The 72089-nt window shown below is 28.2% G+C and overlaps 1 protein-coding gene across 4 annotated transcripts; it reads left to right on the top strand.

Annotated features, from left to right (window-relative positions):
* Positions 1-50895: 50895 nt before the first annotated feature.
* On the top strand, positions 50896-65580 carry LOC148305907 (maltase A1-like). 4 transcript variants are annotated; one of them, XM_088265782.1, is made up of 14 exons: positions 50896-51054; positions 51567-51689; positions 53735-53914; positions 54575-54723; positions 55699-55824; positions 56948-57083; positions 57913-58030; positions 58615-58795; positions 60681-60785; positions 61591-61738; positions 62528-62625; positions 62760-62857; positions 64094-64234; positions 65444-65580. In XM_088265782.1, exons 1-14 carry the CDS (start codon positions 50898-50900, stop codon positions 65514-65516), a joined length of 1833 nt encoding a protein of 610 aa, XP_088121908.1. In that variant the 5' UTR covers positions 50896-50897; the 3' UTR covers positions 65517-65580. The 4 variants fall into 4 exon arrangements, 1 of the variants encoding a protein (XP_088121908.1); XR_015838072.1 differs by lacking the exon at positions 62760-62857; XR_015838074.1 differs by lacking the exons at positions 61591-61738; positions 62760-62857; positions 65444-65580 and having other exon boundaries at positions 64094-64134.
* The last annotated feature ends 6509 nt before the right edge of the window (positions 65581-72089 follow it).

The following is a 72089-nucleotide window of genomic DNA, read 5'->3' as shown; positions in this document are numbered from 1 at the left end:
TATATATATATATATATATATATATATATATATATATATAAATATATATATATATATATATATATATATATATATATATATATATATATATATATATATATATATATATATATATATATATATATATATATTTAAACGTAAAATGTTCAGGAGAGCCATTTAAGTTACTATTCCTTGGAGAGAAAAAAAAACTTCAATGCAGTTTATCATTTTTAACAAGTCAATATATTATACTTCCAAGTTTAAAATCAAGTTTAAAATCCTTTGGGATTTTTTCAGGGCAATATTAAGCTTGTATGATATCAAACAGTCAATGATCACGTTTTTGTAAAAAATGCACTTCATCACTTTTCTCCTGTATGACTACAATTCGGTAAATGTTAAGATACATCACAAATACCCAGACCTATAAAATATTTACATTTTTAGAATTAACTTTAATTGAACTCTCGAGAGTTTCGCAGTCTATCAAACTACGTCTGTCGTTCTATTTCGCGTCCATCAAACTATAGTGAAATGCCATGGCGCTTGTGAAATATGACGAGATAAATAGAATAGGGAAGATATACGGAAGGCATTATGGTAAGAATAAGAAAATAAATGTTTCTTACATGTACTATGTATATTAAATAAATGTACTTTCATATTTCTTTATTTTTTATTTTTTAAACCTCCATTCGTTATTTTGTGAGTTATTTTGTCGCCTACTTTCAAAATCCGCCAGATCCGATTTTATAATATTTTAAAATATATACTCTATCGGAAGGCCAATTGTGGGTTTTATTGTTAAAAATACCTATATACTTGATAACCCTGTTGAAAAATACTAAAAACAGTGTTGTATTTCAAATTCCGGTATATTCATGGAACTTGCCTTTTGACTCATATCGGCCAATCAGAGAGCGGGGATAGTTCAAAAATTAAGATGACGTAACTATCGGGTTGTCTCGTGTTTTTTTTTAATACTGATTAATTTTTGAAAGAAAAGGGAAAATTATCTTTTTTATTATATTTTATCTTAAGACAGACAAATCATTTAAACATAACTCTTTCCCGCAGAAATTGGCATTTTTTGTAAAATTGAGTTACATGGATTAGGCGGATTTTGAAAGTAGGCGACACAATTCTGTGTTACTGATAATGTATGTTACTGATATCTATCATTTAACAATTAATATATATGTATGATTGCCATTCTTTCTATATTAGACGCGTTCGACGTATTCTTCCTAATAACTTTGTAGGTATAACATTGTGAAGTCAATTAATTAGTCGATAAATAAATAAATAAAATACTTAATTAAATTATAAATATTTAATTACTATTCCTATTAAATTAATGAAATACTAATTTAAATTATAAATACTTTATTATTATTCCTATTCCTATTATAAAGCTTCCTATCGTAAGTTTGCTTAAAATATTGAACTTCTCTTTCCCATATTTCAGGTCAACATTCTTTCAGATGACTCATTTTCCCGAAGTGAACGACCGAAAAATTAAAAAAGCTTTTGTTTGCTACAGCAGACGGTAAATACTATAAAAATATAATTTTTGTAATCCAAGAAGAAAAGTTTACGTGCTGAATATAAAGTACCTGTGAAGCTTTTTGCCCGGAAAAATATGAGAGAGTAAATAACAAAGTTTACCTTATATTTAATGTGACATTTTTTAATGTGTCATCACAGTGTCTATAGGTTCCTATTTTTTGTAGATTCGTACATTGCACTATAAAGAGAACAATGCTGAACTCAAAATTTGTAAAATTTTCAAAGATAAACAATATTTTTAATGTTATTTTTTTGTTAGGTCATGTCACTTTATTTTTTTATAATAATGAAATGAAAACAAAGGCATTCGCTTGATTAGAGATTTTAAATGAAAATTTTTATTTTCATAATTCATTTTTGAAAGAATATTGTCTTGTAAACCTCCCTATGTAATAATACTGTACACGCGACTGGAGATCGTTTTTTTTTTTCTTAACATAGATGAAGAAGAATATGCAAGTCTGCGTATTTACAGGAATGATGACCCGTTACACGAGTAGGCTGGTTAAGTGATTACTTTACACATGTGTAACATGTATCATTCAGCCCATGATTCCTACCGAACTAAAATTTTGGTACGTTTTACATATGTATATGATAAATCTCATAACGTTCTATGATTGAGTTTACAAAAGCCATCTATGATTACTTAAAAAAGCTTTTATTTAGAAGAGATCGTTTTATTTGTATACAAGACATACTGGGAAACACTTGAAAAACTGATTTAAAATTTTGATGCAGGTGATAATTTGACCGGTTATTTTATTCACAACATTTTGAGTGTGTCCAAATATTTGTTCACAAAACTAACAAAACTCCATTTTAAAGGTATTTAACATTTTTTGACTCTCAACATTCAGGCATTCTTTCAGAAGAATGTGCGATAAAACGATGTATGATAGATGTGCGAATAGTGAAATAAGGAAGGAATGCAAAGCTGAGATAAGCATTATCGATAAAATTAAGAAAGGTGTGTTGAGATAGTTTGGACATGTGGAACGAATGAGTGACAAAAGAACGGTAAAACAAATTTATGAGGCGAATGTTAGTGGTAAAAGAAGCAGAGGAAGACCGAGAAAAACATGGCACGATCAGGTATGCCAAATACTTGAAAGTGGTCAGGTTAGGAGTCGTAACAATCGGCAGGTATGTATGAGGAAATGCATGAACGTGGAAGAGGCGAAGAATGTTTGCAAGGGCAGAGTGGTGTGGCCCTCTATTCTCTCTGCCTACCCCTGCGGGGAAGCGGTGTGATGGTTAGTTAGTTAGTTAGTTAACATTTACAGAGCTTACGACCTTTCATAGACTGGTAAAGAGACAACTTTAGCACGTATAACATTCTCCATTCTACCCATGATTGACAACCACACTACTCAAATTTTGGAAATCATACAAATATGATCAATCTCATGTTGTTTAGTGATAAAGTTCAGATTTGCTTACAAGTATTTGGATGAACTCATAACGTTGTGAAGTTAATATTTCTGTTTTCAGATTCGTCGACGGTATTAAATATAAGATTTGAATAAGAGTGTATTAAAACGAATACGATTTCTTATTCAAGTCGCGCATTATTTGAATGCACAAGTTTGTCGATACTCGGGGCTGCGAACGACTTGAGGGTGAAATAAACACAATTTAGGGGAGGAAGCAGAGGTGGATCGCTGTTACTAAAGATGTTTCAGTTTAACTTTATTGCTAAACTTTTAACGCAAATGTTTGAGTAATGAATCACAAAGTTACCAAATGTTATTTTCAAAGTGAGAAATTAGCTTTTACGGAAATTTTATTACTTAGTATTTTTCTCCAAACATTTCAAAGGTAACTTCAGAAGAAAGTATCGTACAACGATACGAAAAAGTAAATCAGGAAATTTTATAAAACTGATTAAAAAATTAGGTTTTAAATTTTAATTTATTCAAATAATATTTAATGTGTAAATAAATGATGTAAAAATAATTTGCAAACAGTTGTTTGATAATACATCCATTGTTTACTAATTATTATACTTGTTATTATTAATTAGCAATATTTGCTTAAATTCGATAGCATTAATTACGATATAAGTATGAAAAAAATTTAAAAAAAATATTTGAAAGGAATACTTTTTCATTTAAAATAGAAAATAAAATCCATCTAAATATCTGATTATACATTTTTAAAATCATTAAGGTAAAACAGTATTTTTTGGGAAAATATAATATGATACTAAAGATAATTAACAATTATAAATGATTTTTGAAAATCCATGTATTTATATTTCTTTTTTTTACATTTTACTATTTTTTTTTTACATTTTCACAATTTTAATCAATTATTAAAAATGGTTAACTTACTGCGCATATTTTTAATGTTCAAAAAAAAAGTTTTTTATGAAGTTCACAAAACAGTGTCACCATGATTTCTCAGAAACTCAAAGAGAACATTAATAGCATAATTAATCTTGACGTTGTAGTGGAACGACCTGCAGATTTACTGCAAGCGTCTGCAGATTCCTCCTACTTGCAATAAAAATATAAATAGCCAAATGCTAAAAGGAGCAAACAGCACTCCGTTCTAAGGAAAGCATTTAATGTATTCAACCAAAAAGATGACACTCCGATGAATAAAACATTTCTACAAATAATCTAGAAAACTGGAGTAAAGTTTTCCTCGTAGAGATGACTCACAATACAGTGACTCACAATAGAATACAACTTTGTAATAAGAGGTTCACAAACTTTTCTACACGTAAACAAGAAGTTATCGAACTTATGGTTTTGGGCGCTTGATTCAATTTTCCCTTTTGTGTTCTAATGGCAACATGGCAGCGAAGTTCCAAGTTTTAACATAATTTTATTATGTTTTATCTTTAACTATGGTATTCGTACTCATAACTATAAATCGTGTACCTCTTTTAATTATTTTTTATTTTGCAGCTCGTGGGAGTAGCCTAAAGGCTATGTTTTTTCTCGTCGATCCTTAGAGCTGGAGATCATCCTTTGATTGTCTAGTACCACGCCCTCGTGGCGTAAGTGCAAGTTACCATTCTTTTTGTTGGCAATTCGGCAAAAAATTGTGTTTGAAAGTAATCTTTTATGGTTGGTAATTAATACTGGAATAAACATTACTATGAATAAAAGTGGTTTTGAAGACAAACGAATAAAAGTTCGATATAATTAATAATACTTATAAACCTATGAATATCCATAGTACGAAGTACATTGTATTGTAGTACCTACATACATATATAGTATAAAACCTTCGGACTGATAGTATACAGTTTCAACTTATGAAATGATAATAACCTAAATAAATAAATAACTAACAACCACGTTGCTTCTCCAAATAGCCACTGATAATTTTGACTTTTGATCAGACTCTTTTTCAAGTATTTGACATATTTGATTATGCCAAGTTTTCCTCGATCTACCTTTGCCCCGTTTTCAGCTATATTTGCCTCACAAATTTATTTCACCGTTTTTTCCTTACTCGTTTTGTCCAAAACATCTCTTCACACTTTTATAAAATTCACTTAATTCAGCCTTGCGTTTTTCCTAATTTCATTATTCAAAAATCTGTCATACATTGCTTTGAAGTACATTTGTTTGAGAGCTTGTATTACGACTGCATTAGTCTTCTTTTATCTTTCATTTTCCAATTCCATGCTTCATTTCCATAACATATATAAAGTTTTAAAATTTGCCGAATTAAAAAATAATAATTATTAATGTTAAAAGAGTGCAGAGCGAATGACTTTTGAGACTTCTTTTTTTGATGATTTCTTATTTCAATCGTTAAGTTTGAGCAGTGAAAAGTACTCAAGAAATCGTCTTATTTATTTATAAAACTTTTCAAGGTTAGATTTTGAACAAACGAAAATTTCATTTTTACTCATATAGATGGAATGAAAAATAAAAATGCGATGTTTCCTTAAATCTACCATCCCGTATATAATCTGATTTATCTTTCATCATTTGTAAAACAGAAATCCCGAGGGATTGATAAAACTCGGGCTGTAAATATGGAAAGGAAAATGTCAATACGGGATTAGGGGAATAAATTATTCGGTCAAGATATAAATACCAAGTGCTTTGAGGAGTTTCTCTAAGTCAAAAAATATCTTGCCATTTGAAAACACTATCATAAAACTATGATGTTAAAAAAAGATTACAAGATTTTCAAAATAAGTGTTTAAACATTATGTGTATTTATTTATATATATATATATATATATATATATATATATATATATATATATATATATATATATATATATATATATATATATATATATATATATATATATATAAATATATATATTTATATATATATATATATATATATATATATATATATATATATATATATATATATATATATATATATATATATATATATATATATATATATATATATATATATATATATATATATATATATGTATATATATGTATATATATGTATATATGGATAATTCACTTGTGATTGCATACCCGTGGCCAGTTGAGCATACGAGTATAACGATCTTCTTCTTCTTCTAACTCTTATGCGCACCCGACGGTGCATAGGGCACTGCATTGTTATCTTGTTATTTACATGAAGGCAAGGTGATTACTTCTGGGACCAGCCCAGGGTAGTATTAAACAAATATTTCAGTGTAAAATCACTAATATTGATTTTCATCCCGCTCGGGAATCGAAAACCTTCGGTCACTTTATAATTTTCATGTTTTGTTTTAATCTTGGATCCACTGTTTGAGTGCACTAGGCATGAGAGGAACAGGGATGCGTCGCTATTTGCACGAGAGGTAGTCTCCGTCTACCCCCGACCAGTACGTACATAACAAGGGATGTTATGACGCGTCCCGGCGCCAGGATGGCGGCGTCTGTTTACAGTTGGAATGGGGGGAAGAAGAGGGGCGGACCGTGATCGAAACTTCGCAAACAATACAGCGTTTTCTGCCATATCTATAACTACGCATCTGAGCAATCGATAAATATATTTGTTTTTTTTTTTTCCGAATCAAAAACTAAGAATTTCTTGGACTTCGAACCGTGTGATTTCACACACACACACACACACACACACACACACACACACACACACATGCAAATACACATATACACACACATTTCCATTACTCATTTTGGGACATGGGATTAAGGTTAACACGACTAAAAAACAATTAAAAAATTAGAAAAAACAGCGGTAAATGAAAATTATAAAGCTAAAAATGGTGCAATAATTAGGCATATAAAAAAACATTCGGTATGAAGCATGTTTAAAAGATCAATACTAAAAACAATTCAAAAAGTAACAAATAAGAAACCAAAGGAGAAAATGAAAAATTTAAAGCTTTAAAAGGTGCAGTAAATAGGCATATAAAAACATAAGGTATGAAGCATGTTTAAAGGAAGCATGTTTAAAGGAAAAATCACCTTTCCTTCATGTGTTAACGATCAAAATAACCCTGCATTTATATGATGCAGTGCCTTTTGCACTATTGGGGTACAGATTAGGGTTTGAACATGAATATAGTTCACTTATTTTTATTTCTGTATCACTAATTTCCTATATTTATACTTCTACAAATCAAACAAAGGAATAAAAATATTTAAGAAAAAATACATGAATATTATAATACTACCTTAAGATTTGGAAGGGAAAATTTCTGTTATAAATATGTACATTATTACATTACTATACTGTTATGTGTAAATAGCCTAAAAATATTTAATTTATATTTTTATTATAAAAATATAAAAAGAGAAAAAATTATAACTGTATTTTTTTCCTTTCCTATCTTTATTGATTTATTACGCCTACCCTATTTCGAGACATTTCATCAAGATAGTATTGTACATATATTTCATTCATATGTCAGGAGTAAACTTCGTATTAAAATTCCCTGAAATCCGGATTCAGTTTTGGAAACATATTATTTCACCCAGAAAAAAACGAGGGAAAATTTATCAAAAGGAAACATAAACAATCCAAAAGTTAACTTAAACAATAGCTTTTAAAATAACAGTATGTTTATTAAACATTATACATCGTACCACGTCTTTATGAAAATAAAGGTTTTTTTCAGCATTTATGATGTTCAAAACATTTATATTCATGTATTATTAAGAATATATTTTACGGGTGAAATTTATGGGTTTGAAAATGAATGTGAATTTATCGGAAATTATATTTAGTAGCATAAAATAATGACGAATTGAAAATGAGTCTCGATTTAATATCAGTATAAGGGTAGTGAAAATTTCAAATATTTTTAGCAATATTCGACGCGATAAAATTAAATTGAGCAAAAATCCAATTTTGATAATTCGCGAAATCAATTTATTTACTATGTTAACAAATTAATGCTTCAATTTACATAAATGGGAAATTATATGTAGAAAATCGTAAGATATTTGTATCAGACATTTATATCAGAGACTAGTTGACTACTGAAATTACCTGCAGGACATTCACCTTAAAAATTTTAATACGAATACATATATTCGTAAAATTGATATACTTCGAAATATTTCCATGACAAAAGTTTAACATTACATCCACTTAATCATTCGGGATTGTCTTATAATAGTCGCTCTCTAAAGATGTTCCTTCATAGCTGAATAAATTTCATAAAAAAAATATATTAAACCAAGATACACCCAATTTTCAACGTCATTGTATCATTTGAAAGCTTTATCGACGTTTACTTATTATTATATTTTCATCTTCATTCATATCAAAATAACCGTTTACTTTTGAACTGGCCGATATACTCGCTTTGACTTGTCACATTCGTGTATGTGTGGGTGTACTGTCCGTATTAGTAGCACTAACAATGTACATGACTTTTTATTAAATTCCAATATACATTGCTTACACATCACAGATTATGCTGAACATTTTTAAAGTGACTCATTGCCAAGTAACTTTTATGTATGCGCCGGTAGTGCACGGAGGTGTATGCATTATCTTTACTGTTGTAACGCATAATTTGCCCCTGCAAGTGCAGTCATCATCGCCACAAGGAATGGCCAGATTCTCATATCAAAATAATAACAATTTTAATAATAAAACCCTTATCCGCACCCCAGTGGTGCATAGGGCACTGCTTCATATAAACGCAGTGTTATCTCAATCGTTTACACACGAAGGAAAGGTGATCAGCCCTCCGTTTCAGGTACCAGTCCAGGGTAATATTGAATAAATATTATTAGATTAAAACCAATATTTTTAGCTTTTACACTTTATTTTTATTTGACCAGCGACCGGGTTTCGTCATTACCCTCATCATCAGACTGGTGGGAGGCTATACAAATTGTTATGTTATTTATAAAACAAGGCAGGAGGTGATAACCATGATATGATATAATTTTATTGAGAAATTAATTAATTTCTCAATAAAATTATATCAAATCATGGTTATCAACTCCTGCCTTGTTTTATAACATAACGATTTGTAAAGCCTCCCACCAGTCTGATGATGTCGGTAACGACGAAACCCGGTCGCTGGTCAAATAAAAATAAAGTGGAAAAGCTAAAAATATTAGTTTTAATCTAATAATATATTAAAAATGCAATTCCATCACGAAGTGTCAGTGGATAATATAAATCTATTGAATAAATATTACAGTGAAAAAATCACTTATATTTATTTGACCCCCCCTCGAACCCGGGACCTCCCGGGAATCGAACCCGGGACCTCCAGTACGGTAGCCGAGCGTGCAGACCATTACCCTAAGGAGGTGGAGCAAACATATCAAAATAGTAAACAATTACGTGTAAAGTAAAATGTGCACGGTTACTCATTTTCGGATGCATGAAGGTATTGAAGATAGGCAACTATTGGAAATTCTTCTCCAAACAAAAAATACTGGATGTAAAAAGTGAAGCACAGATTTTGGTAAATTCAATTACGTAAAGACAAGGAGTGGACATAATGCATAAATAAAAAAAAACCGTATGTGATATACGAGAAACCCTTATCAGCACCCCAATGGTGCATAGGGCACCGCATCATATAAATGCAGTGTTATCTTGATCGTTAACACATGAAGGAAAGATGATCAGCCCTACGTCTCAGGTACCAGTCCAGGGTATTTTTGCATTAGTGTACTTTCAAAATTATATATGTCGTAGTCATACTGGAGAAAGTGACCAAGTGCATTTTTTACAAAAATGTGATCATTGACTATTTGATATCTAAATAGCTTAATATTGCCCTGAAAAAATCCCAATGGATTTTTAACTTGAAAGTATAATATATTGACTTGTAAAAAATGACTTACTGCATTGATGTTTTTTTTCTTGCCAAGCAAAAGTGCCTTTAATGGCCCTCCTGAATATTTAACGTTTTGTTAGTTGGTCACTTGCTCCTGTACGACTACGATGTATAGGTCGAATTGAGACATAATATTAACAATTATAATATCAAACCCATACGAACGTTAGTTTAAGTATGACGAATAAGTGGCAAACCTTATCTTTGCCTCTTTCACGACCATTTCTATTTTGAAGTTTGACGTCCGAACCAACATCAACGCCTTCATAACGACTAAAGGAAATTAAATTGTAGGGAAACTATCTTACATGTACGCATCTTATGTACACTCGGCCGATAGAATATTCCACAAACCGGTACATTTATACATGGGGCCAGATCTGTGGGGAAGATAGAGAAATCCTTTCGAGACCTTTGTCGTTAAATATTTAGGACTGGCCGAAATATCAAAAAGGGAATTAAACTGGGGAACGATAAACGGATAAAAACTGCGAATAAAAGTTAAACATGATAAATTTCCTAGGCGTTGAACGGGAAATCAAGAACTCAGATATATTTGTAATATTGAAATATTTATAAATTCCATCTGTAGCATTTCCCATACAGTTCTTTCAGGATTTCAATTCTTTGATATAATATTATATTAAATTTATTTCATATTCTATCATATTCTTGATAAATCATTCGAGTTTAGTAGCGATATTATTATTTTTTGACATCTCATCAAAGATGAAGAAGAATATGGAAATCTGGGCATTTACGGGGCTGACGACCGTCATAGGCTAGTTTAAGTGATCACTTTACACACGTGTTACATTCTCCAATTCTACCCAGTATTGACAACCACGCTACTCAAATTCTTGGAAGTTTTATATATATGAACCAATTTAGAAACCTTGTTCTTGAATCACTAGAACTTCACTAGAGACATCTATTGGTGAGATGTAAAGAAGCTTTTTACTAAGCAGAAACTCTTATATTAGTATGTGAGGTCCGAATCCAAATAATGGGTAGAATTGGTGAATGTTACACGTGTGTAAAGTGATCACTTAAACCAGCCTATGAAGGTCGTCAGCCCGTCATAGACTGGTTTGAGTGATCACTTTACACACGTGTAACATTCACCAATTCTACCTATTATTTAAAACCACAATACTCAAATTCTAGGAAGTTCTATTAATATATGTACCATTTTTGAAACATTGTTCTTGAATCATTAGAACTTCACTGGAGACATCTATTAGTGAGATGAAAATAAGTTTATTTTAAGCAGAAACTCTTTTACTAGTATGTGAGGTCCGAATTCTGGATTATAATGCTCCGTAAATGACAGACTTCCGTATTCTTTTTCATCTTTGATGAGATGTCAAAAAATAAAATTAAAAATAACTCCTATAATTGGAGATAATCAAGTATTTGGACACACTCAAAACGTTCTTTATGTATAATGAGATTTGAAAAAAAGGTTAATTACAACCCCTACATGGGTTGAAATCCCACAGTTGTGAATAAAAATATGGACACAAAAAAAAGTATTTTAACCGTATATATAAAAGGTTTATGGAATAATTATGTTGGGCAACACAAAGGTAACATTAAAAGAAAAAAAACGATATCTGTGATGCCAATAAAAATGAGTTATCATTATTATTTGAGAAGTTATGGTTGTTTTTTGTTGTTAAAATTGTGTAAAACCATTCGTAAATCATTTTTATTTAACCCGTTCACGTTGGTGCTACATAAAAATTCATAGCGTAACCAATAAATTACGAGTTGATGAGAGAAATAAAACGAATATGTCGTATAAAAAAATTCGTACTCGTAGCCGTTTGTTAAAAGTACGTACATAAATACATATGTTGAAAATATGTTATGTTGGTTTTTTTAATGTTTGTGTATCTCTGTGTATTGGTTTAGCTTAATTGCTGGTGGTCCCGGGTTCGATTACAAGGGAATCTAAGTAAATATTTAAATAAAAATGAGATTTTCACTCTTGTAATAAAAATGATAGTAATAATATTTAGTTTTGAATATTGAAAGCATTAACTTTGTGGATCATATTGATATATTATTTCGAGAAATAAAAATACTTTGTGTTCTGATCCACTCACATTTTTATTAACTAACTAGTTTCGGCAACAAACTGTTGCCCTCTTCAGGGTTTCAAACCAGTAATAAATGAAACCCTGAAGAGGGCAACAGGTTGTTGCCGAAACTAGTTGGTTAATAAAAATGTGAGTGGATCAGAACACAAAGTGTTTTTATTTCTCGAAATAATATAATATTTAGTGTCAGAAAACTTTGTTCTCTAATTTAAGATTGTCTATTGAGGAGCCAGTTACATTGATAATTATAAATTTCTCATTTGGACAATTTTCATATAAGGGTCTTTGTAAATAAAAAAAACAACCTTCACCCAATCATACATAGATGGAACCGAGAACTAGTATGTGAAAGATGGTGCCAATTGAAGCATAAAAACAACTTCCGAAATTTGAAAAGTTTGGTAGTCAATCATGGGTAAAGGGGTGAATATTACACGTGTATAAAAACGACAATCTATATGAATTTGTGTTTTAATTATAACTGTTTTTAACTGATCTTATCCTATGGGTAATGTAGTAAATGTTACACGGTGTTTCAATTGATTACTTGAACCAACCAGTGATAAGTTAAAAGCCTTGTTTATATGCTTAATATGATATATAATTATTAAACTTTTCTGAGACGTCAATCAAATTATGCGATATGACTTAACTCTTTTTTGAATTTATAATAAGGTGTCTTTAATTTCTAAATATCCTAAAATATATTTTTATTATTACAATTAAAATGTTTCGTATTTTTTGTTAAGAAGAAATTGTGATTATTAAAATAAAGAGTTGTTAATTTTATAAATAATTCATTATGCACATCAAATAACTGTTTTTAATATACGAAATCCATATATAAAGACACGTACAACTTGGATACTCTTCGTTTCGGGAACTTGTTTAAATATTTTATACAATAACACTCCATTCAAATGGCGCACATTGTTTATCTTCGATGTAAAGTTTCGATGAACAAGTTGGTTCCCCAAGTTTAATAAGATTTAACAGAATAAGCTTTGAGATATATACGTGTTTGACTTTCGACAAGCACTAATCAAAACGTAAACAATGAGACATATGCGAAATACACTGAAGTACACAAGAAAATATGTACTTAAATAAAAGTTGTTTTTGTTGTTCACATATTTTGTGAAACGTGCATCAAAATATGTATGAGTATATATATATATATATATATATATATATATATATATATATATATATATATATATATATATATATATATATATAAATATATATATATATATATATATATATATAAACATCTCTCCAAATTTATTATTATTTTTATTTTTTATTTTTTTCTTTCAATTTCTTATTTGTTTCTTATTTTTAATTCATTGTTTAAATAAAATGTTGTAAAACATATATGGCTGACTAAGTATCGCACCCACCACTTAGTCAAGCTGGAATAATAAGTTAAAAAAATATATATATATATATATATTAATATATATATATATATATATATATATATATATATATATATATATATATATATATATATATATATATATATATATATATATATATATATATATATATATATATATATATATATATATATATATATATATATATATATATATATATATATATATATATATATATATATATATATATATATATATATATATATATATATATATATATATATATATATATATATATATATATATATATATATATATATATACATATATATATATATATATATATATACACGTGTAACATTCACCAATTCTACCCATTATTGACATCCACACTAATCAAATTCTTGGAAGTTCCACATTTATGAACCAATTTAGAAACCTTGTTCTTGAATCACTAGAACTTCACTAGAAACATCTATTGGTGAGATGTAAAGAAGCTTTTTATAAAGCAGAAAATCTTATATTGAATTTGTGAACAAGTATTTGGACACACTCAAAATGTTGTAAATATATATATATATACATATATATATAAACATATATATATATAATATATATATATATATATATATATATATATATATATATATATATATATATATATATATATATATATATATATATATATATATATATATATAATATATATATTATTTTATGTACATAAATATGAATGAGATACAATACATAACATTCCATAAAATAATACCTAGATGTCAAAATAAAACATTCATGTTCTATCATGAGAAGGTTAGTGTATGATATACAATATAAGGCGAAAGGCAGATCGTAAGCCACGTAAATGCACTGAAGTATTTTTTCTAAAATAAATAAGGGTGAATTTTTTTGCTGTCATATACAGGGGAAAATTAGCCCAACACCTCAAGTCATTTTAATCGTAAATGACATGTTATACATAACGTCGAAATTGAGAATCGGAGTACACCGTAATTGAATACAATTATTGAAATTAATCTTTATCAAATTAATGTGGTATGAAGGCAATACTCGTGCAATTTCCTGTACGATTTTACTTATCTCCAGATGTTTCATTTAGATATACCTTATGTATTACCTTTCAATTATCATTCAACCTTTAAATAACGCAATACTGTTACACAATTTCTAGATTAATTAATCCATCTATTCTGCATGTCAGCCTCCGTGGTTTAATCGTTAGCGTATTTAGCTACCGTGCTGCGGGTCCCGGGTTTGATTCCCAGGTGGGGGGATGAAAATTAATATTAGTGATTTTACACTCAAATAATTATTTAATATTACCCTGGACTCGTTCCTGAAGCGTAGGAGGGATTATCTAGCTTTCATGTAAGTAACGATCAAGATAACACTGCGTTAATAGGATGCAGTGACCTATGCACCACGCAGATAAGGATTAGAAGGATTCTATATTACGTATTGCACAAAATATATTATATATTAATTATTTGTTAATTCATTATTGATTAATTACATTTTACAATTCCAAGGACAAACTTTTTAAACAAAAAAAATTATAAAGGATTGATATAATATTGAAAGTTTCTTCTTACAATTCCCGAAAAAGAATCAGGGCATCCTGTTACATTTTATTCACTTCCAGATCAAATTACTGGTTTGTATACACGCTTTACAGTGAAATTTAGGTTCCGGGATCGATTCTTATAAACCTTCCAACAATTTTTTTAAAATGTGTAATTAAGGAGTGTTTGGAATAAGATTTTACTATCCATTTGCCTAATATTTGTGAAAAAAAACGTACTCCACATGTATTGAAATTGTTTTGTCTAGAATTAGAATAATCAAAGTAGTGTGTAAAGTGATCACTAAAACCAGCCTATGACGGTCGTCAGCTCCACAAATACCCAGACTTCCATATTCTTCATTATCTTTAATGAGATGTTAAAAGATAATATGAATTAGAATAACATCTATTTTTACCTTCATATTACCAACAAAGATTTTTTTTGCTTTTTTTTTTAAATATATTTTTTTTATTTAATCACACATACCTGTGTCTTAATTTTTGCTGTATAGTTCAAAGTTTGCTTCCAACACCGTGAAAATTTTAAACGACCTTGAATTTACATTACGATTTGATAGGAATGAAGTGTTTTTAATAAGTTAGAAATACAATATAATAGACGGTTATTTTGTCCTTCTATTTTCGCATTTTCCCGCCTCGCTTATTTGTTCCGGGAATCCGGATGTCTCGTTCCGGAAGACAGATAAAAAGGCGGCAAAAACGGAATACAGCTAGCAAGAGGTCGGTTCTACGATTGGATTAAATGGAAGACAAAGGACTTTGGCGGGAGCGGAGGTGATTTTAAAATGATCTTTATACATACACACACACACATACATATATATATATATATATATATATATATATATATATATATATATATATATATATATATATATATATATATATATATATATATATATATATATATATATATATATATATATATATATATATATATATATATATATATATATATATATATATATATATATATATATATATATATATATATATATATATATATATATATATATATATATATATATATATATATATATATATATATATATATATATATATATATATATATATATATATATATATATATATATATATATATATATATATATATATATATATATATATATATATATATATATATATATATATATATATATATATATATATATATATATATATATATATATATATATATATATATATATATATATATATATATATATATATTTATATATATATTTATGTATATATATATGTATATATATATATATATATATATATATATATATATATATATATATATATATATATATATATATAATATATATATATATATATATATATATATATATATATATATATATATATATATATATATATACAAATATAATATATATATATATATATATATATATATATATATATATATATATATATATATATATATATATATATATATATATATATATATACAAATATAATATATATATATATATATATATATATATATATATATATATATATATATATATATATATATATATATATATATATATATATATATATATATATATATATTCCGCAGGGGTAGGCAGAGAGAATAGAACGCCACACCACTCTATCTCTGCAAACATGGTTTGCCTCTTCCACATTCATGCATCTCCTCATAAACATCCGCCGATTATTTCAACTCCTGATCTGACCACATTCAAGTATTTGATATTTATAATCGTTCCATGTTTACCTCGGTTTTCTTCTGTTTCTATTACCAGGCACATTGGCTTCTAGATTTTTTTAAAATTTGTGTTTGAGTGAAGTAAGGATTAAATGAATATAAAAAATAATGAATAAGTGCATTTATGTAACAGCATTGTCAGGAAAAAGGTTATTTGGAACTCGGATCTCTTAGAGATTATTTAAATTTATCGGCTTGACCTTTCATTTTTACGCATTTTTGTGTTTTCTCCTTATTCTTTGTTTTTTCACCAGAGCATTAAACCATAAAAAAACAAGAATATTTGGTGCCTTCAATATTTACGCATCGTGCCTTAGGAATCCTTTGACATAAAAGAATTTACGCAATAACGTGGAAAAGTCAAGAGTTTGTTTGAAAATCTATACTGCTATTTCATTCTTCATTTCGATTTCAAAAGCTTCAAAAATGGTAATGGTTAAAATTATTACAAATATTTTTTTTCATAATGTTTTAAATAAATTAACAGGTCAAATTATAAGCTAAAATAATAAAAAATGTTAATGATATTTTTTGGCGTTTCTCATGTATGTGATTATAATCCAGGATTCGGTCCTCACATACTATAAAAGAGTTACTGCTGAGTAAAAAGCTTCACCTTTATATGTCTCTAGTGATATTTTAGTGATTCAAGAACAATATTAAATACAAAGAACTTCCAAGAATTTGAGTAGTGTGGTTGTCAATCATGGAAGAATTGGTGAACGTTATACGTGTGTAAAATGATGACTTAAACCAGCCTATGACTCTCGTAAGCCTCGTTAATGCACATACTTCCATTTTTATTTACATCTTTGTTGAGATGTCAAAAAAATTATATGTTAAAGAAAATGCTTCTTATACTTTCAACCCAATCTTTCCAATTACATTCTTTTCGGTCTTCTTCAATCGTCTTCCTCTACACACCCTCGTGATCTCTGAACCCCCTTTGCCGCCTTGTGATTAAGGGTGGCAAGATACGAATAAAACTCCATGTACTACGCCGTGAGATAGGTGTCTCTATTTACCTTCGCACTCTGAACTTTGTCACCTGTGATCCGAGATGTTTTTCTGGTTCACCCTACACGAGAGGTGGCTCTAATTTGGATCTTGGAGGTTGCATTTACGCGGCTACAGAAAGCATACATGTACATACTCGCGCTAAGTACAACATGATATATAATATATTGCTTGCGCAAAGTATTTGGAAGGAAGAGTATACTGTATAACTTTTACAACATTTTGAGTGTGTACAAATACTTGTTCACAAAATCTGGATTATCTCCAATTACAGGAGTTATTTTCATATTTTTTTTACGTGTGTAAAGTGATCACTCAAACCAGCCTATGACGGTCATCAGCCCCGTAAATGCCCAGACTTCCATATTTTTCTTCATCTTTGATGAGATGTCAAAAAAAAGTATAACTTTTAATTACTTGTACTTATGCGAATGTGTTCATTGTTTTTGTTTTGTTGGGTACTAGGGAAATAAAACCCATCCAAATTAAGTATTTTTTATTAAAGGTATTCTGTATTACTTGCACTGACGTGAATCTGTTTATTGTTTATATTGTTGGGTACTAGGGAATAAAATCACATTAAATTTTGTTCATCCAAATTTTTTATTTTGTAGGAACAGTAAACTGTATTACTCGCACTTGCGTGCATCTGTTTATTGTTTATATTGGTACTAGGGAAAAATTTGATTTGATTTTGCCATCCAAATTTTTTAAGTAAGTTATTTCTATGTCTTTACTCATGGGTAGGTCTTTTTGAAGGTAAACAACTTTATCAATAATATTTAGTAGCAACAGGTTTCATTCTATAACTCTGACCTAGCTGATACCTGTTTAGGTAGAAAAATCTATTTGTGTTTCATCTTTTCTGCAATTATATCATCCCATCTTCTTCTAGGTCTTCCTAGTGATCTGGTATCTAGTAGCATCTAGTACAATGGCGTTGAAACACGGTGTTTAATAATGATGCGGAATGCATCGAATATGTGTCATTAGTGTCAGGTTGTGGTCCCGTGGTTAGTGTCGTGTATTCTTAAGTAAGAGTTTCTCGGTTCGAACCCACTCTACCATAATTTGATACCTATTTCTAATAATGAGCCACTTAGGCTCACAGAAAAAGTATGAAATTGAAATATTTGTGTAAAAAATAAAAACACAAATATGAATTCTTAAAAAAAAAATTGTAGGTAAGTGTTCAGGAATATTGATATTTATTAAGCAAATTTTAAATTAAAAATGAAAAGATGCTACAAAGAAACGGCGGAATCAATTAATGAAATTAGTTGACTTCTCATAGAGGGTTTAAAATACTGAAACCTACACATACTAGTAGGCATATTTTTACGTATATAGTATGTACAAATTATCATTTGGTTTGCCTCTGAAATTCTGATTAAAACATGAATAATTTTGAGTAGTAAATAATAAACAAGTCACACGAGAGATCCTGGGTATGGATCCAGTTAGAGAAATCATATATTCATGATCGATTGCTGGAATCACACTAGATATCGTGGCACATGATAATCATGGTTTATCTACATGTTTACTGTTATGCGGGAATCATTCTGCCATTGAATTAGGTTATTCATGCGTTAATATGATAATTATTATACAATTGGACGGTTTCCAATCAAACGAAAAATAACATTTTAAACAATGTACTGCATTCACATATAATGTATTAAGATAAATTAGATTTTTGACATATAGTTACTGCAAACAAGGTTTGGGATAATTATTTAATTAAAATGTTAATTAATACAATATGATTAAATAAACAAACTTTTAACTATTTGCCTAATTCAAAATATGATTTTTTTACGTCATAATAAATTTTATATATAATAGTAAAGTACACCATATTCAAAAAACAAAAACGTTGTTCAAAACTAACTTACAACAACAATTTAAAAATTAAGTGGTTCATTTAAAATTATCATTAACTAGAGAACTTTATGATTTTGCTAATTAGACTCCAAAATGCACATCAATTGGGAAATTGATTTGCAGTCAGAAAAAAGTCTGAGTAAAAATTGTTAAGATTTAAATTTAAAAGAAAACATATTTTAAATAATAATCATAAAATTGTAAAATCCCTCTAAATAGAAATTCCGGAATTTTCTCACAGAATTCTCAAAATAAAGTTCAAGTAAAATCTAGCAACGAAAAAGGTTGGAACAAAATTTGAATGGGGTAGGTGGGGCTAGGACAAAAAACACAATATTTATAACGAAATTAGGTTAGATTATAATAAAAATGAGTTTAGATTTTTCTTGTAGGGTTATTCGGAGACAGTTTGTGGACTCCATATGCTCCACATAGGGAGCGGATATTGTTTAATAATAAGGTTAATTGATTAATGGTGTCGAATAACACTTAGTAATTACTTATTATTTAAAAATCTTTGTTAAAATAATTTTTAGTTTCTTTTCATTGCGAGTTTCGGTGGCAGAGCATTTCTCCCATCAACAGGTGGATTTAAATTATACTATCGATGATACGAATTAGATTTCTCAAAAGTATAAATTTTAACTAAAAAAAAAAATTACTTTTATGCTTTTAACTTCAATCATACCTTAATCGGTTAGCAATATTAAAAAAAAAATATGTTTCACATACCGCTCACTCCTTTCAACAACATCATGTATCAAAAATTATTTATTTTCAGTTGTGCTTATTTTCAGAATGCCTAGAAATTGTACTATATTCCAGCAAAAGTGGCATATTTTAAACTTAAATTTACCCGCTTCAGGGCAGAAAGTGTGTTTTTGCATTTCGAAGAAAGGGTATTGTTAAAATATTTTTTTTTATATATGCAAAATATTTTTCAAATGGAGAATAAACATTCAGGTTTTACCTAAAAAGATGTGTTGCACAGTAAAAACTTCAAGTAATTGATATTTGTTTTAATATATTTCATTATATTTTAAACATTAACAAAATCTCTTGAAAAATCAAGTTTTTTTTTATATATGACGTTGTTGAAAGTTCGTTGTACAAATATTTTTTTATAGTTTATTAATCATGCTATTTCTCTTGTTGTTTTGAACTTCTGTTACGAGAGGATTACTCTCCTGAGTGTAGAAATCTTAGTACAAACACCCAATTACAATTTTAATTTTTACAGAGCATTTTTTTTTCATTCAAGTTTATTATCAAACCTGGTTTTAAAGTTAAGTCTTTGTCATTATTTTGTACTTTTGTTATGTTATGGAAGGATATTTCTCCCGAGACTAGGTGTCTGAATTTAATACTTAATCATATTTGAACTTAAACTGAGCTAATTGAATCATAACTAGATTGCTTAGAAGGTTAGATATTTTTTTTAGATAATCAAACATGGTAAACTATATCTTTAGTTTGAATTTCTGTTGATGATATTTGTAATTAGTTTTGGTTGAAATTAATTGAATACTCTAGATTAAATTCTTAAATCAATTTAATTTTACCACAAGATGAAAACTTAGTTATAGAAGAAACATAATTACAAGTATTTACCTTAATAATAACTTATTACAAAATATGAAGATTTATTTATCGAAACGGAGATTAAGTCAAAACATTTAATTGATTAACTTAGTTTCTCTTAACCAAAGTATAATTATACTTTTAACCAGTCAATATTATTTTGAATTACTTAAATTTTTACTTGCCCTTTTCAGCCCTCTGGGCGTTTGTGTGAAAAAATAAATAAATAATAATAGAGTTTTTATTATAATTGATAAAAAAAATTTGATAAGATTTGTTTGGCAAAACCAAAGTTTTTTTTTACTTTAACTAAGGTCAAGATTATTTTAAAAATATTTTTGTAAAGATGTTTTTTAAAAATCTGATAGGTTCCCTATATTTTTATTGCGGATAAGGTGAAAGTATGAACAGTTCCTAGAAAATAATACTATCATACTTATGCTCAAATATATAAAACCTCAAAAATAATAAAATAGTTTTAGTAAATACTACAAAAATATCTATAAATGGGGTTTATACGTTAATTATTCATACAATATTATGATTTTTATCAAATTATAACATAACCACACAAACACACAAACACACACACACGCACACAGGTACACACACACACGTTCACAAATATACACACACACACACACATTCACACACACACTCACACACACACGCAAAGTCTTTTCTTTTTTCTGTTAATATACAACAAAGTATTCATAACGTAAATGTACGTGGAATTAAAGTGGCATTATTTTCAAATCTAACTATTTTAATGCATTAGGTGTATAATTCCCAAATAAATGAATTGATAATGCTTTTAATAATTTGATATTTCATTGAAAATCATCGTAATGACATTCGGGAAGAGAATATTACAACCTGCTGAAAACACGGGGACCTAGATGTCTAAAATAATATTGTACAAGTGAAGGCACTTGTTGGAATTTCGTTCTAGCCGTTATGATCGGAGATTTCATTTAGAGTGGGAAGCGGAAGGTAGAATTAATTATGTTGTCAGAAACAGCGCATAAAACCTACCGTAAGGGTTGTTAGTACATCGCTACCCCAAATATAGCCGAGCTGAACTTCCACGACGTGTTGTTTGAACTGTTATATGTTATATCGAACCTCAAAGCTGACACATAACCCACCATTCTTAATTGTGTATTATTTTTTATTGTCTCGTTTTTTGTGACATTTAATATCCTAGTATTTATTTTGTTGATAAATATATCGCTCACTCCTTTCAAGAACGTCATAAATAAAAAAACTAGATTTTTCAGGAGAACGTTTTTCATGTTTAAAAATATAACACAATGTATTAAAATTAAATATCAAGCCACTTATAGAAGTTTTTATTATGCCACACATCTTTTTAGGTAAAACATGAAGGTTTTTTGTCCATTTGAAAAATATTAAAAATATTTAAAAAAATATATAAACAATACCTTTTCTTCAAAATGCAAAAACAACATTTACTGCCCTGTAGCGGGTTAATATTAAGTTAAAAATATGCCACTTTTTCTGGGATATAGTACATTTTCTGGGCATTCCAAAAACATGCACAACTGAAAATTGACGATTTTTGATTTATGACGTTCTTGAAAGGAGTGAGCGATATGTCAACAGTTTTTAGAAAAAAAATGTTGTGTTATGAAAAATTTATTCTTTAACATATTTTTTTCTAAATCAGCCTTGATTATAAAAAGAATAGTGATGTGGAGGTTGTAAAAAACATATGTATGCACGTTTATCTCTACCATAAAAATAAAGTTTTCAAATTTGCTAACGAAATCAAGAAATCCGAAGTTATTTACATTTTATAAAGAAAATATAAATTCCAGAATCATCACGTCATAATTAATCATTTATCATTTTTTTTCTAACACTTATCATTTTTCATTTATCAATTATAAAATATAGATTTTATTTATGATTTGTCATTTATCGTTATTTAGAATATCTTATATAATATCTATAATTTTTACTAAGGATGTTTTTAAATCAATCTTAGTAAAAATTATATCTTGAATACTTTTTAAATATTAGGAGTGTCGGGTTGTGGTCCCGTGGTTAGTGCCGCGAACGCGAAGTCAGAGTTTCTCGGTTCGATTCCACTCTACCAGAATTTGATACCTATTTCTTACAGTGAGAAGCTTAGGCTCGCAGAAATAGTATGAAATAGAAATATTTGTGTAAATAATAAAGAAAATAAAATTTTTCATTAAAAAAATTTATATACATACAGGCAAATAACTTATACGAAATATATATGAATGTACACCTACATCCACACATATGCATACAAACATTGGTAGAAAAAATATGAAATAGTTGTTGAACCAAAAATTATACTTGTAGGAATATTTCCCCTTAAAAGTTCCCTCCCTGATGTGGAAAAGGTCTTGATGCAAGAATATATGGTTGAATTAAATTTAAAGTTCTCTATACAATTATTATAAAATAAGCTTCTTCAAAAATAGTTTTGATTTAAAAACAATATTGTCACTTAAAAATCGAAAAAAAAAATCACAGGTAAACTGTAAAAAAATCAAGTAATTTAATCAAATATATTTTACAATACTAAATAACGAGTATATTAAAATAATTTTATTACTAATGGATTTGTGTGACATTTTCAATTAGCCTGAAAGTGTTGGTTTTTGCAAATGGCGTGTGGTTGTTTCACCTCCGCATAGAATCCTTTCTGCGTGGAGTGATTTGATTGAAAGCGTGTGCAGGTAAACAAATGTTCAGCGATTTCACACAACCTTCCGCCTCCGGTATTATTCTAGTATTTAGTGGCTGGAATGAGGTTTATCGCCAACTGTTGTTTGCTTATCCACAGCAAAATTATTACCGCAACGCAATTATGTAGTTATATAAAGTAGCCAACATGTGTTAGTATTATCTAGTCCAAATTGTAATACGAGGACACAAATAATTTATGACCTTAGTTATGTGGCACTAACATTACCATAAAAATAATATTTTTTAAATTGTCAGTTTATTTAGGCACTTAACAAAACAGTTACATCAAGTTAAACGTTATACAGAAGCCTCCATGAAACGTATGTTTGATTCTTTTTTAATTATTTTAAAAAGTCTCTGCTAAAAAAATAGCTTACCTAACTCTATCAAAGAAGGTGCCAATAATTCACACGTGAAAGGACATATCAAAGGATATATATATAAGTTCCAAAATTTGAGTAGCGTAACTGTCGATCATGGGTAGAATGACGAGTGTTACACGTGTATAAAGTGATCACCTAGACTTCCATATTTATCTTTGTTGAATGGTCAAAATATTTATCTTGTTTACCAATAACGTTAATAATTTTTCATAAAATCATGCATTAACCGTATCATTGTTCCCACTTTAAATATGTTATTAATAATATGTTTGGGGTTTTACAAAACACTCCATCGAATATTTGCGAAAATCTACTTTCTATCTTGTCTATATTTATTGATTAAATGTTTATGATATGTACTGAAAATAAATTATATATGTGTGATATATATTGATAAAAAATAAATAATAAAAATAAAAAAAAGCTCTTACCCCCTCCTTAAACTCTAAAATTTGGAATTACCTTCACATGCAGTGTTCAAAATTGATAGGGAATGCATTGAAATACGTGCCACAATAAGAAAAAGTGGTATCTACAAAGTAAAACTCAAGAAAAAATAAAAGATCGTTATTTTCTTTAGTCTGGTATTTGAGTTGAGTTGACATGCCGTAAGCCCTGTAAATAAACAGACTTCCATATTATACTGTGCAATATTTTGTTTTGCCAACGAAACGATATGAGGTTCAGGGTTTTCCCTTAAAACTAAATATGAAGAACAAAATAAAGTAAAATTCATTATGGCGAGGATTTGTAATATCGCCTCTTGTTTCGTATTTTATCATCTCCTAAACTAAACACGGAGTTGGATTATTGAAACCTCCTTCATGCACTACTGCCTTTTATCCTTTGTATTTTCTACCGCAGGGTCTGTTCCTTTGTTTCTTACTTTTCATCTTACTGGATTCAATCTACTTCCAGGCATTATAAACGTCGGGATTAGTGTTCGGGGTAACGTTGAGTTTTATTGCTATCCCGATGAATTCAAATGGTCTACCAGTTCGTATGTAAAACCGTAGTACTCTGTCCCGGAATCGCCCCACGCAATGCGGTCGCAGACATTCAGTTGGCTTCGTCTATTTAAGTATTTTATTTTATATTGCAAATGGTGCTCGGGGGAAAGATAAGGATATTATCTCTGCAAGAATTATTTGAAACAACCGTTAAAAATAGTAGGAAGACAGTTTTTTTAAAAGATAAATGTAAGCTTTTTGGGGGATTTCCTCAAACGATATTACTGTCTTAAATAATCTTTTTATTTCATTCTGTAAGGATTGTTACAAAAACGATAAAAAAACGTTACAGAGTGAATGGTGTACTGAAATCAGTTATATCACATAAAAACATTTCAGCAAAAGCTAAACTCGCAGTGCACAATGGAATCCTGGTTCCAAATCTAATTTATGGAAGTGAAGCATGCAGTTGGCAAAAGAAGGATGAAAGTAGACAGAATGCAGTCGAAGTGCGATCTTTTAGATAAATGTGCAGACAAAACGATGTTTCATAGATGTTTGAATGGTGGTTAATATATTAACTGGTAATTTTACACCAGTTATTTTATTTAAAATATTTCGAGTTTGCTATTTGCGAAAGTAAATTATGTCCAATCAGTATACACTCATTTTTCACAAGAATATTAATAACTTAAGCCTCAGTTGAATTTAAAAAAAAAAGTTTCTCAGTAAAATCCTGTGATTTTAAATAATTTACTGAAATCTGATTAATCGTATTATTTTTAACATCTCATCAAAGATGAAGAAGAATGTTAAAGTCTGGGTATTTACGGGGCTGACGACCGTCATAAGCTGGTTTAAGTGATCACTTTATACACGTGTGACATTCACCAATTCTACCCATTATTGACAACCACACTACTGAAATTCTTGGAAGTTCTATGTATATATATGAACCAATTTAGAAACCTTGTTCTTGAATCACTAGAACTTCACTAGAGACATATATTGGTGAGATGTAAAGAAGCTTTTTATAAGCAGAAAATCTTAAATTAGTATAAATATGATTTATCTTCATTAGTATGTTTTTTTTAAGTAATAAAAGTGCGAACGATGGCTATATCACCTCAATGGACTCATGCCTGATGTGTGAAATGCGACAAAGCTGTCTGGTCAATCTGACGCTTACCCAAAGGAAAGAAAACAATTGACTTTACTTTTATCAATGCATTTTGACAACTCAACAACACGAAGATGAAAATGGATATCTGGGTATTAACAGGGCCTACGGCCTATTATAGGATACTTAAGTGATCATTTTATTGATGATTTATTGATATCACATTGATTTTTCAAACAACATTTCATACAATATCACTGCAAAATGCTCTTGAGTTATTGTATTATTTCTTGAATGTTTTATTTATTTTTATATTTTATTTTTTGTATATTATTTTTTGAATGTGGCACATTTTATAAACTTTATAAAATTAAACAACTTTGTTTAAACTGCTTTTTTATTATTAGTACACTTCAACCTTCCCGTTTCGATAAGAACCTTGTCATCATCAGGATTTATTTAATTCGAAAACATTAAAATACTCATAATAAATTATATTCCCCTAACAAAAACTTCCACACACTCTGTAAAAAATCCTAAACGCTATTTTTACTGTGCATAGCATTTTTATTTTTATTTTTATATAGTAAACTATTTTTATTTATCATAATTAAAATACAAACAAGAGATAAACATAATAACAATAAGTTAAAAAAATCCTTTCATTTTTCATTAAAATGTCATTCGTAATACGTTTGATATTGAAGCCTTTGAAAAACTAATGACAATTCGTCATTTTTTCCTCGCATCAATTGATTTATTTGGCCTCATTTCAGTTGGGTAGTTTTCAAATATTTATCTATGAAAATAAAGGCAATATCGAACTCGGTTTATATAATACAAACATAGAACGACTCGACCTTACCCGTTCTATTTAATTACTTTTCAAATCCATTTTGGTTTATCCTGAAAACTTACCAAATATCCCCAGAACCTTAGCCTTCTGATACAAACATCAACAACGTCGGTTAGCTACATAAGATAAAAATAGATGTTTCTATTCTCAAATTAAATATATGTAACAATAGAATCAAAATTTTGATGGAACACGAAAGATGTATCTCGTAAAACTTTTACAATTAAAGCTTTATCAAATTATCTTCACACAAATTTCGAAGAAAAACGCTTTAAATTTAAGTGTTTGTTTCAATGGTTTCGAGTGATATTATACCATTAAGGCTAACCACAAGGCCCTATCAACATCACTCTCTTGAAAGATTTTAACAAGACTTCAATTTTAACCAGACATTGGCGAACCAGAAAATGTTGATTTTTTTTTGTATATTAAATATGAAAAAGTGTATTTTAAATATTATTTTAGAGAAAATTGTTCATTACGAATGTAAAAACGTGAAAATTTAAAGCATTTTATAAACATCACTTACAACATAGCAAATAATCTTATTTCTTAAATTACATTTAGTCAAAATATTTTGTTGGATTGTGGTCAAATGATTAATATTCCGGACTTTCTTAGAGTTTTTTGTTTCGAATCTACTTCCCACAACTTAGTACATTTTTTTCAAACGAGTCTCTTGGGTTTCCGTACTCTACTCTGGACTGGTACCTAACTGGTACTCTGGCTAGACCGACCTTCACTTATTTAACTTCCAAAATAACACTGCTATATATGTAAGATGCAGTGCTCTATGCATCGAGTGCGGATGAAGATTAGAAAAAGAATAAATGTTGACTAGAATTATAACTTCTTCACGGTATATTTTTCCGAGGCAGGTTAAAAACACTCCAAAACACATTTTTCTGTTTGAATCTCCAAAGGTTGTAAAAATAAATTATTAATGAGGGTGTATGCAGTAAATCCTATAACCATTTCATTTTATTAGATCTTGTTTCATTTAAGAGAGCATACACGTATGTAAGATAAAGCCATATGTTATTAACCTGATCAAACACTTGACTCGTACTCGCGAGCTTATTGCTGAAACTAAATAACTTGATCCACACATACGCATACTCAGGTTACACACCTAAGTATGTATCATTACACTCGTAGGGGCGTTAGCACTATTTCACCTCATATGGAAGCGTTACTGAGTCTAGTTCATGCCCACTCACAGTCTTCGGATTAAAAGTGATAATAGATTTTACGGTAATCGAAATAGCTTAAACGAAAAGCATTGATATGATTTTTTTCCCATATTTCATACTAATAAGTGATCTTTGGCCATCTTGTAACAATAGTTTGTTACTAACTGAATTATCTTTTTGTTAACATATAGGATTGCGTTTTTATTTTTTCTTTACGAAAATATTAGCGGAGAACTAGTTAAGGAATTATCTAGTGATTTTCTATGGTCCAGCAAAGAAAAATGTACATTTTTTTAAAAATTGGATGACAATATAAAAAATACATGTAAGTAGTACGTAAAAAAGTTTGATATTTGTCGAAATAGGCTAGAAAAATAGTACCAAAAATTAAATTGTTGTAGCTTTTGTTTTATTAATTTTTCAAAGTTTAAAAATGTATCCCATATTATTTTTGTAGTAGCATTTTTCAAAAATTTCATCTCAACATCCATTACAAAACGTATATGAATGTCAAAATATTTTGAATTGGTCCCTTTTATTTTTTATTATCTATTCTGAATTATTATAAGAAAATCACGTAATTATGCAATCAGATTAAGCCCATACATTTAACAAGTTCTTGAAAAACATATATTATTAAATTTTTCAATTTTGGTCGGTATGCTTTTTGAGGGATACGTTGACTCAAGAACTCATAATTAGAATAAAACAATTGACATTTCTTATAAATGTAGTACGTGTTATACATAAATTTGTTTAGATGAAAGGAAATAATTAGAGGAAAATACAAAGAAAATAATATTTTTCAGTAACATTTTTGTAATAATTGTTCCTGTATGTTATTTCTTAATATCTTCCCTTTAAGTCTTTATGTGTGTCCATTTAGGTATAAGAAAGAATTCATAATGATAATTTTCTACGTCTGGTCAAGTCTTTTGTGCTGCTGAGAATAGGCTTTCTAAAGCCTTCCTGGCCGGAAAATCGTTTCTTTTTTCATACGCCTTTACAATTTGCTCAGGAGAGCTCCTTAACCAATTATTACTACATAAGGGTTGACAATTCCTGGCTCCTTTGACCGAAAGGATACAACATTTTGTATCCAGATTATTTTTATCTAAAAGCTACCGAATTCAAGCCTTTTCTTGTTTCACAATAAACTCAAGTATCAGAATACATTTTTAATTATCACGAAAAATGTGCGCACATAATTTGTAAATCTATATTTTATTTATAAATATTCAAGATAATTAAAAAGATATTAAAAAATATATATATATATATATATATATATATATATATATATATATATATATATATATATATATATATATATATATATATATATATATTTTGATTGTTGTATAAATGTCTAATATTTTAAAATAAATTATATGTCGATGTTCAAAATAAGCTTCAAAGTACTCTCAAAAACAAATTACTTGTCTCATTTGGTTGAGGAAAATATTTTTTTTGGTTCATTTTCGTTTAAAAATATCCATCTCACTTTTTAGATAAAATAAAGAATGTAAATTGAGACACGTCTTTAAATTTACAGGCTAAATTAAAGGATTTTTTACTTGAATAAATATTTACTTTCGAATCTTAATTTGATTTTTTTAAATGACAGCGATCTTTTTGTCAACCTTTATCAGCACCCAATCCAGCATAGTCACAACATCACATTGAAGTAGTGGTGTTTTTATCATCAATTATATGAAGGAAAGGTAAAGTCTTAAGCTTAATGTACTAGTACATGAGTAAAATAAATAAATATTAATGATTCTGCTCAATAAAAAGCTTCTTTTTATCTCACCAATACATGTCTACCAAAATTCTAGTGATTCAAGAACAATGTTTCGAAATTGGATCATATATACAGGAGAACTTCACAGAATTTGAGTAATGTTTTTGTCAATCATGAGTAGAATTGGTAAATGTTGTACGTGTGTAAAGTGACCAATTAAATCAGCCTATGACGGTCGTAAGTCACGTAAATGCCTAGATTTCCATGTCCTTATTCATCTTTATTAAGATGTCAAAAAATAATACTTCTCTTGTTAACCCTTTTGAATTTGATTTGAAAATTTGGACCACCAACAAATGTTGTCGTTGACCGATACACAGACGTCTCTAGAACCCTGGCCAGTATAGCAGACAGACACGGAACAGTGCCAAGTATTAACAGTAGTCGTCTTGGCTCTCCGATCGCTGGAATCCGAGATGTTTATAAGACAAGCATGATGGCGGCTCTCGGTAGGCATGCAAACTGCTCACCCTGGTAAAACGACCCAAAAAATTATAGTTACTATTATAATCATCATTTTAAATTATTTGTTTGTTTCCAATTGGAATAGCTTTTACAAAAAAAGTATAAATTGGATGTACGGCCTTGATAACCGAATTATTCAGTGATTTTGACCGGTTATTTGTTTCAGTACTTTGGAACGGATTTCAACTATTGACATTTGTTGTATTCACTTGGTGACCAACCTAATTCAGGCCTTATTACGAATGTATCGCAGATGTACTAAAGTACGTACTTCATTTAGACAGGAAGTTTTATAGGGGTTGAGAAAGCTATTCCACTTATTGGCCTCGTCTAGTGATATAAATTCATTCAAACAATTCTCGCAACAATGTCAAATAGTCTAACTTGCCCTTTTGGGTCAAACGGGATCAGTGTAAATGAATGGTGACTTTTTGGGAAAACTCCGTCATCGTTAATGTGTACTTCAATTTGTGTATATTAAACCTAGGATCTACGACCAGAAGTGACGATTACGTTAGACCCTTTTAAGCAAGGGTCTTTTTGAAGAAAAAAAAATTAAATATGGATATTTTAAATAAAATCATCAAACGATAAGGAAATTAAAAAATATATCTCCGTATAGATAGTTGAATTTTAATGAACGTATTTCATTTATATTAGTTGTCTTTAAAAATAAGTTTGCACAGAATCAATGCGTAGAGCATCTCAATTTCTTTTCCCATATATTTCACTACTTTAATTTCCCTACTGTCGCATAATTCTATACAATATTAACAAAAAACCTCAAATTCATAAAAACTTTAATTAATTTATTGATTTTTTTTCACAGATACTTTCTGGCTTTATCTTAAAAGTTGTTTTATCTCAAAAACTTTAATTGTTATTTCTTTTAACAATATAATTTTTTTTTTAATTATTCCTTGCCAAAAATTTCAATCGAGTCATCTATAAACATAAAAATGTAAGTGTTCGTTTGTTCAAAATCTCTAGCAAAATTAGAAGCTATTTAATAGGGACAAGCGTCATTCATCTTTTTATATTATTCTAGTAAATGTAACTCATATAAGATTGCCATAAAACAAACTTTATGCCAAGATAATAAATTGCCCAAAAAAACAACACCATTTTACTTGAATATAACCAAAATGAAATATTTCGTATGGAAAAATATATACAATTTATTACTATTTTCACTTATATTTTAACCAAGCTGTACCGAGTTAAGCATCGCTATGTCTGTCTGGTTTTAACCGTTTTAGTATTCTGGTATTTTTTTGGCCAAAATATAATACACATTCTTAAAAAACCTAGCCTTTTTCACGTTAAATTAAATATTTGAGGTCTGGCGATGCAAATTTATCAGTTTTGTTAGATATTTATGCTTATAAAACATTGTCAAAAGTTGTTTAGAGGCAGTATTGCTATTTATTGAACACGCAAACGGTATTACGCATTCTGAACACAATCTTTGAAAATCTTAGTTTCGTATTTACGACATTTGCTATGTGAAATAAAAGCAAGATATATTTTTTTTAAATGTTTAATTCTTTTCGGGTAATTTTAATATTTTTGTTTCATTTGATTTATTTGAATGTTGTGGTCCCGTGGTTAGTGTTGCGGACTCTGATTAAGAGATTCTGCGTTCAAACCCACTCTAGCACAATTTGATACATATTTTTTATCATTGAGCCGCTTAGGCTCACAAAAATCGTACCAACCTATAGAAATTAAATCGTCTTGTTTACAATAAAACACACACATGAAATTAATTTTACAAAATATATTTGTACATATTATGTAGGTGAATAAATTGTTACAATGGAAAAAATAATTCACTATTCACTATTTTTAAATTCCATGTTTTATTTGTATTACTATTATTGAAAATCTGGAAATATTTTACAACTTTTTACACTACCAAATTCAATAAAATTGAGACCAATGAAGTGATTTAAATGTTATGTAAGTAACATTGTCTCTTTTGTTTGACGATTGAATTTAAATTTAAAAATTCATTGCTTTATTAAAAAAAATTATGACCTATGTTTTAAAAAAAGTTAACATTGTTTTTGTCAATGAGATACAAAGATAAGTTCTTCATTTCCATAAGTACTTTATTGTTCTGCTTAGAAAATGTATCCTTTCATTCTAAAAATATTCTCTGCCTTGGGATTTGATTTTAATATATAACAAAAGCTTCTTCCTTAAAGTTTTCTATTGTCTGTAGGGAGAAGCGATCTAGAACTATTGAAAGAATAAGAAAGGAAATGTTGGAATAACGTAAACCCGGATTGGGAGTAGGAGGTTACTATAACCCTCGAGACTTTACTCTTAAAACTAAACTAGTTGCAAGGGTTTGAAACAGCCCTCTAGAGTTTAGTCTTAAAACTTAACTATTTGTAAAATCGGCTGATTCTTCTACCAATGAAAGTGTTTAAAGGCTTTTCAGGACACGAAATACAAAATAAAATTGTTCTTCTTTAGTTGAAGTCAAAGATCTGTACTTTGATGTATTTTTTTCTAATTTTCCTTATAATATATATATATATATACATATACATATATATATATATATATATATATATATATATATATAATATATATATATATATATATATATATATATATATATATATAATATATATATATATATATTTATATATATTTATATATATATATATATTTATATATATATATATATATAAATATATATATATATATATATATATATATATATATATATATTATATATATATATATTTATATATATATATATATATATATATATATATATATATATATATATATATATATATATATATATATATATATATATATATATATATATATATATATATTTATATATATATATATATATATTATATATATATATATATATATATATATATATATATATATATATATATATATATATATATAATATATATATATATATATATATATATATATATATATATATATATATATATATATATATATATATATATATATATATATATATATATATATATATATATATATATATATATATATATTTATATATATATATATATATATATATATATGTAAATATAAATATGAAGAAAAAAAATTTAAATATTACACATTAAATTTATAAACATAATTATTTTATTTATTGTTTCGGCATTAACTTTGTGGTAAAATTATTTAGAAATCTACAAAAACTTTAATTCTAAAAATAATTTTCAGGGCTTTTCAGGACACGAAATACAAAATAAAATTGTTCTTCTTTAGTTGAAGTCAAAGATCTGTACTTTGATGTATTTTTTTCTAATTTTCCTTATAATATATATATATATATATACATATATATATATATATATATATATATATATATATATATATATATATATATATATATATATATATATATATATATATATATATATATATATATATATATATATATATATATATATATATATATATATATATATTATATATATATATATATATATATATATATATATATATATATATATATATATATATATATATATATATATATATATATATATATATATATATATTTATATATATATATATATATATATATATATATATATTTATATATATATATATATATATATATATATATATATATATATATATATATATATATATATATATATTTATATATATATATATATATATATATATATATATATATATATATATATATATATATAATATATATATATATATATATATATATATATATATATATATATATATATATATATATATATATATATATATATATATATATATATATATATATATATATATATATATATATATATATATATATTTATATATATTTATATATATATATATATATATATATATATATATATATATATATATATATATATATATATATATATATATATATATATATATATATATATATATATATATATATATATGTAAATATAAATATGAAGAAAAAAATTTTAAATATTACACATTAAATTTATAAACATAATTATTTTATTTATTGTTTCGGCATTAACTTTGTGGTAAAATTATTTAGAAATCTACAAAAACTTTAATTCTAAAAATAATTTATTAAATAATATATTGTTTCAAAATACTTCACCTTTGCTTTCCATTTTTACTTTGTCTTCACTCCGCCCCTTTACTTACCCCCTCCCACTAACTTTCCCCTATCCTTATTTTTAGAACAAATTTATATTTTAGTAATTTAGTTAATAATTTTATTTCATAAAATCTATTATCGCACGCGTTTCGATGCATTCATCATAAGGATCTCAATTACATTTATTTTAAAAATGCAAATCTATTTTAAAAAAATTAAATGACTTAAAATTCAGTATGGGCATATTAAAATTCATCTCATTAGTTACATTTTTTTGAATGACAAGAGTAGTTATAGATTTCACACAGTGGTGAACGTGTATATTTTAAAATATCTTACCATTTTTCGGCACTCATTCATTTCGCAAAACCAATTAGGGTAAATTAAATTCTTTACTGACGGTGGATATACAAGCGTGTGCGTGTGATATACGATCATTCATAATTTAAAGTAAAAAAACGTATTTGACCCCGGCGTAATCTACATAGGTCAGAATGAGTAAAATATCGTTACAAATTTGTCACGCGAGGGGTGGCGTTTTCCTAATTAGTTGTTCAAATATTGTGGTTTGCTTTTGAAAGAAATAAGGGAACAAGGAAACGAATGATTTGAAAAATTTACGAGTAGTAACGGTTGATTTGTGTTTTTAAATTGAAATATAACTTTCTACATGGTACTGATGTTTACAGCAGCAACAAAAAAAATCACTATGGTTTCTGCACAAAAAAATTAAATAGTAAAACTTTCTTAATGCCAATATTTAAGGCAAACTCTTTTTCACGACATTTTTGATTGTGTGTTAAGTTTGAGTGAACACTTAAAAAGTTGTGAATAAAAATAAGTGGTCCAATTATAATTTCATTTTTAAATAAAATTAATTCAATTGTGTCTACCATCATCGCGGGCTCGATTCCCGACAGTTGGGTATGGGTGTTTGTGATGTATTTATTACATTTACCTTCCCTATCCTCAATCCTCCGTAGTATCATGGTCAGCACGGAGGTGATACTGGAGGTCCCGGGTTCGATTCCCAGGGGGGGGGATCAAAAAAATATTAGTGATTTTTTCACTGTTATATTTATTCAATATAACCCTGGACTGGTACCTGAAGCGGAGGGCTGATCACCTTTCCTTCATGTGTTAATGATCAAGATAACACTGCGTTTATATGATGCAGTGCCCTATGTACCATAGGGTGCGGATAAGGATTTGAATGAAATGAAAAAAATCCTCAATATCCAACTTAACTGCTCTTTAAAATTCTAAAAGCTTTACGGGTGATTCCTTTAAATAAATAAATAAAATGTTATCAGGCGTTTTCTAGTGTGTAAAAATAATTCGAGGTTCAGATCTTGCATACAAATAAAAGGGTCTCTGCTTAGTAAAATATTCCTCAATCCAACAAAGATGTTTGTTTTGAACTCATATGTATTGTGTCGTGAGATTAATGATATATCTAGGAGTTACAAAAATTTAATTAGTGTGGTTGTCAATCATTGGTAGAAAGCTGTATGTTGCACGTGTATAAAGTGATTACTTAACCAACTTATGACAGGTTATAAGCTCTATAAATACCCAAACTTCCATATTTTTCCACATCTTTGTTGAGATGTCCAAATTTGAACTCTTTTTAATGACTGCAAAAAAGTGATAAGATGCTTTGTAATACCCAAAATGTAAACTATTACCTCACTGTCATGTGCTGTTCAATTGAGAAAATATAATGATTGTTGAAAACGGATCTTCGAAATACGAATATTATTAAAATCTCTCCCAACCGTATTTCCGGATCTGGTACAGAAGCATTTCTTCCTGACAGGCTTATTTCGCAAAGCAATTTTATTCTTAGAACTTAGTTGTGAAAATTATTGGTTATGTGAAACATTATTGTATCCCGATTTTACTGTGAATTTACATTTAATAGGTTTCAATATCCCAGTCCCTGCCAATCTAAATACACATAAGTTTAAACCACCACTAAGTTTCTAGAAGTCCCCCAGTGTAGGTAGGGAATGGAATTGGCAGTTAGTTAGTTCAGTTAGTCAGTAAAATCCGTTATATAAAATAAGCGAATGAGATGAAACATGGAAAAAACAAAAGAAGGAAGAAAACAGAGTTAACGCAGTTGAAATGCATTTATTTAGATGAATGTGTAAAAAACCGTTTTATAAAAGTATCAAAATAAAAATATTAGATAGGAATATTAAGCTTAACTAGGGTAAATTTTAAATAGAAGAAAAGTACTTTAAGGTTGTATGGACATGTGCAATGAATGGGTAAGGACAGAATGATTAAGAGAGAACGTATATTTGGCAAATTTAAACGGTAGAACAAAACGTTGAGGACCAAAAAAGACTTGGCAAGATCAATCAAAATCTAAAATCTACCCCTGCATAAAAAGGGCTTGATAGTTGTAATAGTAGATGTAGCTTAGTCTGCAAGTGCGTACGTATAAACTCGGAGAAAAAGTCTAGGCGATATTAAAGTACTTAGTATTTTCTCTAAGTTCTAAGCACCTGGCGCTCTGGAATAATTTAATCTAACTTTAAGGCATCAGTTCAAAGTTATAGTGAAACACTGAGGTCATCTGTCTAAAAATGTAAGGATAAACACTTAATAACCTTGGCTTCTGGTACGAGGGTGATCGTGATTTGTATGAAACGTGATGATGTTATTTATTTATATTTATAAAAATGAAGAATAATTTGATCTTTGAATAAAAAAATAAAACACTTGTATTAGATCACTTTTTTGAAATTACTAACGTAAACACGACTAGTTTCGAGAAATACAGATGTTCTCATCAACGAGTGAAAATACAAAACAGTTTTTATTCTCATCTGCTGATGAGAACATTTGTAGTTCTCTAAATAAGTCGTGTTTATATTTATAAACTGAATAGTGGTATTATACAAGTATTTTATTTTTTATTTAAATCGTAATATTATTCCACATAGTGAATGCCATATCAATTAATAGTACGAGCATCATTTGGTTGATTTATTTTAGAGGTAAAAATGCAATTGCCAAAGAAAAAATAAAAAGAATATATATATATATTATGAAGAATACCAAGGAAAACTTGGCATGACCAGTATTTCCGTCAAAATATACAACTGGTATTTTACATTTGTAATAAGTATGTTTTTCAAAATTTGTATTTTCTAGAAATTATTATAGTAGCAAATAGAAAATGTTTATAAATACATAAAAAATATGTTTGTTTATTAAAAGCCGTGTTTACTCTCTGGTGTGGTAATATAACACTCTCCTTATCATTCATCGTCCACACAAAGTAAACGATGAATGATAAGGACTGTGCTACATAAAAATTAAACGAGATAAACTCCAAATCTGCATATGTTTAATGAGATAGCCACAGAAAATGAAACTTTATTTTCCGGTCTGTATATGCGTCAAATGATTACACATCACAGTTTTTAAATTATCAAGATTTTAATTACTTTTTTCATTATAAAAAAAAACAAGAACTGATTCATCTAACTGCTAACTGATATGATATTAAAATTTCCCAGGAAAGCTTATTTTAAAGTAAGTAGTAGTAATTACACCTCGATGTTCTAAACATATTAAAACGCTGTTTGTATCGTCTTGAGAGATAATTCTCAAAACAGATTATACGTATTTTTTTGTTAAGTAATGTATAAAATTTGTAACTTTAACAGTTTCCTTACAAGTTAAGTGATAATAAGCCTCTAATATGATTACACGTATGTAATTATACTTAATTTCCAGAAAGTTTTTGGTGTACGAGCTTTGCGAGATGAAGAGATAATTACAATTACATTACAAGAGAACTTGTTAGCATACATTGAACAAAGTTAACATTCGGGTCCACCATCCAATTGGCGGAGTCAGATAAATTTTTTAAAAACATTTTCACGTTGTTTTTGTTGCAGCTTATTTATTTATATCCTGTATGATTAATATTACATCTTGTTGTACCTTCCTTGGTTTATGCAAGTGGTTGGCAAACTTATAAGCCATAGAGCCAAATATGAACATAAGATACAACGCATATTAAAGTTTTTCACTAGAGTCGAATATGTTTGTAATTCTAGTACACATTAATTTTAATATTTAACCTGTATTTTATTTATTGTTTCGGCATTAACTTTGTGGTAAGACATGTTACAATGATTAAAGAAAACACTTCGTTTTTTACCACTTGAGTTTTATTATAGACTACATGTTTCAGAAGTTAAACTTCCATCATTCAGGTCTGTATAGTAACTAAAATATAAAATATAAAATTGTTCTATAAATAAGGAGAGGAGAAAATAAGGGGAAGGGGTTAGTCAAGGGATGGAGTTTGAAAACAAAGGAAAAATGGAAAGCAATGGTGAAGAATTTTGAAACAATATATTATTTTTTAAATTATTATTAGAATTCAGGTTTTTTTGGATTTCTAAATTTTCAAGATAATTCATAATTTGGAATTTATATGGAGCAAGGTGTAAAAATTTTAATTTATGAGAGTGAAATGAGTGATTAGTATCTATTATATGATTTGCAAATGCAAATGCAAGTGGTAAAAAACGAAGTGTTTTCTTTAATCATACCTTATTTTATACTTAATAAGAATTTTATTCCTTGATAAAAACATCTGTGAAAGGTAAGGTAATCCATAAGAACACCATGTAGTTATTGCGAAAAATGTCCTTGCATCTGCTTTGAGAGTTTAGTATGTATGTCGTTATTTTTAGCACATTTCCAGGTCCTCTTCAATAAGACGATTTTTTGTTGGCTTTTAATAATGTTCATGCTTGTAAAAGATTGTTCGCTTTAATACGTAGAGTCAAAGAGCCTTCGCGCGGATTTTTGTACCGGAGCTGCATTTAGTAGGTCAAGAGCTGCATGCGGTTCCCGAGCCACACTTTGCCGACCATTGGTTTATGCGATAACATGATGATTTAAATATAAAAATAAAATATTTGTGGAAGACTACTTTTAAGTTTATTAATATAAACAAAATAAGTTAGCAGAACAAAAGATGTTCTCATCAACTCTATTTTTTCTACATGTTTACATGTGTACATATTGACACACCCTGATGATGATACGGTTCTTGTCGAAATCAGTTGGATAAAAAAATATACCAATAAAAAAGTGGTCAAAAATAAAGTTGTTTTGAATGAAATGTTGTGTCAAAAATAAATCATCATCAATTTGAATATAATTTTATACATTTTTATTCATTTGAATTTATCCATTTGCAATTAATTTTGTGGAAAAATAAGGTAATAAAAAGGCATGAAAATACAATCAAGTTTGTATTTTTACCTGTTGGTCACAAAATATGTTGTTCTTAAAACTAGTAGTGATAACATTGACAAACTCAAATAAGTGGTATTAAGAAGTGAGATATTAAAAAAAATTATACATTAGCATAACATTAAAAATAAATGTTCAATTATATCTCCATTAAAAACCGTTCATTTTACAACCAACCATTCAGTATTTTTAATGGAAGAACATTTATTACATTTATTTAGACAGATGCCTACAGTTTTAATTGCTTTTTAAATAATGGAAACGCTTGTGAAATATTTCATCCTAATTCTAATTACAGAGAGCTGTTAGATAAACAAACATCTAGAAATAATTTAAAGCCGTAAAGTTTGTAAGTTTTACTCCTCGGCTCTTATTCGAATTATAATAATTTACGTTTCTGTTTTTATATCCATGGAGATATTAATTTTTATTTCAACACAATGCTATTATTTTAAACAATGGCAATTCATACACACTTTTAAAAAAAAAATTATTATTAGATTAAAACCAATATTTTTAGCTTTTCCACTTTTTTATTTGACCAGCGACCGGGTTTCGTCGTTACCGACATCATTAGACTGGTGAGAGGCTATACAAATTGTTATGTTATATATAAAAGAAGGCAGGAGTTGATAACCATGATTTGATATAATTTTATGAGAAATTAATTTAATTTGAGTGAATTTAAGTATTGTATGATATTAAAAAAAAATATATATTTTTAATATCATACAATAAATGTCGCTGGTCAAATAAAAATAAAGTGGAAAAGCTAAAAATATTGGTTGCAATTTTTAGTTTTTTTGTAGCTTTTTATATCAAAAGATTTTGTCTTTTTTGTATGACTTTATGCTTTTGTTGTAACAATCACATATTTAATACTCATTGTTTTTTTTAAACCTATGGGTACACTCATTATTTTAACATAAACAAAGGGTTAAATTTATAAATAAATTATGAATATATTAAAAAATATATTTTAATTTTTTAAATTTAATACGAGAATCTGGCATTTTGAATTTTCGTGTCAGATTGTGGTCCCGTGGTTGGTATCGTACAATACTTAAATTCACTCAAATTAAATTAATTTCTCATAAAATTATATCAAATCATGGTTATCAACTCCTGCCTTCTTTTATATATAACATAACAATTTGTATAGCCTCTCACCAGTCTGATGATGTCGGTAACGACGAAACCCGGTCGCTGGTCAAATAAAAAAGTGGAAAAGCTAAAAATATTGGTTTTAATCTAATAATAAATTAAAAATGCAATTCCATCACGAAGTGTCAGTGGATAATATAATTTTTTTTTTTTAAATTGGGAGTTACAATTTTTATTTACCTTTATTATGTGCAAGGTTTAAAGATCATAAGTGGATTTTTGTTTTTTCTATTTACCAAGCATGTTTTATTTTTATCTGTGTTGGAAAAAATGAATTCAATTTCAATTCAATTCAATTCAACTTATTTATTTCAACTAGTAAATACATAACAAACTTTTAAAAAACTTAAATCGTATACATCAAAATACATCAAAATAAAATATATGCAAGAACTATTGCTAAAGATGTAGAAGAATCCCTCTTCGGAAAACTCCTTCAGACACATAGAACAGATCAATATCCAATGAGACACTGTTCAACAAAGCGGTAGCTCTTCCTACAGGCATAACCATCGGCAGGTTGGTCCTGTGTATAGAAATGTAAAACAATCTATGCCGACGCTGTCTTAGGTAACTATCGGGAACATACAGACCAATGTTCCGGATAATTTCATGATAATTCCGGAATAAACTATGGCAGTGTGGGCCAATCAGGAACTTCTTAGCATTTACTCATTGCTAGGAGGAAACTATGGATATAAAATTCCTCAGGAGAAGCCGGACGGTCGCCTGTCGTCAACAGGCTTATTCCACTAGAAGAGGGTTCGGCGTTTTGTGTCCTACGCTGGTTTTTGGTAACAATGTCTTTCACTATTTTTATTATGTATGATACCACCTCTCGTGAGAGTTTCTTATGAACTATCACGGATCCGATGTCAGATGGGTCCTTAACTAGGCTCCTGCAACGCGCCTCCATATAGTCTTTTAAATTTATGACTTAATAATTATGCGCATTCGTAAACAGCAGTTCTCATTCTGTTATATCATTAGCAATCTTTATAAAATAAAACAGCTTTGTTTTAACCACTTTTTATTGGTACACTTTATCCAACCGGTTTTGGCAAAAACCTTGTCATCATCAGGGTTAAGCATACAAGTTGTCATTCGGAGTTGACGTATTCGCTTCGCAATGCACAATAAAAACAACATTTAAGAGTTTTTTAAATCATATTTTCATATGGTGTACGCAGTGCGTGGAAGTTTTTGATAAGGGAAGGGTAATTAACTATGAGTATTTCAAGGTTTTAGAATTTAGTACATAAACCCTGATGATGACAAGGTTCTTGTCGAAAACGATTGGATAAAGTTTACCAATAATAAGTAGTTAAAACAAAGTTGTTTTATTTAAAAAAGTTTATAAAATGTGCAACAAAGTATTTGCGAAAAACATTCAGAAATCATTATCAATCACTCATTACGAATAAAAACTAATGAAAAATGAATTTTCTAGGGATGGAAAGATTATTTAAGGTATAAAAAAGAGAGTGAATGCTAGGAATAAAGTAAATGGTGCACTGAAATCACTTATGGCTGTAGCTTAACTCGAATGTAAATAAACACAATCTGCACAAAAAGTCAGTGATAAACTATTTTGACTCTCCTTACGATTTATCTCGGATGGAGATAAATACATTGGTGATTAAGCCGACAATATCCGACAAATCCGATTTAATAAAACAAGCACCTTATAGTTTTTTTCCCAATGTAATTTTGTTTGAATATTGACCAGGTTTCGTTGTGTCGAAACCCGGTCACTGGTCAATTAAATAAAAGAAGTTTAAATTATAAAGTGGTTGTTTTATATTTAAAAAAAAAACATTCCAAGAAATTTCAATATCAAACTTTGATCTAGTGAAATATTTACATTCTAATTCAAGGAAAGTCATTTGTGTTTGAAAACATGAATCCATTGTGGTACATATTAAATAGGGATAAATTAAATCCATTCGACAAATATTTTGTTTGTATACTATTAACAAAGGGATTATTATTCATTTCGTTTAAATTTCAGGCTTTACTCTAACGGATTTTAAATTAATCCTAACTATTGGCTTCGAATTATGTTTTCCATTGGAAATATGTATAAATTAATGAAAATATTTTGTTCATTTTAATAAATGTCTACATAATCCAGATGTAGAGTAAATGAACTAGAATTTAATTTAATTTTAAATTAATTTACATAAAGCAAAATAACTTTCTATAAACAAACCAAAAATGTTATAATGAAACCAGGTATAAATGTGAAGTCACGAATTAAAATATTATGGCAATTATTAAATATGTTCATACATTTGTATGAAACAAAATATTTCCGTTGACTTTGCCAATACTTAAGTTTGGGTAAATAATAAAAATAAAATAATAAAACCCTTATCCGCACCCCAATGGTGCATAGGGCACTGTGTCTTATAAAAGCAGTGTTATCATGATCGTTTTACACATGAAGGAAAGGTGATCAGCCCTCCGCTTCAGGTACCAGTCCATGGTAATATTGAATAAATATTAGACTGAAAAAATCACTTGTATTTATTTTTACCCCCCTTGGGAATCGAACCCAGGACCTCCAGAACGGTAGCCGAGCGTGCTGACCATTACACTACGGAGGCGGACAATTTTTTTTTTTTTTTGGGTAAATAGAATGTTCAATTACAAAATAAGCAAAAATATGGGTTCTCTAGAAAAAATACTTGTTCAATATATCACGACTAAACATAGCCTCTTTTGCCTCACACAATGGAAGTTCTTGTGTAAATTCTTATGCGTAGTTTTTTCCCTCTTTTAAATTTTGTATTAAGGAAACAAGAGTGTATTTATTCCCTTTTAAGGGGAAAGAAAAATTCAATTTTCTTCAGTTTCGTAAGTTCACCCAACTTATTAAAACTTCAATTGATAGGTCAAGAAAAAGCAGAAGAAAAACAGAAAGTAATTTATCATTCCTGAAAAAACTTTAAAATATCTCAAGTTTGGGAATATTTCGTTCGAACTGTATATTTATTTTTAATTAAATAACTTCAAATTTCTGAAATTCTATCTTCGTTTAGATATACGTATAATAAATTGTACTTTATCCTCGCTTTATCCTTTGTTCTCATTCGACATTCGATATATAATTGATTGCTTTATCAAATCTGTAGTAGTTGATACGATGTTTAATTACAGTGATTTCAAAATCGATACACGTTCAACATAAAAATAGTGTTTTGTTTGCGGTTAGAAAATAGTACTTGAATCTAAAGATTGCTTTTAAGATAAAGATTTAAAGTAAAATTGATTGAAATTGATTAAAATTTATTATGACATATTTGAAATAATGAAGAACAAAACAATATTAACCCAATTCTTGAAATTTTTCATATAAAATAAACGTTTTCTTATTACCGGGTGTTATTAAAACTTCAAGAATTCATGAAATGAACAAAATACAAAGTACCACTAATATTATCATATCACTCCTTTCAATAACGTCATAAATAAAAAATCGTCAATTTTCGGTTGTGCATGTTTTCGAAATGCCCAAAAAATGTAGTTTATCCCAGCAAAAACGGTATATTTTTAACTTAATATTTACCCGCTACAGGGCAGAAAGTGTTGTTTTTGCATTTTGAGGAACAGGTATTGTATAAGTATTTTTTTTAAATATACTAAATATTTTTCAAATGGAGAAAAAACCTTCAGGTTTTACCTAAAAAGATCTGTTGCACGCTAAAAAGTTCGATGAGTGGCTTGATATTTATTTTTAATACATTGTGTATTATTTTTAAACTTTAAAAACGTTCTCCTGAAAACTCAAGTATTTTGATTTTTGACGTTCTTGAAAGGAGTGGGCGATATCTTAGAATTCCTAAATTTCTAACAACATCAATACTAATAAGAACCTTATCTTTTAATATAAATATATGTATTTTTAAATCTTCTAAAGTTATTCACTGATTGTTATGATTTTTGTACACCAGGCTGCATATACAAAGAATTAATGAAGATAGAATTTCATAAATTTGAAGTTATTTAATTAAAAATAAATATACAGTCCGGACAAAGTTAGTCTCAAATATATAAAAAAAATCATTAAAGTTTGTTCAAGAGACCGCTTTCTTAATTTTTTTTAGTATTTTTATGATTGCTTATATTTTAATACTTATAGGTGTTTTAACCTGTCAAAACGCGTTTTGGTTGAAAAACAGCTATTTTTACAATGGCAGCATCATCTGCCAAATGTTACATTAACACAGGCAGTACTAAATATTGCTCGCAGTAAACAGCTTTGTTTTTGGCATTACTTTCACTTAACATTTTCAATGTTTTTTTTATAAATTTTGGTTGTTTCACAGGCATTGTAAAATTTACAAAATTTGAAATTCGTGTTTTGTATTTTCTATTTGACCAGATTTATCCACAACAGCAGTCTGTCCGGACAAAGTTAGTCTCAAATATATAAAAAAAAATCATTAAAGTTTGTTCAAGAGACCGCTTTCTTAAATTTTTACATTACCTTATAAAAGAATATCACGGTGTTTCTATTATAACTCGTTCATCTATAGTTTAACAAATTATTTACTTTTTTTTAATTAAAATTTTACTTAGTATTTACCACTATTTCTTAAAATCTACTATGACATGCGTTTCAATTCATCCGTATCATTTCAAACGCCGCATAACAGTTATTATTATTTAAAGAAATAGTGGTTTAAAAAAATAGGTTTTAAAAGTAAAATTTTAACAAAAAATGGATAGGTTCTACCACAAAGTGACTGTCAAATCAATTAATGATATAATTTACTTACCCTTCAAGCCATCAAAACTTCTAGCCCTCAAATGTTGGCCTCACACAATATTTGAAATTATGTAATTATAATTTACATACGTATAACATTTTAACAAATGTAAAAACTCAAATCAATATCATTTGTGTAGAAAATCTTCTAGCTGTATTTTTTCTTTCTTCTTATTTTTAAACTTGTTACCTAGAAAAAAAATCCTTTAACCATCCTAATTAATTCCTCTCCATTCTTTCTCCTTCCTGAAAAATCAATTTTTTTTATATCATACCCTATTTTTAAATCTCTGAATGTTTTTTAATAGTTATTATAACATAAATGTGGAATTGTTCAATGGTTTTTTTTAACGTAACTATTTTTGTTAATGTAATATAGTGTTTATTATTGTTAATGTAACTATTGTTTATTTAATAATTTTTTTATATGTAAAGATGTACAATTCCCAAACAAATAAAATAAAAATAAAAATAAAAGATTTTTTTTAGATGCTGTATTTTATTGAAACGTATGTCTAGGTATAAAAACAACTTCAAGGGTAGGCATTATAATTAAGGAAGTTTATAATATTGACTGCGACCTAAAGAGCTTAAGGGTAGAAACGTGTCTCTAAACAGAATAGAGTTCCAGGAACTAGGATATACTAATATAAAATGACAGGAAAAAGGATGTCACGAAAGTTGTAGCACTGAAAAAATATTTGGATTTAAATAAAATTATAATGTTAAAAGCATTAACTTTGTAGTGAGTCATTTATACAAAACTTAAGAAATGCTAGTTTGAAACCAGTGTTTAATTGTTTCGAGAAGTACCCGTCTCTCCGTCATGACAATAACTACAACACCATATATGTAAATAACATTACATGCCACTACCATGGCAATATTTAGACATTTAAAACTATACAACATATTAATCACATGCATTTTTGATCGACCCGAGGACCAGCGTATGAAGGGTATGTATGAAGAGATGCACGAATGACAAAAAGGCGAAGATTATTTGCAAAGACAGATAAGTGTGACGTTCTTAGCTCTTGCCTACCCTAACGGGGAAGCAACGTAATGTTTTGAAAGTTAGTTTTAGTTTTACGTTTTAAATATCACCTCAAAATGGTATCTGGTATCCTCATATAATTAACGATTAACTTAACATTGCTTCAATTTGATGCAGTGTTCTATGCACCAAGGGAAGTAATCTTCTTCTTCTTCACGAGCCCTCTCAGCTCCACTGCTGAATATAGGCCCCTTCCCCTTCTCTCCATTTCCTCTGGTGGGTTTCTGCTTGCAGCCAGTTTTTACCCACCACAGCGACTATGTCGTCAGACCATCTCTTTTGGGGTCTTCCGACACCTCTTTTGTTCTCCCAAGGTCTCCATCGTATAATTTTGGGGTCCATTTTATGGAGTCCTGTCTTGCAATGTGTCCTGCCTATTATAAATACATCAGCAAAATCATAGTTGTAAAATGTGATAAGAACAGTATTTTATTTTTCCGTAAATGTAAAATCCATAAAACATGAATGTGCGAGTATATGTTTTATGGATCACCTAGTAGCGTGTACAGAATAGGCCAATAGGAAATAGTATTTCAGATCAAACGTAAGGCCTTTAAGAAAGCGTGGGCTGAATTCTAAAGAGGAGATTTTATTGATCAGCCGAGGTGCCAACAGTTGACAGGGCAATGATATTGTATAAAGATAAACTCGATTGTTTAATACTGATTCTAGAACAAAATTTCTTCATTCCATATCAAAGTATCAGGCCTCATTTCCACACCTTAGTTACATTACGCTCAATTTCGACACACAAAGATAAGCACATGTCGCTCACTCCTTTCAACAACGTCATATATACAAAAAACTTGATTTTTCAGGAGATTGTTTTTAAAGTTAAAAAATATAATACAATGTATTAAAAATAAATATCAAGCCACTTTTTGAACTTTTTACTATGCAACAGATCTTTTAAGGTAAAACCTAAAGATTTTTTTCTCCATTTGAAAAATATTTAGAATAATTAAAAAAATATTTAAATAATACCTTTTCTTCAAAATGCAAAAACAACACTTTCTGCCCTGTAGCGGGTAAATATTAAGTTAAAATATGCCGATTTTGTTGGGATTTAGTACATTGTTATTATTCCGATAACATGCACAACCGACAATTGACGATTTTATATAAATGACGTTGTTAAAAGGAGTGAGCGATGTGTGATTGTATGTAGCATGAAATTCCACACTTAGATATGATTGGTTGTAGGATAAAGCAAGAAACGATGTTTAAGAGTACCCCAGCAAAAATAAAAACAGCATTTTATCCCTATAAAAAAACGTAAATAATCGTTTGTTCAAAATCATTAATCTTATAAAGTTATTCAACAATTAATTGCTTTGAATTTTTTACACAACGTTGCATTTGAATACGTGACAGGTAAAACATTTTTAAACAGTTTTTCTGTTAAATCTAACAGTAATACGCGCGATATTAATCATTGCTCATGGCTGACAGTGTGTTTCTTGACAGATCCTTATATGTTGTATATCCACAACATATAAAGATCTGTCAAGAAACATTTTTTTGCGAAAAAATTGCATTCTGACACAGTGATAGAGTGTTAAATATATATAATAAATGTTAAATATTGCCACGGTTGGCAAATATGCCTTTGCCATCGACCAGTTGTCCATACCTGATACACAAATCGATGATCATGACGTATGTGTGTAATAAATAACATACATGCTTTATTTGGACATGTAACAATCATTGTATAACAAGGTAACACGTTAATAAAAATGTCGTGTAATCCATTTTATAAGCAAAATGTGATATAACAACGGTGAAAATATTCAAAAGCATGTTAATTTCAATTTTTACAATTAATTTTCAAAGCGCCTTCTGCCCAAAAGTCGTTTGACCTTATTATGTTCATACGAGTAACTCGTTATTTATGTACGGACATAATTCCTTTTGTGCTCATTTTGACTGCGGACAATTAGTCTTTGGTTGATTAATTAGGGGAAGGGTTAAAAAATGTTTCATTAATTTGATGTGTGATAACGAAAAATCAACGGAAAATACACATTTTTAACAGTCACAGCGGGATGCCGTAATTAATGGAGATGGATTATTTTATTTAATTTTTCGACTGGAAAAAATACTTTAAAGGGTAATTTATTGTAATTGAGATCATTTCTCTTTATGGTGAGATTAGTTTTTTCAGAAATATAACGATTTCGTATATTTTTGTCATATTTTATTAATGAAATATTTTGTTTATTTTCCTAAAAAGAATCCACTACTTCATGGTATTTTGTTATTTAAATATATTGTAAAACCCCAACTCTCTGCATATTTTATTTTCAAAATGGATTGAGTTTTGATCTGCATTAATAATATAGATCGATTCAATTCGAGGTGAATCAATATTCTTTTGTTATATAAGGTTTATTGTAGAAGACTCATATGTATATATATATATATATATATATATATATATATATATATATATATATATATATATATATATATATATACATAAATATATATATAAATATATATATATATATATATATATATATATATATATATATATATATATATATATATATATATATATATATATATATATATATATATATATATATATATATATATATATATATATATATATATATATATATATATATATATATATATATATATATATATATATATATATATATATATATATATATATATATATATATATATATATATATATATATATATATATATATATATATATATATATATATATATATATATATATATATATATATATATATATATATATATATATATATATATATATATATATATATATAAATATATATAAATATATATATATATATATAATCTAACTGCTGATGTATTCTATCAATTTAATTATATTCTCTATTTATGGGCTTTTCGACAACAGTACAACATTTACGACAGTGAAAAAATTCGTAAATTCAGGAATATCAAACAAGTACTTGGCTTATTATTCTTCTAACCATTATTCGCCCCCAATGGTGCATAGGGCACTGCATCGTTATATAATCAGTGTTATCTTGATCGTTTAATACACGTTGGATGGGTAATCAGTCTTCCGCTTCAGGACCAGTCCAGGGTCATATTAAATGCATATTAGACTGAAAAATCATAATATTTATTTTTCCTTTCTTGGGGATCGAAGCTGGGACCTCCGGCATGGTAGCTTAGCGCGCTTACCACTGCACTATACAAGCGGAGAAATATGGGGCATATTATTATGTAGTGTAATTAATACTTTTTATTTTATAATAATTATTATATTTAAAAAATAGATTTTTCTATTTTATCCTTTCAAACTTTAATTTGGGAAAGCCGGATCAATTTTATGTGAATATTTAGAAAATTGTTTTTTTGTTTCTTGTTATATAATTATCTTTGTGTTATTGATGACATTCATAAATCAGTCAGTCATAATTATTATTTATTATCTCTTTGTATCTAGTTTTGCATCTGAGATATACGACACTGATTTATTTTTAAAACTTACTTTTATAAATTGATATAAAAATAAATATTATTGATTTCAAAATCACGATATTTTGCTATAATTATTGTTCAATGTGAGATGTCATATTTTTATCATAATCAATGTTAAAATTCAAGAGAGGGTAATAAAATAACAATATGTTTTAAATGTATTTTAGTTATCGATTCAAAAAGGAACAAACGCACATGTTGACATATGAATGATTTTTCGTATCGTATTTACATGCATTTAAGTAATATATCCACTGAGATATTTAAATTTAAATTCTTTTGTTGTCGTATTAAGTACAGTGTTTAAAATAACATCATGAGTGGCAAAGTTTTATTTCTGGTAATAGCAGTGTTGGGATATCCATATGAAAATTCTGGTGAAATGGAAGATTGGTGGACTAATATGCAACTCTATCAGATTAATTCGAGATCCTTTAAGGATAGCAACGGCGAAGGAATAGGAGACATAAACGGTAACAGCGTTATTTTAACCTAACTCTAGATTCATTATTCAATAAAGATTTCTATAATATATCGCTTCAACAATGTAAATTAGCAATAATAAATTTACTCCTGGCCTAATCTGAAAAGATATTATATATTATTTCTCGAAATAATATATCAATATGATCTACAAAGTTAATGCTTTCAATATTCCAAACAAAAGATGTTATGTTTATTTATGTTATTGTTTACTTTCAACATGTTTAATGTTTTACATTTATATAGGATTTGGAAAAACCAAAATGTTTATTGTAAGTGGTTTACACATAACATTTTATTTTTCTAGCATTTTTTTTTATATCATTTAATAACATTTTTCTATGTAAGTAGTTTATAACAACTTGTTAAATTGATGTGTTTTTTATACATATTTATGTAAATGGTACAATAGTACCGTATATATCAAAATAAAAAAATTTAAAAAAAATAATTATTATAATAAATTTAAATAATTAATATATGGCCTTTTTTTTGGTAATAGTTTTAGGATTTACATATGAAAATTCTCGTGAAGAGGAAGACTGGTGGACGAATATGCAACTTTACCAGATTTACCCAAGATCCTTTAAAGATAGCAATGGAGATGGAATCGGAGATATAAATGGTAACAGTATTTTTTCTACATAACTCTAGATTCATTAACAGTATAATTTTAGATAATTTTTATAATGTCATTTTCGTGAAATACAACTGTCCGAAATTTGTATATAACAGTTATATTATAATTCACTTTTTTCTACAGTTCATGCCTTATTTTAAATATATATTTGAAACGTTAATAAAAATGTTGAAAACAGTATTCATAATCGTTCATGTCTCAGATAAAATAATATATGTAGTTAAACATTTATGTAGTGCACAGCAAATTTATTAAAAACAAGTTGATTAATGTTTCAAATTATAAACCATTCAATTTTGAATAAAAAAATCGGTTTTTATGTTTTTTTACAAAGGATGTCTTTATACATATAACATCCATTGTTTATTGAAGTTTCAGAAACATATTTTTTTGATGTGCTACGTCATGACTGATTGGCATATATATGTTTTCGGAATGCCCAGAAAATGTACTATATTCTAGCAAAAGTGGCATACTTTTAACTTTATATTTACCCGCTACTGTGTATAAAGTGTTGTTTTGGCATTTTGAAGACAAGGCATTGTTTAATTTTTTTTTAAAAATATACTAAATATTTTTCAAAAAGAGAAATAATCTTCTGGTTTTACCTAAAAAGATCTGTTGCACAGTAAAAAGTTTAAAAGTGGCTTGATATTTATTTTTAATACATTTTATTATATTCTTAAACTTTAAAAACAATCTCCTAAAAAATCAACTTTTTTGATATTTTACGTTGTTGAAAGGAGCCATGTGAACTATTTTAAAGAGGGAATAGCTTCTCCAATTAACGTCGATTCCCAGCAGTCAATCCATATTTTTAAAAGATTTTAATGGATATTACTGTGATTCAAATTATTTACAAGATATTTCAAATATCACACACTATTTTATGTAGGCTATTACGGACAACTTATATTTCGACTTATTTTCTTATTCGAATGTTCTTTATTACATTTTGTAATCCCTAATACTACAATGTATGAAATGTAGTATTCTATTATCAAACAAAGATAATGTTTTGTTGGTAAATTCATACTGGTATTGAAAATATTTATCAAGTTATCGTATTTGTAATGAAACAAGTGGTATTATCTTATCTTTTATTTAGTAGTTTGATTTAATTTTTATTTGAAATTATCAGGTCATAAATATCAAATCAATAATATTTATATGTAAATAGCATAATCAGATGATATTGACATGGTCAAATAATAGTGATATTTTAGAAGTCGATCAAACAAAGGATAATTTTAAAATTAATGTGTTCAAATATACTTTGACTGGCACCGAAGTGTAGTTGGTAGACTGCGAAACTTACGTCACGGTTTCGATTCCCGTCAATTGCAAAATATTTTTTTCGAAATTTTTTTAATTGGTTTTGGTGTGTGTGATGTATTTTTTACAGTGACCTTCCCTATTCTTACTATCCTACTTGCAGATAAGCCTCTGAAAATAGAGGTTTTGCGGGTTATTACTTTAAAACAAAAAAAACGTAAAGATTTCAATCACTAACACGCTCTTATATTTATTTAAATACCACAATTTGATGATATAAATACGATATAAAAAAGTGAAAATGTATTTTAGAAGTCAACTTATCAAAGGAAAATATTATGAATTAATGTTCTTTTAAATACTAACTACTTCTACTATCACGCCGTTACTGCAGAGGTAGGCAGAGAGATGTCTTAAAACCATTGGTTTATGTAAATGTAGCCATACATTACCCAAAGTAAATCATTTTCTTATAACATTTCTACTTACTTAACATAAAAGAATGAAAAAATCATTAACTGTATCTTCATGGTTATTAATATCGATAATCGGTTCAAAAATATCAACGTCATCAGATATAAAAGTTCGAAAGGAATGTAAAAGTTATCTATAAAAATAGTTGAATCGTTAACATTCATATGGAATCGATTCCTAGACTTAACATACAATATTTTTTTGTTTTACTTTTCCAAATCAAGATTTTTAAAATTCAATAAATCGCACTCTCAGTAATATTATGTGTTCAATTGGTTCAGGAATCCGCTCAAAGCTGGACCATCTCGTAAATATTGGAGTGAATGCAACATGGCTATCTCCCGCCTTCCCTTCTCCCATGAAGGACTTTGGGTACGATATCTCCGACTTTTATGGGGTTGCCGAAGAGTATGGGACAATGGAGGACATGGAAAATCTCATAGCTGAGGCCAAAGAAAGAAGTAATGTTTGCAATCCATTTTCATTTGTTTATTAATGTTCTGTTACATTTTCCTGACAGTTCAGTTCTTTTTTTTATTTGTGATATTTTTTAGTTTGCCCAAATTTAAATAATATTTAAAAAGTATAAATTTTGATATTTTTTTTTATCATTTGTAGATATTCGAATTCTTTTCTAAATTTATTAGTTTACCCAACATTTAATAATTTAAAAAAAATTTTAACTATTTTGTTTAAACAAAAATTGTTCTTCATCTGTATGTATTCGAATTCTTTTCGAATTTTTTAAGTTTGCCCCATGTTAATGATATTGAAAATAAAATAAATATTTAGTTAAAATATTATTTTGTTCTTTATTTTTAGATATTCTAATTCTTCTTGATACTTCTTAGTTTGGCCCAACGTTTAATAATATTTTTAAAAATATAACAATTTTGTTAAAATATTTTTCGTTCTCCATTTTTAGATATTCGAATTTTTTTGTTATTTTTAAGGTGCCTGATGCTAATGATATTTAAAAAAAAAATAACTACATAATTTGTTAAAATATTTTTGTTAATTGTAGATATTCGAATTCTTTTCGATACTTCTTAGTTTGCCTAATATTTAATATTAAAAAAAAAAACTATATTGTTAAAATAATTTTTGTTCTTTATTTTTAGATATTCGAATTCTTCTCGATTTCGTTCCTAACCACACTTCTGATGAGTGCGAATGGTTCCAAAAATCTGTGATGAGAGAACCAGGATATGAAGATTTCTATATATGGCATGACGGGCGTAATGGTAGCATGAGTCCACCAAGCAATTGGGTAAGTGAAAAATCGAGCGAAAATGGTGATTGAAATGTATTTCAACTTGATATGAAATGAAATGATATAAATATGAAAAACAAACACTGGTTTGAAGAGTCAACTAAATTGTATTTTATTATTTATTAAAAACACATAAAAATAAAATTGTTTCACCTTGTTATGGCATTTTCAAACTACTGTGAAGATTATATGGACTATGGGTCCTTATATAGCTATGCAATTCGAGGTACTTAAGTAATAGTTATATCATGTGCAGTAATAATTATGAGAGAAAACAACAGTAAAGGGTAAGGCCAAGTGTTCAATAATTAATGAAGAATTACCAACAGTCTAAACATACTAGGGCTTACAACCTGGCATTTGGCTGGTTTCAGCGATCACTTCATCACTTGTGTAAAGTTCGCCATCCGGCCCATTATTGACCGTTTTGCACTAATTCTTGAAACCTGTAAACATATATGCAATGGTCTTAGATCATCCGGATTCCAATAAGGTTTTCAATACATTCGTGAAGTAGGCTGATAGTTATGCCATCAGTTGAGGGATGTGATGTATTCTATATTTGTGATGTAGAAATTCCTTTTGAACACAGATGAGATTCATTCTGAATTAGTCCACAGATTTTTTAGAAGACAAAGCCTTTATAGGGTTCGTATTCATGATTATACTTTTTTTTATTCTTAGGGTGATTAATCCACACACACTTATATTTTGACTAACTTATACTTTGATTTATGAACTCCATTATTAAAAGCTGGTAGTTCTTTTATTTTGATTTATTCCATATAAACATAAGTTTCTAGGTAGCCGTTAGTGAGTGACTGCTTTCTAGGAGAGACTTACCTAGAATCCCGCTTGCCAGACTATGCGGGTATATCCACGATTGCGGGATGATATTGTCACCACTGTGTCAGAAACATACCCACAATCCTTACAATTTCACATTTATTAACGAAGGTTAAAACTTTCTAGATATCATTCTTTCGAGGATCAGCTTGGACTTATCATCCTATTAGACGTCAATGGTACCTTCATCAGTTCCTTAAAGAGCAACCAGACCTCAACTACAGGAATCCACTTGTTGTCGAAGAAATGAAAGTGAGTATTCAAACAATAACGCACAAAACTATTTTTTTATAAAACAACTTTGTACCAACAAAATTTTTTTCTGTACTGGGTTTGAAATCAACAGGGTCTTCTCCAAGAAAAAAAAATATACTTATTTTAGAAAATACTAGATTTTTTTATGATGTGTATTATGATTTTAAACTTGTTAAAATCAAAATAAGGTTTTAATAAGATATACAATAAGATTACGAAGTTAGTTTGTAAGATATATAGCAAAAAATCGTGAAGTAAATACTTCAAATGCTAATAGTATAAGGCATTAAGTAGCATATTTTAAATCAAATGAAGTGATCCTTAAGCACATCCTATTGTGCAATTAGTCTTGCATATCAGGTACCAATCCAGATTCATATTAAATATTTTTTTTAGAGAACAAAAACTTTTTTGTTGCCCCAAGAAATAAAGTTCGGGGCCTCAAGAAAAGATTATATATATATATATATATATATATATATATATATATATATATATATATATATATATATATATATAAAAATATATATATATATACATATATATATATAAATATATATATATATATATATATATATATATATATATATATATATATATATATATATATATATATATATATATATATATATATATATATATATATATATATATATATATATATATATATATATATATATATATATATATATATATATATATATATATATATATATATATATATATATATATATATATATATATATATATATATAAATATATATTTTAGCAAGTTTAAAAAAATCTACGTAAAGACTGTAATTGAAAATGTTTTTAAAATCATTTGAAACCATTTTGGAATGTAACTTTTTAATTAAATTGAAAAGGATCTGTGTTCCAAAGGAAACAATTCACATTTAAATCACACAAAAAATCACCAATTGGATCAAACGCTATTGTTCGATTTTTTGTAAGGAATCAACACATTTTGAAAGGAATATACGTGTACATCACGAAACGTAATCAAAATGGTTTTTATTGTTCATGTTGTGTAATGTTGAACAAATAAATACAAACTCAGTATAAAAAACGAGTTAAAAAATAAATTATATTGTTCTCAATAAAATACCTTTTGTTACAGAATGTATTGAGATTTTGGTTAAACAAAGGTATCGCAGGATTCCGCGTAGACGCCATTCCTCACTTATTTGAAGCAGATGTGGATGAATTTGGTGAATATCCTGACGAACCTTTATCAGGGGATACTGATGATGAAGGTAAATTAATGTACTTAATTATTATTTCATTCAAATGAATTATTTTTTATTAAACTATGAATCTAAGAAAACGCACACACGCAAAATAAGAAAATTCTAGAGATCAAAAAGTGATACGAGTACATATATCATAAATATCCACATAAATATACCTGCTCTAATATTTGCGTTTACTACTAAAAATTTGAATTGTAATATTGATGTATTGATTTTTTAAAATTTAAATATTATTATGTTATATATTTAAATCTAAAGATCATTAATATACAACATATCCTCAGTTTTTATATTTGCAAATATGACTAGTTTCAAGAACTACAAATTTTTTTACCAAAAAGAGAAAATACGTTTGTTTTGGAATTTATATTAACACATTTTATGAAAATATCTGTAGTTCTTTAATCTAGTCGTCATTACCTTGATAAACTCAAAAGTGGTCATACACAATTTTTTTATATTTAAACCAACATATTATTTCTTAAAGTAAATAGCAAAAAATATATTAAAACGTTTTCTAATAAAATCCAATCTTAACATATGGGATTATGAAAATTAAATTTGAATGAGAACAAAATCAAGATTAATCGATAAAAATCTGTTTAACCTAATGTTATTTTATATATGAAAATTCACTTTTTTTAGAGTGCGCAATTTTCCCTTTTCACATTTATTCTGTGGTCATTGCCTTTACTTTTAAATGTAGTTTTTTATGCAGGATTTTTCTGATTACGGATATTTAAACAGTGACTATAATGTATACACATATAATGTATGTTTGATTATTTATTTTAGTTAATGAAATTGATCTTTCTCTTCTTTTAATAAACAGACAGCTTTTGGTATGTGAGTCATATTTACACGATGCATTTGGATGAAACGTACGACCAAGTATTCCAATGGAGGACAGTACTGGACGAAGTCACAGAACAAACTGGATCCGAAACGAAGTAAGTGAATTACTCACTTTTTTGACATCCCAAGTAAAATTTGGGCATTTACAGGGCTTATGACCTGTCTTAGGCTGTTTAAGTGATCACTTTACAATGTTAAACAATCACCATTCTACTTTTCATTAAAAGCCGCATAAAAATTTAAAAATCATATTTTCAGGAGTTTTCCAGTATGTAAAAATAATCAAGGGTTCGGATCATGCAAACATCCAAATAAAAGGGTCTCTGCTGAAAAAAGGCTTTCTCAATCCAATAAAGATGGCTATTGTGAACTCAAATGTACTGTGTCATGAGATTGATCATATATATATATAGGTGTTCCAAAAAAATTAGTAGTGTGGTTGTCAATCTTGGGTAGAATGGTGAATGTTGCACGTGTGTAAAGTTATCATTTAACCAGCCTTTGACAAGTCGTAACCTCTGTAAATACCCGTACTTTTTTATTGTTTTTCATTTATGTTAAAATGTTTTAAAAAAATGTAAAAATAACTCCTAAGTAGAGAAAACGACACACTCAAAATGCCTGTTGTAATACTGTTTTTTTGTAACTATTTATTGTTTGATTGTTTGTTTTATTGAAGAATCATGGTGATGGAAGCTATGGATATAAGGTATTATGGAAATGATACCCACGAAGGTGCGCACTTCCCATTGAACTTCAATTTTGTCTTCCTTAATGATGGCACCAACGCTGTCGAGCTTGGTGACAGGATTCTCAACTGGTACAATATATTACCGAGAGGCAGAATCACAAACTGGATGGTAATGTATGAAAGGTCTTTTGAAGTTATCATAGATAAAACCGTTTTTTATATACGTGAAATTCTTTCGACAAAACTTTCGAAAGATTGATAAAGACATAGAAAGGAGAGAGAATGCTGGTAACAAAGTGAATGGTGCACTGAAATCAGTTATAGCAAATAAAAACCTATCAGCGGAAGCTAAACTGGCAGTGCACAACGGAGTCCTGGTTCCAACTCTAATGTATGAAAGTGAAACATGGAGTTGGCAAGAGAAGGATGAAAGTAGACTGAATGCAGTCGAAATGCGATCTCTGAGAAGAATGTGCGACAAAACGATGTATGATAGATGTTCGAATAGTGAAATGAGGAAGGAGTGCAAAGTTGAGATAAGCATTATTGATAAAATTAAGAAAGGTGTGATGAGATGGTTTGGGCGTATAGAACGAATGAGTGAGGAAAGAACGGTAAAACAAATTTATGAGGTGAATGTAATAAGGAAAAGGAGCAGAGGAAGACCGAGAAAAACATGGCACGATCAGTTATGCCAAATACTTGAGAGTGGTCAGGTTAGGAGTCATAATAATCGGCGGGTATGTATGAGGAGATGCATGAACGTGGAAGAGGCGAAGAATGTTTGCAAAGACAGAGGAAGCGGCGTGGTGGTTAGTTAGAGATTTTTTAAAAAAAATTCGCCCCACATGCTCAATTTTAATTTTTATATGCTTAATTTATTTTATAATACTATTGTATGGAAACGAAACGTGGACTATCGGGCAGGCAGACTGGGCGGCATTTGAAGGCGTTTGAGATGTGGTATTATAGGTGCATATTGGTGATTTATTGGTAGAAATATGTAGGCGTGTAACGAGGTATTAAGCAGAGCTGAAGAGTCCAGTGGCGTGCACAGAGAATTAATTAGGTAGGAAATAAAGGTAGACAATAAGGTGATTTGGTAATACTTACAAGGGTAGGCAGTAGAGGTAGGTAGTAAGGTAAGCTAGGCACTACTTAATAAGGTAGGGTAGGTACTGGTTGCATTTTTATATGTCACGCGGGTAAGTTAGGATAAGCACTGCTTTCTGCCTATATGTAATTCACACCCCTCTTGGAATCTATATGTTTAGTAAATAAAGTAGCATTGCAGCGAGTCAAATGGATAGGCCAGAATATAAGACACTCCTTTCAAGAACGTCATAAATAAAAACTCGTCAATTTTCAGTTGTGCATATTTTCGGAATGCCCAAAAAATGTACTATATTCCGGCAAAAGAGGCATATTTTTAACTTAATACTAACCCGCTACGGGCGGAAAGTGTGGTTTTTGCATTTTGAAGAGAAGATATTGTTTAATTATTTTTTAAAAAATACTAAATATTTTTCAAATAGAGAATGAAACCTTCAAGTTTTATCTTAAAAGATCTGTTGCATAGTAAAAAGTTATATAAGTGGCTTGATATTTATTTTTAATGCATTGTATTCTATTTTCAAACTTTAAAAACGATCTCCTGAAAAATCAAGTTTTTTGATTTATGACGTTCTCGAAAGGAGTTAACGATATTCGAAAGCACAAACTACAAAGGAATACCTTGCTTAACCTTCATGGACCAATTATTTTCGACATGCGATGAAGCGTTTATGCCGAGTTAGAGTGACGAGCGAAGGGTAGAGGCAGGTTTAGACTTACCATAAAATAAGCAAACCAATCACCACAAAGATAATATAAGAAAAAGAAAGATTATAACCCACGAAAAAGATTATATTTTTTTAGTACTATTTTCATATGAATATTGGATACAAAACTAGAATTATTTATTCCGAATCATTTTCGTACATATATAATAAGACGTGATGAAACTTTAATATTTTTCAATGTACAACGTAATTCAAATTGGAATTTTATTCAAGATTGGAAACCATGACGTACCCAGAGCAGCAAGCAGATTTACAAACAAAATCGATGGAATGCTTATGCTCACAATGCTACTTCCTGGAGTCAGTGTCACATATAATGTAAGTCATTTGAAATAAGTAAACTTAAAAAAAACAACATATTATAACTTTATTATTCTCAGAATATAATGATTTGTATTTAAAAAAAAAGATGATTAAAATAATATATTTAAAAAAAACCTTTAAGGCCAATTACTAGGTTACTTGATTTGCACGAATAAATTGCAACATTTTAAAATTATTTTTTAAAGCAGTGATATTGGTAGGATACATTGGAATTTCTAGAAAGTTGCGTTATTTGCAATTTTAAGTATCCGTTTTTCAAGTAATGTTGAAAAACAATTAAAAAAAAACAGAAAGTCAATTTGAATAACTAATATGCAGGAAATTAAATTCTTATTATTTTTTCTCGTAGGCTGATATTTAAAGACATTTAAACCCAATAACGATATTTAATTCAATTATTGTAAAATTAATTCAATTGGCCTCCCTTTTAGGAGTCTCCCAAACAAATAACGATTTTTATAAAAATGTATTGTAATAAAAATTAAATTAAAAATTCAATATTTTTCAATAATATTATTATAAAAAAATATTGTAATAAAAATTAAAGACATCACTTTAAATGAAATATAAATAAACAATTACAGATGGCGGTTCAACGCAAAAGAATAAGGATCCCTAAAATTCTAAATTCTGCCACCAATGCTCTAAATATTGCAAAGGAAAATATGTTGTATTTATTGCATGCAACTTCAAAAATATTTTAGCTATTGGGCTATATAATTGGCAAATGGTAAAAATAATTTAAAGGAGTGTAAATTGACTTTACATAGTTATATTTACGAATTAACTTTTTTTCAAGGGAGAAGAGATAGGAATGACGAATTATTACTTGAGTTGGGAAGATACTCAAGATCCGCAAGGTTGTATTGCTGGAATTGAATATTATAATACGTCATCAAGGGATCCCGCAAGAACTCCCTTTCAGTGGGATTATACTAAAAATGCAGGTAACAAATTTAAAAAAAAGGAGATACAATCTGAAAACTAATGTGCACCTTTATCAGCGGTTTCTTGGAATTAAAAAGTCAACGTTTTAATAGAAGTTCTCATTTACTGAATATTCCGTCAAATGACTACCTAAAAAATATATAATATAAAAAACTCTTTCCCTAAAACACTATTTTAATAATATAAAAAAAAGATAGGAGCAAATTTTATGAAGTTAATTATATTGTAGTTTCCAAGTTATTCAGTATGTTCAAATTCACAAATTTAGATTAAAATGATTCCTTAGTGGGAAATCCTGATTAATGAACAAGGATTCGGACATACGAATATACGAAAAAATGTTAAGAATTAAATAATCTGGACAAATTAAAGGCTGCTGGCCGGTTAGGATCTTGAATATATCGAAATAAAAGGGTATCTGCTAAATAAAAGGTTGCTCAAACCAGCCATAGATTGCTCCCATGAAAAATATTAAGCATTATGAGATTTGTGATAAATGTATGAGTTTTAGAAATTCAAATAGCGTGGTTGGCAATTATGGATAAAATGATGCAAGTCACAAAACTAGGCCATGATAGGTCAAAAACTATGTTAATACTCAGATTTTCATATTATTCTTCATTTGTGTTATTTCAAGATGCCAAAATGTAAAAAACGTTCAATTTGAATTTTTTTAAATTCAATTTGAGCATGTAGGAGGGTAGACCAGAGTCATAAAAAATCATTAATCGAGTTATGATTCAATTTAATAAGAAAAGTAAAAATGTATTTTTTTTTTCTTTTTGAAGGTTTTTCCACAAGTGTTAAAACATGGCTACCAGTGAATGATAATTATTTCCATTTAAATTTATATAAGCAAATTCATGATGATAAAAGTCCTTACAAGGTAAGTGCCATTATGCGGTGTTTAAAAATTATACTGAATGTTTGAAAACATGGATCGCAAAATATTGTAATGAATCGTAGTTTTACTTGGTAAAATTTATTTTTAAAAATTACAATTAATAATATTCTTTTCAGTTTTATCAATCACTGTCAATGTTACGGCAAACCGAAATATTCAAATACGGATACATGAATGTTTATATACCATACAATGATATTCTCATTATGACAAGGTATAATTTTATTTTTTTAAGTATGAATTTATGTTTTTTTTTTAGTTAAATCAAGTATATAAATCAATACAACATTAAACATATAAGCCCATTGCTCAATCTCTAGTATATACTTGTTTAAATATTTTCTTGAAAGTTTCATTTTAAAATGTTCGTATTATTATTGTGGTGTGTTCAAATTTTTTCAAACTAAAAATATTCACTTTGTTTAAAGTTGTATTAAGCATTAGAAAGTTAGAAGAAAATATTGTATTTTTTAGACAGTACGATTGTTAACGGTTTTTATTAGTTAAATTGTAAATGTATCCCAAATTTTTATTCTGATAAAAAGAAGAGAAAAAAACAAGGCTTGGTTTAAAAATACATAGGTTATTAATATTTAAAGCATTTACTTTGTGGTTAGTCGTTTTTACTTATTTATTTTTTACATATATTTACATATTTATTCTCAAGTGAAAAATCAAACTTACAATCAAGATAACTGTGCATAAATCTAATGTAGAAATTAATTTTTAAACCATTAGGTTGGTAGTGTTAATAATAATAATAATAAAACCCTTATCCGCACCCCAATGGTGCATAGGGCACTGCGTCATATAAAAGCAGTGTTATCTTGATCGTTTACACATAAAGGAAAGGTGATCAGCCCTCCGCTTCAGGTACCAGTCCAGGGTAATATTGAATAAATATGACACTGAAAAAATCACTTATATTTATTTTACCCCCCTTGGGAATCGAACCCGGGACCTCCAAAACGGTAGCTGAGCGTGCTGACCATTACACTACGGAGGCGGACAGATAGTGTTAGGAACAGGTAGTGTTAGGAAGAATAAAAAAGTAATACATTAGAAATGTAGGGTTTAAATGTAAATAGAGGTCAAGATCACGCTGCATCAATTTAAAATATTAGAATAAAATTATTTTAATTTTATTCTTTCAAATTTTTTCGAGCAGTTGAACATTCGGATAGTTGGCTTTCGGGCAGTTGGGGATTCGGGTATTTGGGGTTTAGGTAGATGGCGTTCGGGCAGTTGGCTTTCGGGGAGTTGTCCATTCGAGTAGATGGCGTCCAAGTAGACAAGGTTTGGATAGTAGGCGTCAATTTTTTTTACTCAAACTAAATCAAATGTTAACTCAAGTGATGTGAAATTCATCAATATATTTTTTTCACATAGTCCTAAGCACTATGTTTGTGATAAATGAAACAACTGCGTCAAATTTCAATGTTTCTTTCAGGAGATTAAGTGGTTCGACTGGAATCGTAGTGGTAAATACAGGAAATGAAACAATGCACATAGATATTGATAAAGCAATACATCAAAACATGCATGTGGTTTCTGTTCTTACCGCTAGTGTTGGGTCCTCTAGAATTCCCGGGTAAGTTATATTGCATATATTACAGCTATGCACATTATGATATATCGCTCACCCTTTCAAGAACGTCATAAACTAAAAAACTTGAATTTTAGGAGAACGTTTTTAAAGCTTAAAAATATTAAACAATGTATTAAAAATAAATATCAAGCCAATTATTGAACTTTTTAGGTAAAACCTGAAGGTGTTTTCTCAAAAATGCAAAAACAACACTTTCTGCCTTATAGCGGGTAAATATTTAGTTGAAGATATGCCTCTTTTGCTGGGATATAGTACATTTTATGGGCATTCTGAAAACATGCACAACTGAAAATTGTCAATTTTTGATTCATGACGTTCTTGAAAGGAGTGAGCGATACATATTCCTAACTAAGAAATACATACTTTGATTGGAATTAATAGAAAAGAGACAAAATAATACATTGTAGATGGTTTTCTTTAAAAAAAAGACAAACCAAAATTTTTATGTCGATAGTAGAGTCGATTTCGCTTAATTGGGACTATTTTTATTTATTTTTTATATCAAAACAACGTCCTCAATCAATCGAAAAGAGCTTCAAATTAATCAAATAACACCTTTTTATTTGAATTTGTACGTATATTAAACGCATTGACGAATTCTTTGAGAAAAATGTGAAAAAAATAATTTTAGTATTTTTCAGACAACTCGGAAATTGAAGATTGTTACAATATATTTTTGTATCAATATATCAATGTTTTTTGTTGTTTGTTGCGGAAGTTTATACCTCCAAAATGTTACACTAAGTGTGTCTTCGGTTAGTCACTGGAATAAATGATTTATCATCATCTTGGTTCTGATATTTTGATTGAAAAAATCATCAATAGTTTATTGACACTCTTGATTTACGTCAAAACATAATAAATTGTTTCTTGTGTTCAAAATTTTTCTTATATCTTTATGGGATTCTAACAAAACTTTTAATTCATCACTGCTGTAAATTAACCTCAATCGAATGTTTTAATTATTTTTGTATTATTATAAACATATACGTTTATTGTAATCCTAAATAATTGAGCAAAACATTGTAAGCGAAGTGTTTATTTTTAAATGCAATTTTTTATTAAATAAAAACATTGAATGCTTAACAAACTTACGATTAATTGCCTAAAACTAAAAAAATATTCTTCAAATAATAATGTTTTATTGTTATCATACGATATTTTCAAGAAATTTTTGTTTTTGTTTTTCAGCGTTTTATATTTATCAAAATATTTCAAGCTTTACCCATATGAAGCTGTGGCACTTTCTGCTGTGCACTCATAATGAAAAGGTTAATTATTAAGAATGAAATTCTCTATTCTAAGTCTATGTACTTAAAAACACAAATTAAATGTATCTTATACGAAATAAAATATCATGAAATACAATTGGTTTGATTAAACTAATTTTTGTTTTATTCATTAATTATGTCACGGTCTGAATTGTGGTTGTCGATAATAGGTAGAATGGTGGACGTCACACGTGTTTAAAGTGATCACTTAAAACCGCCTTTGACATGGCGTAATCCATATTAATACTTACATTCTAATTCTTCTTCATAATTGTTAAGACGTCAATCAAAATATATGAATACAATGTAAACATATAAGATTAAAAATATAAGAAAATAGGTGAAAAACAAGTAATGAAATTAAAAAAAAATGAACATTATATCAAGAAAAAATCAAGTTTAAAAATAAAATGTTATAGAAAATTATAAATTATAAATTTAAATGGGAAGATGAGATATAAAGTATATTATTGAAATAGAGGATTTCACATATAATGTAATATAGGTATTATACTGAGTCTCTATTATATGATTCTTGGAATACGTATTTGTGAAGAAGTAAATTAATAATCCGTGGTTTGAATGAAACTTATCTCTTGTAATAAATTCGTGGCAAGTCGTCTCGTGAATGTGCTACTCTACAATATTTTCCGCCCCTGCAAAGAGGGATTACAAATTATCGTCATTTCCGAAAGTGCTTTCATCCCTTCATACAAAATCCACCCCTATCATTTATATGTTCTATGTTCCCTTTTCATCTGTCACCATTGACATTCAAACTGGCGATGGCGTTTGTACCGACATAATTTTTAATGTATGTATAAAGTTACATATCGTCGGCTCCGTTCGTAAAGTGTCTAATTCCATTTGAGTTAAGTCTGTAGAGAGTGGTAATATATATTTTTACTTGTCAACGGGATCAATGGGATCAGCATTTACTTTCAAGAATTTCAAAAACTTATTATAATTATAGTTAAAAATTTACTTAGTAAATACCACTATTTCTTAAAATCTTCTGTGACACATGTTTCGATGCATTCCGCATCATTTTCAAACACCGCATGATGCGGAATGCATCGAAACACGTGTCACAGTAGATTTTAAGAAATAGTGGTGTTTAAAAAGTATTTTTTTTAATTAAAATGGATAGGTTTTACCACAAAGTGACTGCCGAATCAATTAATGAAATTTTCATAATTAATTTTAATCAAAACAGGATGTTTGATTCCAGACAATTGTTTATTTTTATAATAGCTGTTCGCCTTGTGAAGTCACTGTCGAACTGCATCGAATAATATTACAGTCATTGTCAAACCACATATTTATGTATAAAATGAAGTAAAACCACTTAAGGAGTGCATTTTTTGTGGTGTGCGTATGCAACATATGTAAAAATCGATATCAATCAACAATGGGCAAAATCCTACAATTCAGTCAACATACATTTCTTTATATAGAGAACTTCCCTAAATGATGTTTGTGGATACCAGTGGCGATCACAGATAATTAATTAGGGTAAGGAATAGAGGTAGGCAGTAGAGGTAAGTAGTAAGGTAAACTAGGCACTACTCGCTAGAGTAGGCAGTAGAGGTAGATAGTAAGGTAAGCTGGTATTACTTAGTACGGTAGGGTAGGGACTGGTTGCGTTTTTATATCACTCTGGTAAGTTAGGATAGGCACTGCTTTTCTGCCTGTATGGAAGGCATGCCCCTAGTGGATATATAATATTCTTCTTCTTCTTCTTCAAACCCTTATCCGCAGTCCAATGGTGCGTAGGGCACTGTATCATATAAACGCAGTGATCTTTAACACATGAATTCTTGATCTTTAACACATGAAGGAACGTTGATCAGCCCTCCGCTTCGTGATACTGTCAAAATATTATTTTAATCAAAATTAAATGAAATAAGAAAAACCTTCTCACCAACCTTATTCTTTTTTGTATTCGTCGATTAGTTTCCAAAACTTGTGCATCTATGAATAAAAAATACATAACATAAAAGTCCTCTGTATATGTAACACATCATTCAATAAGTCTCCTGTCATACGAGTATTATATTTGAGTATTCAAACACATACATAATTCCTAGATAGTACTACAGTAGTACTATCTAGGAATTATGTATGTGTTTGAATACTCGAATATAATACTCGTATGACCAGAGACTTTTTGAGTGTTGTGTTTCAAGGCTATATTCAAACGATAATTGTCAAAATTTCATGACATTCTGACAATTGATTCACAAGTTACAGTGGATTTAGTGACTCGATTTTTACTGTCCAAACTATGGAAGAAAAAACTCAGTTGCATGAGATACTCAAAATTTAAAAAAAAAAAGGAATCATGTAGTAATATCAACATGAATGAAGCCTTTTATAAACAGAAAATTTTCGTTCATTTTGCCACGCGATAAATTTGCCGTATATTGATTGTAATCAAACCAGAACACTGGATTACGTTGTTCGATGGCGATTTACAATAAAAGTGTTTTTTCATAAAATTAGTTTCTTATCTATCAAACGGATTTTGCTATAATTGGTATGCAACTTCATGTAAATAAATGTATATACATGTTTATAGGTGAACAAATGAGTACATATTTACACGTGTATTGTTGTACGCTACACAGGGCAGTCTGAACAAAGAGAGAATTTTGAAGTATTATGCTTTGGACCTCTATTATCTCCCTTAATAATTCCTTTTGAACGGAATACAATGTAATATATTGAAGATAATTTGTTTACGGGAATTACGTATTAACCTAGAACCTAATTTTATAATTTACGGAAATTATTCAAAAGTTTTTTTTTGTGAAATAAATACATTAATTTCATACAAAAGCAATATAATAAATACTGTTATTATTGAGTAAAATAATAAAAAAATAAAAACTATAGTTTAACTTTTATTCAAGAAGTTATGAGGGTTGTATTAAACATGATAATTTAAAATAACAATGATCTTCACTAAATTTATGGCGACAAGATAAGGATAATATTTCTAGCCAAAAACTTAAATATTATTTATTACTTTGATTGAAATTGATGCAATTGCATATTGGATATTAAAAAGATAAACTAAATTGAAAAAAATTTAATACTATTTAATTAAATTAGTTGAAAATAGGTTAAGGTGATCATTTTATACACATGTAACATTCGCCATTAGTAGAGTGGATTTTTGTATGGCGGCGCGTCCAGAACACGATGTCGAAGACGAAGTTTGTGATCGAAAAATCTTTTTAATTATTGCATAAATACATCTTCCAAATTTGAGTAAAGTGGTTCACAAAAATGAATAGAATGGTGAATGTTACACAGTGGATAAGAGTGATCACCTAATAACACAATGAGAAGTCACAAGCTCTGTAAATCCTCAGACTTGCACATTTCCATCTCAATAGACATATTGTATTTTGACATATCAATCAATTTTTGCCATGAATTTGTTGAAATTTATATTTAATTGCATTTATAATTTTATAGTCAAATAACCTATGTTAAGATATAAGTAAATTTATGCAACCCCGAGTGCCTAAGTAGATAAATTAGTAATCCTTAAATTTTATTCTCATGTAACAGTTATGTCCTCAAGAATCATTAGCGCAGGACTGCTCGCCGTCTTCATGTTATCAATTACAAAAAACCACCTTGAGGTAGTGTCCTATGTACCATTTGGGTGTGAAAATGGGTCAGAGAAGAATTATAAAAAATATTTCAATTTAAAAATGCGTAAAATATCTTTTTTTTTTACTATCCTGTTAGTTTTCGTATGGGACACGAAAAGATGAGAATTGTGTACCTCTCGTTTTATATGGTTGAGAATCTAGGGTTAACGAGGGTATAAATTTGAACAAAGTCAAAAATAACAATTGTTTCGTTTGACAAGTAAATCTTGTGTAAAAAATATGTCATATTTCTAGACGTAGAAAATAAAAATAATGACTGAAAACATCAAAACAACGAACAAAGCACACTTTTCTTTCTTAATATGTTGTTATCCCCCCGATAACTTTGTGAGAGATATATTATTTTGAAAAAGGAAGTTTCAGACAGGAAGGAAAAAAAGCGTGGGAATAGAATCAAAAACACTTAACTCAAAAAATTCGACAAAATAATACTTTTTTAAAAGTGTCTCAACTTGATATGAAATATGTGTCATTCCCATTTTTAATGAAAAAGGGATAGAAATCTGAGCATTCCATGGCTTACGACCTGGCATTTGACAGATTTTCATTTCATAAATTAAAAGAATGAGGCATCTTTCATTTTGAGTACTGACATCTCAACCGTAAGGAGAATAATCCAGTACCTACCCAATATAAAAAAAATTGTAATAATTATATTGTATAAGAAAATACTTACTAGCCCGCAGAGAGTTCTCTTGGGCATAATATTTGAAAAACTATATTAATGTATAACTTGAGACGAAACATCTATCGTTTTAAAAGAATGAAGATGGAATTTTGAGTTCAGACACATTGACATTTCATTCTTTAGGTGAAGAATCTAGTGTCTGGTGGAATAAATATTACAATATTTGATCGTAATATGAAAGATGCTGTGATGTTGGTTTGATATTTTGTCTTCTTCTTCTTCTTCTTAATGTAGGCCTTCTGACCTGTTTTTAATAGCGATTAGCCTCCTGCGATGTCAATTCCCAGCTATCGATCCTTCTCTTTGGTGGTTTGCCCGGGAGTCATATACCATGAGATTGGCCTTACAGTGCGATGTGGGGGAGTCTGGATGGTTCCATTCTCCTCATATGAGCATACCGTTGTCTCCTTCGTTGCCTTCCACACCTAACGATATCTTCGATCTCGCATATTTCCTTTCTTGTCACTTGTTTGAATTATTTTCAATGCTGATATCCAATAAACACTTATTGAAAGTGAATAAAATTAACAGCAAAATTAAAATCCATATTCAGAAATATTAATTGATTGAATGCACAACAAAATGTGCAAAACACAGTAAGTAAAATTGAGCAAAATAAATGCTTTATAGAATTTACATAAAAGTTTTTTGTACTGATGCCATTTAAATACCATTTAATTCATTATGGGCGTGAAATTTATGATCAATTTTTTTCCATAAATTATCAAATATGTTTTAAAAATACGAAAAACGAAGACTATTTAATTTTACTCATTTGGAAATGAGATATTTCCATGTATATTTTTAAATTAATAGTTTTGAAAAAAGTAGATAGCTGCTCTTGATTGTTTGAACTCCAAACGCTTACTATAAAGATATCTCGTTATTTTTATTTATTGGAGACATGTTATGACTATAACGGTACATCTTTGATAAATTGATTAGATTACAGAGTCACCATTATTTCATGTAGTTTTTTTTAATAGAATATACATAATTGAAACGTTTGCAGAAAAAATACTGAGCAAAATATGAGTAATAAGTATGAGCGGAGTTAAGAGTTGATTCATTGTGTCATTTTTTGGTTTTTAACTAACCATCTTAAAATATATTTTAGTAGCCGAAGGCTCTAAGTGATTTATTCGTCATTATTCCAATGAATTTTTCTGTTCTTCTCTGAGGAAAAATCAAAAGTTACTCAGTAAAAGTCATCTCAACCGATTGATTCACAGTAAATTTTAGATATTTCCAGAACTTCACTTTTGCAACGAAGCTTACTTTGATATGAATAAACAAACGAGAAAATATCACGTTTAGTGTTTTTAAGATTGACCCATAAAACAAATGTTTTTTTTATCGATTGATATTTCTATACAACATTTTGAGTGTGCCCAAATACTTGTTTACAAAATCTGGATTATCTCCAACTCCAGGAGTTATTTTCATATTATTTTTTGACATCTCATCAAAGATGAAGAAGAATATGGAACTGGGCTTTTACGGGGTTAACGACCGTCATAGGCTTGTTTAAGTGATCACTTTACACACGTGTAACATTCACCAATTCTACCCATTATTGATAACCACAATACTCAATTTCTCGGAAGTTCGTTATACCCGCAAATGCCCATAATTCCATAATCCTCTTCATCTTTGATAAGATGTCAAAAAATAATATTTAAATTTTTAATGAAAAATTTTTGTGTTGTTGAAATTCGTCTATTGATTTGGCATCGACTGTGAAATAAAATGACAAATTAATTGGACAAACAAAACAATAGTAAAATACCGATTTCTGAGTTTATTAATGCAAATACAACTAACAACTAGCCTGGAGAAATTACAGATTTTTGTTGTTCTGAAAACTAGTCGTGATTAAAAATAAGCTCAAAATGCTTTCAAAAAGTTTTTTTTTTAATATTTTAAAAATTAAAACCACTTTATATTTTTGCGGTATTCGTATTTACGATAAAACTTAAAAAACAACGTATATATACTGTACTAGAAAAGTAGAATTCCCCTGAGCTGCCACATTATTTCACAAGATGCAATGTCCTTTGAACTATTGCCCAATTCCTTTTCACCACCACCGGGTGCAGCAAATGTCCTTCGTAACTTCTCTTGAAATCGTGTTAACGTTTATTTTTCCCTTTTAAAAGTTTAATATCACACTAGCTGCCTGTTAGTTC

The sequence above is a fragment of the Brachycentrus maculatus genome, unplaced genomic scaffold, assembly GCF_059751285.1.
Source record: "Brachycentrus maculatus isolate JH-2025_06_01 unplaced genomic scaffold, ASM5975128v1 h1tg000258l, whole genome shotgun sequence".
NCBI classification, from domain to species: Eukaryota; Metazoa; Arthropoda; class Insecta; order Trichoptera; family Brachycentridae; genus Brachycentrus; species Brachycentrus maculatus.
Note: the sequence above shows the minus strand (reverse complement) of the source record. Positions and strands in the feature narration are given on the sequence as shown.

What these genes read in the sequence shown, in the direction of transcription:
- LOC148305907 (XM_088265782.1), top strand. Translation starts at nt 50,898, where the DNA reads ATGAGTGGCAAAGTTTTATTTCTGGTAATAGCAGTGTTGGGATATCCA. An exon ending in CAAACTGGATCCGAAACGAA is followed by an intron (nt 58,031 to 58,614) that starts GTAAGTGAATTA and finishes GTTTTATTGAAG; the next exon opens with AATCATGGTGATGGAAGCTA. An exon ending in ATGATAAAAGTCCTTACAAG is followed by an intron (nt 62,626 to 62,759) that starts GTAAGTGCCATT and finishes TATTCTTTTCAG; the next exon opens with TTTTATCAATCACTGTCAAT.